Source organism: Lathyrus oleraceus, chromosome 6 (assembly GCF_024323335.1).
Source record: "Lathyrus oleraceus cultivar Zhongwan6 chromosome 6, CAAS_Psat_ZW6_1.0, whole genome shotgun sequence".
Classification (NCBI taxonomy): domain Eukaryota; kingdom Viridiplantae; phylum Streptophyta; class Magnoliopsida; order Fabales; family Fabaceae; genus Lathyrus; species Lathyrus oleraceus.
Genome location: NC_066584.1, coordinates 430,092,991 through 430,165,079, shown reverse-complemented (window position 1 = coordinate 430,165,079; position 72,089 = coordinate 430,092,991). Strand labels below are relative to the sequence as shown.

At 38.7% G+C, this 72,089-nt stretch overlaps 2 protein-coding genes and 1 non-coding gene across 3 annotated transcripts; all 3 read right to left on the bottom strand.

Annotated features, from left to right (window-relative positions):
• Positions 1-866: 866 nt before the first annotated feature.
• On the bottom strand, positions 867-2,188 carry LOC127090998 (60S ribosomal protein L36-3). The gene is made up of 4 exons (XM_051029490.1): positions 2,024-2,188; positions 1,777-1,883; positions 1,205-1,404; positions 867-1,102 (listed from the first exon to the last, which is right to left on the bottom strand). The coding sequence occupies exons 2-4, from the start codon at positions 1,876-1,878 to the stop codon at positions 1,072-1,074; spliced, it is 333 nt and encodes a 110-aa protein (XP_050885447.1). The 5' UTR covers positions 1,879-1,883; positions 2,024-2,188; the 3' UTR covers positions 867-1,071.
• Positions 2,189-39,594: 37,406 nt separating this feature from the next.
• On the bottom strand, positions 39,595-39,701 carry LOC127099748 (small nucleolar RNA R71). The gene has a single exon (XR_007794222.1). It is a non-coding gene; the product is annotated as a small nucleolar RNA R71 (small nucleolar RNA).
• A 13,300-nt stretch (positions 39,702-53,001) lies between these two features.
• Positions 53,002-54,072, bottom strand: LOC127096083 (secreted RxLR effector protein 161-like). Its single transcript, XM_051034703.1, has 2 exons — positions 54,007-54,072; positions 53,002-53,445 (listed from the first exon to the last, which is right to left on the bottom strand). Exons 1-2 carry the CDS (start codon positions 54,070-54,072, stop codon positions 53,002-53,004), a joined length of 510 nt encoding a protein of 169 aa, XP_050890660.1.
• Positions 54,073-72,089: the final 18,017 nt, after the last annotated feature.

Sequence of the window (72,089 nt, the reverse complement as noted above, 5' to 3'; positions counted from 1 at the left end):
ATGGAAAGCTAACGGTTCTAAAAAAAATAAGTACGGGACATGGAAAGCTAACAGGCAAGCCCACAAAAAATAATAAGGGAGAGGCAAAACAGAAATATTAGAGTGTGAGAGTCTAGAACCTCGCCCTAAAGAGCAGGCAAAACAATCAACTCCATTGGCAATTAACCATAAGATACAAAAAAAAATCAGACTTTTGCATACACATGTTAATAGAAAACCCCAAAAATTCAGACTTTTGCGTACACATGCTAATAGAAAACCCTACATACAGGTTTCAACAACCTCCCCAATTTATTTGAATACAAACATCGAAATTATAAATGTAAGAAAATGTTGAATTTATGCTACATCAACCTATATATGTACGGCATTAAATAATTATACTGGAGTTCCAAAATTGCTGGTTAATATAAAATATAATGAAAAATATGGACTAGCTTTGCTATTATGAAAATATAGATCAAATGATAAAAGTGATCTACTCATTTTTAAAGTAGAGTACAGTGAAGTACAAATTTAAAAGTAAGCTCTTCGAGATTAGTTCTACCATACACTTGCTCTTGATAAGTCCAATTAATGTAAAACAACAATAAATTTAGTGAAAACCTGAAATATTAAAGGGCAAATGTGTTGAAAAGTCTACTGCGATAGTGTGTAGTGTGCATATTCACTTATAGATTGTTTCTTAAAAGAATTAGATAATTATTGTTTAAAAAATGTTACATTTATTTTACTTAACCTTCAAATATAAAAATAAGAAACTATAATTTCATCTGTCACTCAATTAAACTAAGTTCAATTGCTTCATTCATACATAAAATTAATTTGAAAACATGGATATCCAAAGGTAACAGAACTTCATAATGTAAAGCCATAAAAATAATCTTATATCTAATGATACACAGAAGACACAAGATTATACCAAGTTCAATTGCAAAAATGATTAACTCATATGTCTCGGTAAAACAAAGAACAATCCTTCTAACCATAAAAACTTGAGAAAATTGAAGTAAATTAAAACAAAATACATAGTCTCCCATAAAGTGAAACCATAACAAAAGTAAACAAGACTTATTTCTTCTTATCACCAGCTCCACCAGCCCTGCACAATGAAAATAGCTTAATAAGCACAAATCATCACCAACCAGAACACAATTCAGGAATGATTAGCAACATAAATTAAACATAAGAAACTAGAACAAACCTCATCTTCCTTAGAACATTAGACATCTCCTCTCTCTTCTTCTTGGCACGCTTGTGGGTTCCGAGCTTCCTCTTGGCAACTTTCAATGCCCTCTTGTCCTTCCCAACCTTGAGCAACTCAGTGATACGCTTCTCATAGGGTGCAAATCCAGCTACCTCCCTGATTAGGTTCCTCACAAAGTGCACTCTCTTACTTGTTTTCTGATGGAAACAATAATTACATTAGTTTCACATACATTTACAAATGAAGAACAACATCAACAAATCAATTATAGATTGTTACTAGTTTGCAACTCTAACATTAACAAAAATCTGATAAACTGGAAACGAAAACAAAAAATGGATAATTTTTATCACTTCAAAATTTTAAAACAAACATAAAATAGATCAATGGTGCACAAAAAATTCAAAATTCATAAAACAATAAATTAGGTTTAACTATAAAAACAACTATTACAGATGGCAAAATACAATCACTATACTAGTTGATATTATGATTCTAATAAAACAATTAACAATCTAAATAAGTGGAATCGTGAAACTTAAAAAACGAATCGCAGAAAAAAAACTCACCCCCTTGCGAGCTGAGGGACGTGGAGCCAATTCCTTCTTGGTGACGATGTGACCCTTGTTCAATCCAACGAAAAGACCCGTACTGGGTTGTTTTGGAGCCATCTCTCCTGTAACCAATTCAAAAAAAAACACTTAAGAATTGTTGAATCATTTTAATACGTAATAAGATCTATGAGAAATGATCAAGACGATACAAAAGATTGAGATCGACGAAGAAATGGAATAAGAAGAAGGGAAAATCGTTTACCTCTCGCGCCGGCGATTTCCAAAACCCTAACACCAGTGTGTGATGCTAAAGAGAAGAAACAATACTAGGGTTCTTCAACAGACTGCTTCCGGTTTTTATAGCAAATAATTAAGTCGGGTTGTGGATTCGTTAGCGGATGGGCCAGCATCGGCCCATAAAAAAATCTCTTTTGTGTTTAAGAAAATGAGTAGGAACATTTATCCTTTTTTAGATAAAAAAAAATCGAGTTTTAAAAATAAGGATTTAATGTATTTATTTAATTATATTTTTATGTTAATTATTGGAAAAATTTACAAATATTTATTTAATATGATTTGAATGAATGTATCTTTAAAAAATTATATTTATAGTTGTATAAAAATAATTTTTTTACATAAATGTGATACAATAGATTTTTATTCAACGACAAATGTATCTAGTCATTTACGGTCAAAAATATGTATGTTAGTTTGGTCAAGATATATGAAAACAATGAGTGTGGTTGGAAGAGAAATTGGAAAATGGAAGTCAAAGATTAAGTTAGAAGTTTCATGAGGTTGCTCAAACATGATAGATTATTTATCATCGTTAACAAAAATCTGAAATGATTATGAGGAGTTGATTGTAAGCTGTGTAGTGGTGTTAGGGAAACAACTTTGCATGCTTTAAGGGATTGTCTAAGAGAAATGCTTTTTGGAGGGATAAAGTTCCTGGAAGAATCAAATTGGAGTTCTTTTTTATGAATATGAATGTTTGGATTGAGTTGAATTTGAGAGAAAACAGTAGTTGGATTAGCTTCAGGGCGGTTGGTTGTCATGGTTTATGGTATTAGCGCAACATGGATATGTTGATATGAATTACCACAGACCATCGTTTTGGGGATCTATGTTCAAAGAATGGTGGATGAATATGGGTAAGCTATGAAGAATAATGTTGTGTATGCTCGTGTCGATAAGGCAGTGGTTATGATTGGATGGAAACCTTCATAAGAAAATTGGGTCAAGCTTAATACTGATTGAGCTTGCATGGTGTGAAGAATGTCAGGTTGTGGAGGTATCATATGTGATATACAAGGTGCTTGCAAGGGTGATTTTTAAAAATATATTGGGGAATGTAGTGTCGCTATAGCGGAATTATGGGGAATATTTGATAGGATACACCTCACGAGTATAGTTGAGTATTGATTCCTTGATTATTGTTAGAATGCTTGAATTGGGAAAAGCTTCAGTTATGGAGGGAGGTTCGATGTTTAATCGGATTTTACATCTTATGGAAATGCATGATAAAGTGAAAGTTATTCATTATTATTATAGGGAAGCGAACACGTGTGCGGAAGCGTTAGCAAAAGTTGGTGTTGAGCCTGTAGTAATTTTAGAATTCCGAGTTTATTTTCTAGGTTTCATTAGAGAATTTGTTGTTTTAAATGGTTCAGGATCTTCTGCCCCAAGATTGGTTTCGTTGTAATCTTTTCTTTCTTTTGGGCCTTAGCCCTCTTTAATACCAAAAAAAATGGTTTGGATTATGAGTGTAATGGGTCGGTTTTGTTTAACTTTTTTTTTGGAGATAATATGATTGACAGTAAATTATACCAACTCAAAAATAGTTCGAGACCTAATTTGATAATTAACTTATTGAACTTAATTCATTAACCAACTTATCTAATTTTAGTTTTATATAAAATAAAGTTATTTGAGGAGTACGAATAAAGACGCTCGATATAATGTCGAACACGGTGCAAATATTCAGTCATATTTTAAGTTATATGTTTCAGTTTAAAATGAAACGATCACCATTTTAAAAATGACCGAAGTGAGGGAGCATAACACTTAGGTTATGTCTGGATATTATAAAATTAATGGAGCTAAATGGAGCAGGTCAAAGTGGAATGTAGTGGAACGAAGCGAGTGAAATAAAAATTTCATTCAATTGTTTAGGTATTTTATAAGGGTATAAAGCAATATTGTTAGTTCGTCCAAATTAGATAGTACAAAAAATGATTGAAAGTTATGGAATGCATTTCATCTGGTTCCATTCTATTCCATCATTTTTTAATTAATTTAAACAATGGAATATAAATTTATACTATTTCATTCCATTCCATGTATACAAACATACCCGTCATGGGTGAATCCACCCATGGATCAGTTAGGGAGACTTTTAAGTAATAGACCATGTTCAAATTCGAGTTAATGCATAACCCACTAAATCTATGCAATCTGAGCCCAGTAGTGAAGAGACTGTTTAAAAGGTTTGCTTTCCATACAGGCACAAGAGAGAAATTTTGCACACCCCTTACAAACTGTTGATAACAAAGTCATGTGATTTATTGACAATTGGCCTCTAAGACAAGTGTCCCTTAAATAAGTTATAGTACCTAAAATTCCACGGGCCTACTATAAAAGCTAAAAGGAATATCCATATCATATACACACAATTCTAACCTAAAAAATCTAACACTTATGGTTGTCACTGACTTTAGCGGCATAATGTTTGCATGTACACCCTCTTCACCATACATAGTATAAGACTTTACTAAGATTCATTGTTATATATTCATTTAACAACAACCAGTGGTGAGGAATGCTTGTTCCTAGATTGTTTGGTGTCGTATATGTGAAACATATTTTAACCTTCCAACTCAATTTCTTTAATGGCGAATTTCAATAATGTGTAGGTCAAAGAATAATTATAAGGGAAACATTAGTGGTTTCTTGAACAGTCTCTTGTAAAAAAATCCAGGGGAGAAAAAATAGATCCAAAAACACCACAATCGTGCGAGATGATCGAGGAAGAAAAGGAAAACAAGAAATAATGTTCTTCTTGAAACTCACATTCACTACTCAATAGTTGGATGTTCAAGTGGTGGAATGATCCCCATATTGTATCTTGCATCAAGTAAAAACTTTGTATGTCTTAAGAAGATTTACCCATCAACGCCTTGATGAAGTACAAACCGACTAATCACGGGTGATTAAGAAGCATGTTTGTCATCCCTGGTGATTTCCTAACTCGAACATACAATATGTTATTCCCTCAAAATAAAACAAAGGGAAGTCACCATATCAAGAATTGAATCGAAACGAAAAAAACAAAAAGAAAAACACCTCATTTATCCTTCTACAATGAGGAAATTATGAATAAAGTGACAATATAGAACAACCCACCATGTCTATTTGTTGGTAAGAGCCACGACAATCAAATTTCATGCTTGTCGTGTGTTTATTGATTAGGAAAGACACCTACCATTTGCCCAACATAGATAAATCAGTTGATAACTTAGTTGGATTCAAACCATTATTATTTATAGATGCATATTGAAGGAACAATCAGATGCCAATGGATCATAATAGCAATGTTAAGACAATGTTCTTTATCGACGAAGGAAATTTATGTTATAAAATGATTACGTCTAAAAAATGTAAGAGCAACATATCAAAGAATGTTGAATAGAGTCTTTAAGGACCATATCAAAGAATGTTGAATAGAGTCTTTAAGGACCATATCAATGACATGTTAAAGGTATACATTGATGACATGATAGTGAAATTTATCTGCAAAATCAACTATGCAACTCACTTAGTGGTTGCCTTCGAGGAAGTTGAGAAATACAACATGTGTTTAAACCCCAAAAAGTGCATATTCATAGTAGATATGGGGAAGTTCTTAGGCTAATACCTCATAAAGGGAAGGGTAGAGGTCAATCCTAACAAGTGCAAGTGTCATACGGTGAACTGACTTTGTGTGTTTTTGCTTTGGAAAGCAAATGTCGCGGATAGCAATAGTCGCCACCGACTTTTCTTTTATCCAATAAGGAAAGGTGGAAAAGAACAGGAAAGACCTTAATTAGATTTTGGGTTCGGGAGGTACATTATACAAAGGGAAGGTGTTAGCACCCTTTGTATCCATGGTTATCCATGGGCTCTTAATTGCTTGATCACTTATGTTTTTTTCTTGTCTGAAAAAGGTGTTCGTGAACTGTTTAGGAAATGTTTTGAAAAGAGAGTTTAACTTTGTAATGATTCTTGTACGAATGTATACAAAGTATTTATCTCGTTTAATTTTGAAAGCCGTTTAGAAAAATATACCTTGGCAATGATTCTAGTGCGAATGTATGCCAAGTGGTGATTTTCTAATAGAGGTTTTGCAAATTTGTGGGGTGTGAAAAATATTTTAAGTTGTGAGTCAGCAATTAAGAGTTATACCTACCCAGGTCTTTATGGGCATTTCCTATCCTTATGAGGGTAAAACTGTCCTTACTATTGAGAAGCAAGTAGCTTTATCCTTTGGATGTAAAAGGGACATCGTAGGGTCATCGATTGGTCATTGAAGGCAACATTTGTAAGGATACCTTAGCATTCGAAGGGACGATCATCATTCAACCGTAGGCTACAACGAAGGGTCATCGAGGGACGAAATCATATATTCGCAGGTAACATCCGAGGGACGATGATTTATTTTATAGGGACATGATGATTTAATCGAAGGGTCTTTGCTAAGTGTATCCCCACATTCGCGGGACATGACCGTAATACCATAATACCGTAAGGCAACAAAGAGAGGTCCAAGATCACATATTCAAAGGCAATATTTTATAATCAATTAGGTAATTAGGATGAATCTCCATATTAAAATCAATTAAGTAATTAGGATGAATCTCCACATTAAAATCAATTAGGTAATTAGGATGAATCTCCACATTAAAATCAATTAGGTAATTAGGATGAATCTCCACAAGGGTATCCCACAAATAAAGTGGAATACCTAGCAAGCTACCTTTTCCGGGAGTATGTGAACCCTTACAAAATTCAGCAAACAAGTCAGAATACCAAATCAGGGTGCAATCGAGAATTGCACCAAACAAAAGGAACATAGCGGTAGGAATGTCAGGCAAAATAACACATGGTCAGAATAAAACAGATCTGATAAGCATAGAACAGAACAGAAAAATCGGCGATTGTCACGTTCGCTCCTGCCTCGCCTAGCGAAGGCTTAGCGAATGCTCGCTACAGGCTCGCTTAGCGATGTGCTAGCGAGCGGCTGCGGGTTCTGGTTTTAATAACAGTACAATTCCAGAAAGCTCCACACCCTATGGCATCCATCACAGAAATTACATGGTTAAACGTTCAAGATATTCATACATACTTAAATTCACATGCAAAACTTAAGATATTTTTATAAATTCAATCATAACGCCATATGCAAATTAAGAACATAAAGCGGTAATAGTAATGCAAACCTGTTTGCAATTGAATTGCAACCTTGAATTGGCAAGTCGCTCTTAGGGTTGGTGCCGGATTGAGTTGGGCGGAGATAACCTTGGTGCAGATGAGTTTCCTTCAGGGTTTCCTTTAGGGTTGCTCTGAATTCTCTTGGTTAGCCTCCAGGGTTTGCTGTGTTGCTTCTGTTAGGGTTTCCTTGCTAGGGTTTCTGTCTGTCTGCCTCCGTCCTCTTTTTCTGAATGAAGCTCTGCTATTTATAATAATTTTTGTGACCTGATGGGCTCAGCATGAAGCCCAGAATTTTCTGGTATTCGTAAGCTTCGCTAGGCGAGTGGCGTAGCGAAGGGTTCGCCAGGCGAAGGATTTGCTCGCCTAGCGAGCATGCCAGTTTGAGTCATTTCCTCGGTTTGGCCACCTGTGAGCTGGGTCTTTGTTCTTTTAGGATCAATGCCTTGAAAAATAAGTTGGAGTGTCTTGAAAAATGCTTGTAATATTAACGGGCAGATTTTGGGGTATGACAGCTGCCCCTGTTCAATATTCTTAAACCGAGAGAGTTAGAATGGTATGTATGCCATTCGTGGTCTGGAGGTGGAAGATTATTGAACACTTAGAATGCCCCAAAAATTTGCACTTGTTAATTAAAAGTTAGTCTTGATGGAAATGGGCTTAAAGATGCCACCCAGGGAGTTTGATGATGAGAGCTTCAGAGTGCGTCGTACATCAGACCAATTGGGAGACATGGGTGCCACACCGGGTCGTACGCTAGACCGTATAGTGAGTCATCCATTGGGTGATATTAGGGTGAGCTGAACCTGATGAGATAAGGATCCAAATGGGTCATACCCTGCTGGGGATAAAGGATCAGAATGGATCAAACGCTAGATCGTATCTGAATAGCAGAATGAGCCGTCCCTTAGGCGGGTGATTTCACTGGGGATGAAAGATCAGAATGGATCGTACGCTAGATCGTATCTGAGTTGCAGAATGAGCCGTCCCTTAGGCTGTATCTGAGGATGAAAGGGTAGTCGTACACTAGCCCATGTTTCAGAATGTACCGTACGCTGGGTAGTATCTGAGTTGCAGAATGAGCCGTCCATTAGGATGTATCTGAGAAATAAAGGTCAGAATGGATCGTACGCTAGATCGTATCTGAGTTGTGGAATGAGTCATCCATTAGGCTGTATCTGACGAAAAGTAGTCGTGCGATAGACTACACCTCGGAATGTACCATACGCTAGGTAGTATCTGAGGAATGAAGATCCAAATGGGTCATACGCTAGACCGTATTGAAGTAGTTGAAGGAATCATATGTTGGGCTGAATCAGAATGAACCGTACGTTAGGTTGTATCCGATCGTATTTGCAGTAAATGTCTGGGATGGGCTTAAAGATGCCACCATTAGGAGGATATCAGAGTGCTTGTCGGAATGGATGTTCATGTGGATTATATCTGAAAGATGTAAATGTAATCGATAAAGATGTCCGTCTGAATGGATCTTTATTTTGACCGTATCCGGAGGATAATTAACCTGAAAAGTAAAGTTAGCTTCGTGCCATGTCATGATGCATGAGATGTTTTATGCTTCTAAAATAAATGCGAACAATGTATGCATGCGTATGCTGTGAAATGATGTAATGAATGAATTATGCGTCTGGAAAGTTCTTCCAGGGGAAAATAAATCCCAATATTCTGGTTGGAGATACTTGTATTGATGACCCTTTCTTAGCTGGGGGTATTTGATTTCTGTCTGATGGTGGAAATATCCAACAGAGCCTGGCTGGGGATGGAAGAGATGACCAGTCTGTCTGGTGATGCCGACCTCTTCTGGGAAATAACTGGTTTATGTTGGGGAAAGGATTTGTAATCGGACTTGTTGGAAAGCATGGTTAGACCTTATCCTCGACCCTAAAGTCTTTTAGTAACTGCTATTGCTATTTTATGCATGCATTTTCGGTAAGCATCAATCATATTCAAATGCATATATTAATTCAAATTAAATCAATGGATGTTTACGCAAACAAAACAGAGGAAGTAAAACAACAGCATTTTTTTCGAAATAAAATTGTATTGATCTTGAAAGAGGGCCTATAAACAGGCAATTTGTGTACAGGGAGACAGAAATCCTAGTAAGAGGAAATTGTCAAGAAAACAAAGAGAAAGCTATGCAGAAAAAGTCCTATTGATTTTAATTCCACTACTGTCATTATGTCTTCAAGCCTCTCATCTCCTGCGGTCGGATAAAAGTGATTAGCTTGTTCAGTCCTTTGAACTTGGGTGAAGCTGACTGAGAACGGGACATAGTCATACGCTTTAATCCCTAATTTTTGCCTGGACCGCCTTTTTAGGTTTTCAGTCCACCAGGATACCCTTTTTTTCCCAAGCCGCCTTTTCAGGTTTTCGACTTGCCGGGTGTACATTTTTATATGTTTATCCCTAATTTTTGCCCGAACCCTTTTGGTTCGCCGGGATTCCCTTACTTTTGCCTAGATACGTCGACCTAGCGGGTCTCTTTTATCCGTAGTATTTTTTAACTATGTCCGCGTTCACAGGATGCGGGAAATCTTCGTCATCCATTGTAGCAAGCATCATGGCTCCACCAGAGAATACCTTCTTAACTATAAATGGCCCTTCGTATGTGGGAGTCCATTTGCCTCTGGGATCACCTTGTGGTAGAATGATACGCTTGATCACCAAGTCGCCAATTTGATACACCTGTCTCTTGACTCTTTTGTTAAATGCCTGGGTCATGCGCTTCTGATATATCTGCCCATGACAAACAGCCGCAAGTCTCTTCTCATCAATCAAATTTATCTGATCGAGTTGAGTCTGAATCCATTCATCTTCATCTAAGCCCGCCTCTTTCATGATTCTTAGAGATGGAATCTAAACTTCCACTGGTAAAACGGCTTCCATTCCGTAGACTAAAGAGAACGGAGTTGCCCCTGTCGAAGTGCGCACTGAAGTGCGATAACCATGAAGAGCAAAGGGTAACATCTCATGCCAGTCTTTGTATGTTACTGTCATCTTTTGTATGATCTTCTTGATATTCTTATTAGCAGCCTCCACGGCGCCGTTCATCTTTGGCCGGTACGGAGAAGAGTTATGGTGTTTTATTTTGAACTGCGTGCAGAGTTCAGTAATCATCTTGTTGTTCAAATTGGTGCCATTGTCAGTGGTAATTCTTTCAGGGATGCCATACCGACAAATGAGACTATTCTTGATGAAACGTGCCACCACATTCTTGGTAACAGAAGCAAATGAGGCTGCCTCTACCCACTTGGTAAAGTAATCAATAGCAACAAGAATGAAACGATGTCCGTTAGAAGCAGTAGGTTTAATCTCTCCAATCATATCAATGCCCCACATTGCAAAGGGCCAAGGGGCTGTCAACACGTTTAATGGAGCAGGAGGCACATGTACTTTATCCGCATAGATCTGGCACTTGTGACAGGTTCTGGAGTGATGGTGGCAATCAGCTTCCATGGTAGACCAATAATACCCTGATCTCAGAATCTTCTTGGTCGTCGTATGTCCACTAGAGTGAGTCCCAAAAATACCGTCATGCATGTCTTCCATAATCTTTTCTGCTTCCTTTTTATCCACACAGCAAAGCAAGGTCGAATCATGATTACGTTTGTATAATACCCCATTACTCAAAAAGAATTTAGCGGAGAACTTCCTCAGGAATTTTCTGTCATTGATGGATGCCCCTTCAGGGTATTCCCGAGTTTCTAAATATCTTTTCACTTCGTGGAACCAAGGTTTCTCCTCTACTCCCTCAGTATTAAGTTCATAACAATATGCTGGTTCATCTAATCGTTCAATGGTGACCCTGGGAGCTTCACTGTCCCATCTGACTCTGAACATCGATGACATGGTAGCCAATGCGTCTGCCAACTGATTCTCTTCTCGTGGAATATGTTCGAATGTAATCTCTTCAAAGTATGGGATTAATGTCAACACCCGCTCTCGATAAGGGATGAGATTTGGATGTTTAGTGTCCCATTCTCCTCTGATCTGACTGATTACTAATGCTGAGTCTCCGTACACACTCAAAAACTTGATTCTTAAGTCTATAGCAGCCTTGAGTCCCAAAATACATGCTTCATACTCAGCCATATTATTGGTACAATCAAAACATAGTCTAGTAGTGAAAGGCGTATGGCAACCCCTGGGAGAAATAATTACAACACCAACACCATTGCCCAACGCATTAGAAGATCCATCAAAAACCATAGTCCATCGGGATCCCAGTTCGGGTCCTTCATCCGGTCCAGGTTTTTCATAATCGGTAACAAGCATGACATCCTCATCTGGGAACTCAAAATTCATAGATTGGTAATCATCCACCGCTTGATGAGCCAAATGATCAGCTAGCGCACTTCCTTTGATTGCTTTCTGGGTAGTATACTGGATATCATACTCTGTTAAAATCATCTGCCATCTTGCTATTCTTCCGGAGAGGGCAGGTTTCTCAAATATATATTTGATAGGATCCATCTTAGAAATCAATAAAGTGGTGTGATTCAACATATACTGTCTTAGTCGGCGAGCAGCCCAGGCCAAAGCACAACAAGTTTTCTCGAGCAGTGAGTATCTTGTTTCACAGTCGGTAAACTTTTTGCTAAGGTAGTATATGGCATGCTCTTTTCGACCAGACTCGTCATGTTGCCCCAACACGCACCCCATTGAACTTTCTAACACGGTCAAATACATGATTAGAGGTCTTCCTTCAACTGGTGGTATCAGAATTGGAGGTTCCTGGAGATACTTCTTGATTTTATCAAAAGCTTCTTGACATTCATCATTCCATATCATCTCTTGATTTTTCCTCAGTAATTTGAAGATGGGTTTGCAGGTAGCAGTCAGATGGGAGATAAATCGGGCAATGTAATTCAAGCGTCCCAAGAAACCTCTGACTTCCTTATCTGTACGGGGAACTGGCATTTCTTGAATATCTCTCACCTTAGCCGGGTCTACCTCAATTCCTTTACCACTGACAATAAAGCCCAAGAGCTTACCGGATCTTACTCCAAAGGTGCATTTGTTCGGGTTCAATCTCAACTTGTACCTCTTCAACCTCTCAAACAGTTTGTATAAATGATCGAGATGTTCCTCTTCAGTATGAGATCTGGCTATCATGTCATCCACATATACCTCTATTTCATGATGGATCATATCATGGAACAAAACCACGATAGCACGCTGGTACGTTGGCTCTGCGTTCTTTAAACCAAATGGCATTACTTTATAACAGAAAGTGCCCCATTGCGTCACAAACGTAGTTTTCTCCATGTCCTCAGGCGCCATCTTAATCTGGTTATAACCTGAGAATCCATCCATGAATGAGAATACCTTGTGTTGAGCGGTGTTATCCACCAGAACATCAATGTGCGGAAGTGGAAAGTCATCCTTGGGACTCGCTTTATTCAAATCTCTGTAATCTACACACATTCGCACCTTACCATCCTTCTTTGGCACTGGTACCACATTAGCAACCCATTGAGGATAAGAAGTAACAGCCAGAAAACCTGCATCAAATTGTTTCATAACCTCGACTTTGATTTTCTCAGACATTTCAGTACGCATGCGGCGAACCTTTTGCTTAACAGGACGACAATCTTCCTTCATTGGCAAACGATGCACTACTATATCAGTATCCAATCCTGGCATGTCTTCATAAGACCAAGCAAAAATCTCTACATAGTCATGTAACATCTGAATCAATCTTTCTTTGATACTGCTTTCCAAGCCTGCTCCTATTTTGACTTCCTTTTTGTCTGCTTCAATACCCAGATTTACAATTTCAATTGATTCCTCATGCGGCTGTATAGACTTTTCTTCTTGCAGTAACAATCTGGCAAGCTCTCCAGGTACTTCACAATCTTCCTCACTTCCATCCTCGGCTTGGTAGATCGGATTTTCAAAGTCATAATGAACAGTAGTAGAACTATTATCAACAGGATTCAGAGTGGGTATGGATCTGCAATTTGTTACGTGAGTGTGTGTAAGAAATCATAGCTTGTTTGGAAGATGACAGGAAAGACAAAGAGCGCAATATTTGAATGCAAAAAGTCCATTGATTTATTGAATGTAAATATGCTTATGAAATGACAAACCCTTAACAAATTAGCTATTGTGCCCCGGGCATAGGCGCAATGCTTTAAGAGGTTCAATTGTAAACATTAAAAATTTGCAACACTAAAATAGACAAAAACAATTACTCCTGAATAAAGGAAATCGGGATAGTGTCTTCAGCCTTCCAATTATTGAGTCCGTCACCAATTGTTGGAAAAATCCAGCTATCCAGGACGCAATCGCTATCAGCATCTTCTACAGCATTAATTTGATCTTTGACTGCCTTCTCAGAGCTAAATCCCAGGCCGAATCTATCAGACTTGTATGGTACATCGATCAGTTGACCCCAACCAGTACGACCACCATCTTCAACCACGGCTTGAGCGTCCTTCAGAGAAATCATAGCAGGAGGAGCACGAATAACCTTGGGCACACAGGAAGTTGGCTTAAGGACAGGATTAGTCGGAGGAACTACTTCAAATGACTGAGAAGGAGTCTCAAAGAATTCACCATCCATCTCGACGTATCTGAAGGTATGCACACTACTGACAATATACTCTTCTTCCCCACACACAGTGACGATCTTACCCTCTATTGGATACCTCAGTTTTTGATGGAGAGACGAAGCTACAACACTTGCCCCATGAATCCAAGGGCGTCCCAGCAAGCAGGAATAGGCAGGGCGAATGTTCATTACGTGAAAGATAGTGTTGAAAACCTGAGGTCCTATCTTGATAGGGAGAACCACTTCTGTAACACCCCGATAAAATATGATAATTATTTAAATTAAGTTAATAGTATATTTATTAATTTAATTAAATAATTAGATTATTATTGGAATATTATTTGGAATTATTATTATTGGAATAATAAGTTGGAATATATATAAAGAGTTCCATTTGGTAAAGAGGGTTTTTCACGTGAAAACCAGAGAAGCGACAGAAAGTGGAAAAGGGCAAAGAGGAAGAGCAAGAGAGCAAGGGTTGAAGAAGGGAAAAGCTTGAAGCTAAAGGATTGCCGGATTAACTCAGGTAAGGGGGTTTATCGTCGTTTAATGGGTATTATGGGTTAACATGTAATGGGTAGTAATAAGCCATTGAATTGACCCTAATTTGGATGATGAATGTTGCAAATTGTGATGACTAAATTACGTTAAAAACTGTGATTGAATCTATGTTTGGATGAGTTGTGATTTTCTGGACGTGTAGCTTTTTACGGAATTGAAATCGGAGGTCCGGAAGTCCTCCGACGGCGAAAAATGCGGGTAATTCTGCATTCTGTTCGTGTTAGCGCAGGAACAGCTTTCTGTCTTGCGTTAACCGGTTAACCCAGGGTGTTAACCGGTTAACACTGTTATGAATTATGAGAAATTGCTGTCTGTCTTGCGTTAACCGGTTAACCCAGGGTGTTAACCGGTTAACACTGTTAAAATGTGCCAGGAAGCGTGTTCTGTGTTGCGTTAACCGGTTAACCCAGGGCGTTAACCGGTTAACACTGTTGGAAAAGTGGAAATTTGATATTTAAATATTGTGGACATATTTGATGATTGGCCTATATTGGTGTATGATATAGTAGGGATCATTTCCCGTTGTTTTGAGCAGTAGGGGTATTAGTAGAGTGTGCTAATACTGTGATTTATTAATTGGCATGATATGAATATGATTCTGTGATAAATATGCTGATGATGTGTGATGGTATGCATAATGCTGTGAATGTATCTGTTATGTATGCAATTGTGAATGGACTGTTTATGGCTTAGAGTGTGAGCATATGTCCATTGTGGATTGTTGTTGATGTTGCATGCTGGGTGATTTAGCGTGCATAGTATGGCCTTTATGGTGGTAGCTAATTCCCATGGTGAGGAATTAGTGAGTGAGTTATTGTGGATTGTTGTTGATGTTTGCATGCTAGGTGATTTAGCGTGCATAGCATAGCCCTTGGGGTGGTAGCTAATTCCCATGGTGAGGAATTAGTGAAGTGAGTCACTAGGTCTCAAATGAGTGGGACTAGTGAGCTTGGTAGCCGTATCTGGATTTGATCGGTGAGGTTGAACTATGTGTTCACGAATAGTCGGTACCGCATGCATGGAGTCTCATTGCATAATGTATGTGTGGCGTATAATATGAATGGATGTATCCCAATATTATACGTGTGTTTTATGTTGTATTGTGTTGAGTATGATTATGAGTTGATGTTGCCGTTGCTGAATGTGTGATATGATTAGGGTGATGAAATGTGTTAATTTACTTAGCATTACATGATATTTTATAATGCTTATTATATCGATTGAGGAACTCACCCTTACAACTATGTTTCAGGTAACGAGCAGTGATTGAGTAGAAGCTAGTGCTTGGAGTCTAGTGTAGTTCCTTAGTGGGTCATGCTCTGGTAGATGTAACATCGGGACAGGATGTTTTACTTGTTTTCATTTTGGTTGTTGAACAACTTTACATGTAATGTGTTACATGGTTTGCATGATTGATTAGACCTCTATCCGCTGCGATTTGTGCAATGTTTTATTTTGATTAATAAATGAGCATGACAAGTTATTATGGTGAATGGTGTGAAGTGTCAAGTGTGACACCCTTAAATTGCATATCTACTCTGATTTATGTTTTGTTGAATTAATTGATTATTGGGGTATTTTAGAAGGGTGTTACATTAGTGGTATCAGAGCATAGTCGGTCGAGTCGAGTCGTAATTATTCTGTTTCCCCTGTACGTGATAGGTGTTGTGTAACCCTATCAGTACTTATTGTTTTAGCTTGTTGGGTTTTCAGAATAGAGATGGCTGGAAGAGGTAGAGATGATGCTGCGATTGCTGAGGCTCTGGGTATGCTAGCTGGAGTACTTGGAGGGAATCCGAATGTTGTGGGACTGGGAGCTGCTCGTCAACTGAGTGAGTTCCAGAAGAACAATCCTCCAATGTTCAAGGGAGCATACGATCCAGATGGTGCTCAGAAGTGGTTGAAGGAGATCGAGAGGATCTTCCGAGTGACTGAGTGTGCCAATAACCAGAAGGTCAGGTTCGGTACGCATATGCTATCTGAGGAAGCAGATGATTGGTGGGTTGCTGCCCGCGCTGAGTTGGAAGCTGCTGGGAGTGCTGAGATCACTTGGGCGGTGTTCAGAGAGAGATTCCTGAGGAAGTACTTTCTAGAGGATGTCAGAAGAAAGAAAGAGATAGAGTTCTTAGAATTGAAGCAGGGCAACCGGTCTGTTACTGAGTATGCTGCTAAGTTCACAGAGCTGTCGAAGTATTACACTCCCCATGATGAGGCTATTGGGGAATTTTCAAAATGTGTGAAGTTTGAGAACGGGTTACGTCCCGAGATCAAGCAGGCTATTGGGTATCAGCGGATCAGAGTGTTTTCTGACTTGGTCGACTGTTGCAGGATTTTTGAACAGGATACCAAGGCCAGAGCGGAGAGCTATCAACAGAGGGTTGATAGGAAAGGCAAGAATCAGAATGATCGTGGGAAGCCGTATGCAGCTGGCAAAGGTTTCCAGAGACAGAGTGGGATGAAGAGACCTAGTGGGGGAGACTCCAGTGCCCCTGCTAAGTGTTACAGATGTGGTCAGACTGGACATCGTTTCCATGAGTGTACCAGTGCTGAGAAGAAGTGTTTCAAGTGTGGCAAGGGTGGTCACTTGGCCGCAGAGTGCCGGTTGAAGACTATGAGTTGTTTCAACTGTGGAGAGGTGGGTCATATCAGCCCACAGTGTCCTAAGCCGAAGAAAGAGAACCAGTCGGGAGGCAAGGTCTTTGCTTTATCGGGTTCTGAGACTTCTGCAGATGATCGTTTGATCCGAGGTACGTGTTATATTAATGGCTTTCCTCTTGTAGCTATTATTGACACAGGTGCGACTCATTCCTTTATATCTTTGGATTGTGCTGTGAAACTTAAATTAGAGATATCTGAGATGCATGGGAGTATGGTGATTGATACTTCTGCGAAGGGTTCAGTGACTACTACTTCAGTTTGTTTAAATTGCCCTTTGAGTATTTTTGGTAGAGACTTTGGGATGGACCTCGTGTGTCTTCCACTAGTGCAGATTGATGTTATCCTGGGTATGAACTGGTTGGTGTTTAACCGAGTTTATATCAACTGTTTTGATAAGACTGTGATCTTTCCTGAGATCGAGGAAGGAAAGAGTTTGTTTCTATCAGCAAGGCAGGTGAATGAGGCAGTAGCAGATGGGGCAGAGTTGTTTATGCTGTTAGCGACTTTGGAGGCTAAAGATAAACTAGTGATTTGCAATCTAGCCGTGGTGTGTGATTTTCCTGATGTGTTTCCTGAAGAAGTGAATGAATTACCGCCAGAGCGTGAAGTTGAGTTCTCGATTGATTTGGTGCCTGGTACTAGGCCGATGTCGATGGCTCCGTACCGTATGTCTGCTGTTGAGTTAACTGAATTGAAGAGTCAGTTGGAAGATCTGTTGGATAAGAAATTTATTCGTCCGAGTGTGTCACCGTGGGGTGCACCAGTGTTATTGGTTAAGAAGAAAGAAGGTACTATGAGGTTGTGTGTGGACTACAGGCAACTGAATAAAGTGACGATCAAGAATCGGTATCCTTTGCCGAGGATTGATGACTTGATGGATCAGTTGGTTGGTGCGAGTGTGTTCAGCAAAATAGATTTGAGATCGGGGTATCATCAGATACGTGTGAAAACTGAGGATATTCAGAAGACTGCTTTCAGAACAAGGTACGGACATTATGAGTATTCTGTAATGCCTTTTGGTGTGACTAATGCGCCTGGGATATTTATGGAGTATATGAATAGGATTTTCCATCCGTACCTAGACAAGTTTGTTGTGGTGTTTATTGACGATATTTTGGTGTATTCGAAATCTGAAGAAGAGCATGCTGAACATTTGAGAGTGGTTTTAGGGGTTCTACGAGAAAAGAAGTTATTTGTTAAACTGTCTAAGTGTGAATTTTGGTTAGAAGAGGTTAGTTTTCTTGGTCATGTGATTTCAAGAGGTGGTGTTGTTGTTGATCCTTCCAAGATAGAAGCGGTATCTAAGTGGGAAGCTCCGAAGTCAGTTTCTGAGATAAGGAGTTTTCTTGGACTTGCAGGTTATTATAGGAAATTCATTGAGGGATTTTCTAAGTTGGCGTTACCGTTGACGATGTTGACTAGGAAGGGGCAAGCATTTGTTTGGGATTCAAAATGTGAAGAAGGTTTCCAAGAGTTAAAGAGAAGGTTAACTACTGCTCCTATTCTGATATTACCAAGTCCATCGGAACCATTTGAGGTTTTCTGTGATGCTTCATTGTTGGGTTTGGGTGGTGTTTTGATGCAGAATAAGCAGGTTGTAGCTTATGCTTCGAGACAACTGAAGGTTCATGAGAGGAACTATCCGACACACGATTTAGAGTTGGCAACTGTGGTATTTGTTCTGAAGTTATGGAGGCATTACTTGTATGGGTCAAGATTTGAGGTTTTCAGTGACCATAAAAGTTTAAAGTATTTGTTTGATCAGAAAGAGCTGAATACGAGACAGAGGAGATGGTTAGAGTTTCTGAAGGATTATGACTTTGGTTTGAATTACCATCCGGGTAAAGCAAACGTAGTGGCTGATGCATTGAGTCGGAAATCATTGCATATGTCTATGTTAATGGTTAAGGAATTGGATTTAATTGAGCAGTTTAGAGACTTGAGTTTGGTGTGTGAGAGTACTCACAATAGTGTTAAATTGGGAATGTTGAAGTTAACGAGTGGTATTCTGGATGAGATTAGAGAGGGTCAGAAATCCGATGTGCTTTTGGTTGATAAGTTGACTCTAGTGAATCAAGGTCAAGGTGGTGAATTCAGAGTTGATGAGAATGGTGTTTTGAAATTTGGTAATCGGGTGTGTATTCCGGATGTTACCGAACTTAAGAAGAGTATTCTTGAGGAAGGACATCGTAGTGGCCTGAGTATTCATCCTGGGGCTACGAAGATGTATCATGATTTGAAAAAGTTATTTTGGTGGCCGGGAATGAAAAGAGAAATTGCGAGTTTTGTTTATTCTTGTTTGACTTGTCAGAAGTCAAAGATTGAGCATCAGAAGCCGTCTGGGCTAATGCAACCGTTGGCTATTCCAGAGTGGAAGTGGGATAGTATCAGTATGGATTTTGTTTCTGGTTTACCGAGGACAATTAAGAATTTTGAAGCTATTTGGGTGATTGTTGACAGATTGACAAAATCGGCTCATTTCATTCCGATCAGAATGGATTATCCGTTAGAGAGATTAGCCGAGTTGTATATTGAGAAAATTGTAAGTTTGCATGGTATTCCGTCGAGTATTGTTTCGGACAGAGATCCTAGATTTACATCGAAGTTCTGGGAAGGTTTGCAGAGGGCTTTGGGAACTAAGCTGAGATTGAGTTCTGCACATCATCCGCAGACTGATGGTCAGACTGAGAGGACGATTCAGTCGCTGGAGGATCTTTTGAGGGCTTGTGTTTTGGAAAAGGGAGGTGCTTGGGATTGTTATTTACCTTTGATTGAGTTTACCTACAACAATAGTTTTCATTCGAGCATTGGTATGGCACCGTTTGAAGCTTTGTATGGTAGGAGATGTCGGACACCTTTATGTTGGTATGAGTCCGGTGAGAGTGTTGTGGTTGGATCGGAGATTGTTCAACAAACTACGGAAAAGATTAAGATGATTCAGGAGAAGATGAGGATTGCTCATAGTCGTCAGAAGAGTTATCACGACAAGAGGAGGAAGTCACTTGAGTTCCAAGAGGGAGATCATGTGTTTCTTCGTGTTACTCCGATAACAGGGGTTGGTCGAGCTTTGAAGTCGAAGAAGTTGACACCTCGATTTATTGGTCCTTATCAGATTTTGGAGAGGATAGGGGAGGTAGCCTATCGTATCGCTTTACCGCCGTCACTTGCGAATTTGCATGAGGTTTTTCATGTGTCTCAGTTGAGGACGTACATTCCTGATCCGTCGCATGTGGTCCAAGTAGATGATGTACAGGTGAGAGATAACCTGACTGTTGAAACATCACCTATGAGGATCGAGGATCGAGAGTTGAAGCAGTTGCGGGGTAAAGAGATTGCTTTGGTAAAGGTAGCTTGGGGAGGACCAGCAGGTGGCAATGTGACTTGGGAACTTGAGAGTCAGATGAAGGAGTCTTATCCAGAGTTATTCGCTTGAGGTATGTTTTCGAGGACGAAAACTCTTTTAGTGGGGGAGAGTTGTAACACCCCGATAAAATATGATAATTATTTAAATTAAGTTAATAGTATATTTATTAATTTAATTAAATAATTAGATTATTATTGGAATATTATTTGGAATTATTATTATTGGAATAATAAGTTGGAATATATATAAAGAGTTCCATTTGGTAAAGAGGGTTTTTCACGTGAAAACCAGAGAAGCGACAGAAAGTGGAAAAGGGCAAAGAGGAAGAGCAAGAGAGCAAGGGTTGAAGAAGGGAAAAGCTTGAAGCTAAAGGATTGCCGGATTAACTCAGGTAAGGGGGGTTTATCGTCGTTTAATGGGTATTATGGGTTAACATGTAATGGGTAGTAAGAAGCCATTGAATTGACCCTAATTTGGATGATGAATGTTGCAAATTGTGATGACTAAATTATGTTAAAAACTGTGATTGAATCTATGTTTGGATGAGTTGTGATTTTCTGGACGTGTAGCTTTTTACGGAATTGAAATCGGAGGTCCGGAAGTCCTCCGACGGCGAAAAATGCGGGTAATTCTGCATTCTGTTCGTGTTAGCGCAGGAACAGCTTTCTGTCTTGCGTTAACCGGTTAACCCAGGGTGTTAACCGGTTAACACTGTTATGAATTATGAGAAATTGCTGTCTGTCTTGCGTTAACCGGTTAACCCAGGGTGTTAACCGGTTAACACTGTTAAAATGTGCCAGGAAGCGTGTTCTGTGTTGCGTTAACCGGTTAACCCAGGGCGTTAACCGGTTAACACTGTTGGAAAAGTGGAAATTTGATATTTAAATATTGTGGACATATTTGATGATTGGCCTATATTGGTGTATGATATAGTAGGGATCATTTCCCGTTGTTTTGAGCAGTAGGGGTATTAGTAGAGTGTGCTAATACTGTGATTTATTAATTGGCATGATATGAATATGATTCTGTGATAAATATGCTGATGATGTGTGATGGTATGCATAATGCTGTGAATGTATCTGTTATGTATGCAATTGTGAATGGACTGTTTATGGCTTAGAGTGTGAGCATATGTCCATTGTGGATTGTTGTTGATGTTGCATGCTGGGTGATTTAGCGTGCATAGTATGGCCTTTATGGTGGTAGCTAATTCCCATGGTGAGGAATTAGTGAGTGAGTTATTGTGGATTGTTGTTGATGTTTGCATGCTAGGTGATTTAGCGTGCATAGCATAGCCCTTGGGGTGGTAGCTAATTCCCATGGTGAGGAATTAGTGAAGTGAGTCACTAGGTCTCAAATGAGTGGGACTAGTGAGCTTGGTAGCCGTATCTGGATTTGATCGGTGAGGTTGAACTATGTGTTCACGAATAGTCGGTACCGCATGCATGGAGTCTCATTGCATAATGTATGTGTGGCGTATAATATGAATGGATGTATCCCAATATTATACGTGTGTTTTGTGTTGTGTTGTGTTGAGTATGATTATGAGTTGATGTTGTCGTTGCTGAATGTGTGATATGATTAGGGTGATGAAATGTGTTAATTTACTTAGCATTACATGATATTTTATAATGCTTATTATATCGATTGAGGAACTCACCCTTACAACTATGTTTCAGGTAACGAGCAGTGATTGAGTAGAAGCTAGTGCTTGGAGTCTAGTGTAGTTCCTTAGTGGGTCATGCTCTGGTAGATGTAACATCGGGACGGGATGTTTTACTTGTTTTCATTTTGGTTGTTGAACAACTTTACATGTAATGTGTTACATGGTTTGCATGATTGATTAGACCTCTATCCGCTGCGATTTGTGCAATGTTTTATTTTGATTAATAAATGAGCATGACAAGTTATTATGGTGAATGGTGTGAAGTGTCAAGTGTGACACCCTTAAATTGCATATCTACTCTGATTTATGTTTTGTTGAATTAATTGATTATTGGGGTATTTTAGAAGGGTGTTACAACTTCACCATGGACAACACTCTTCGCACCATCGTAAGCACGCACCACAACGTCACTAGGCTTCAGTTCAATGCTTTTACAGTCAAGCTTATCGAGTACAGCTTTCGGTAGCACATTCAAAGAAGAGCCATTATCGATCAACACATGAGACAAGGTGATCCCCTTACACTCAATGGAGATATGCAGAGCTTTATTGTGATTCTTTCCTGTTGGTGTCAAGTCAGCATCGGAGAAGCCTAGGCCATTGTCAACTGCCAAGTGAGCAACATAACTTTCGAACTGATCGACAGATGTTTCCTGGGGTACATGAGCAGTCTTCAAGAATTTCATCAATGCGTTGGCATGAGATTCAGAAGATAACAACAAGGATAACATCGAAATTTTAGACGGAGTATGCCCCAGCTGTTCTACCACATCAAAATCACTCTTGCGGATGATTTTCAGCACTTCTTCCATTTCTTGTTTGGCAACATCTTCGGTAGTAACTTCGACCGGTGTCTCTGACTGAGAAGGGTTGACTGGTTCCTTTACTCGAGTTTCAGGGGCGGGAGGTGAGATTTCTGGAGAGAAGATCCTTCCACTTCGAGTAATTTTACTAGTCCCAACAATGCCATTAGGATTAGCAGAATTATCAACTTACTTTACGCCCTGGATGTAAACATCACCTCCATAATTCCACGGAATGGCTTTGCTTGAGGAATACGATACTGGGCCAGGTGCAGTAATAATTAGGGGAGCTACCTTGGGCTCAGCAGTAATCTTCACAGGCACTCTAGTAGCGGTAATCTTCACTGGAACTTTGGACCTAGTAATCACAGATATTTCTTCAGTAGGGTTTTCCACCTTAGGGATCTTTTCGAAGAGAATTGTGCGATCGTCCATCAGCCGTTGAATACCATTTCTCAACTTCAAGCAATCATTGGGTCGGAGTATACAGAGATCGTAATTTTCAGCACAACCTGGAAATAAACCAGCTTGCAATAAGTTCTTCTTGATGGTCAGGAGAGAAGATGTTAAAACAGCTACATTAGAAATGTGAGAATTGTCATCCACAGCATTAACAGTCTTGTCATGGTTAGGCATAGGTGCAGTGATGACATTAGGAGTCTCTGGAGGATCGAATTCAATTTCTCCAGTGTCGATCATATCCTGAATCTTATTCTTTAACAACCAGCAATCATTTGTATCATGCCCGGGGCTATCGGAGTGATATGCACACCTAGCATTGGGATTATAACGAGGAGAAGTAGTGTTGACATTTGCAGGAGGGCCCCTGAGGGTAATTAGATTTGCCTTTAGCATACCCTGCAGTGCTTGTGCTAAAGTCATATTGATCATGGTAAACTGCCTTCTTGGCCTGTCTTGTTTGTGCTGGAAGTTTTGAGATGGCGGTGCTGCAATCGTCACTGCTCCAACAGCATGGTCACGATTTTTCTTGTTATGACCCCTTTGACCATACACAGCATTTGATTCGTTCCTCCCCTGGTAGGACCTTTTGGTGCTTGCAGGAGTAGTCGCCTGTATCTTTCCACTTCGAATGCCGCTTTCAACACGTTCGACTGTCAATATAAGTTCAGTGAAACCCGATGAAGAACTTCCCAGTAGATGGCTGTAGAATGGGCCAGTCAGTGTACTCATGAACATGTCCACTAATTCTCGATCAGTCATAGGGGGTTTGACTCTGCCAGCCAAATCTCTCCATTTTTGAGCATATTCTTTGAAACTTTCTTTAGATCCCATAGTCATATTCTGCAACTGTAGCCGAGTAGGCGCTAGTTCAGAATTATACTGGTAGTGCTTGTAGAAAGCTGTCGCTAAATCAGTCCAGGTGCGGATGTTAGAGCTCTCGAGTTGATAATACCACTCTAACTGTGTGCCAGACAGACTTTCTTGGAAGAAATGGATCCATAGCTTCCTATCAGTGGTATACGGTTGAATCTTTCTCACATAAGCTCTCAGATGCATCTGAGGACAAGACGCACCATCGTACTTAGTGAAAGTGGGGATCTTGAATTTGCGAGGAATGACCACATCGGAGACCAGACCCAAGCTTTCGAAATCCAGACCGGGCGCCTTCTGACCCTCCATAGCTAGCATACGTTCTTCCAGCAACTTGTACTTGCCATCTCTTGGAGAGTACTGTTCATTCTCATAATCTTTATCGTCGTCTTCAGGGTTGAAGAGATCAATATTCTCCTCTTCTGAATCATTCTCCGTCCCCTCTTCTTGATCCTTCGGAATTCTAATCTTGACTCCTGCGGCCTGTCCTTTAAGCCTTCTTCCCGGGTTAATGTAACTCACAACTTTCTTGTCTTTCTTCTTCTCGAGCAAAAGAGCCTTCAGTTCCTCCTGCCCCTTGGATAAGCTCAAGATCATCTCCTGGAATTGAGCATTCTGAGCCTGGAGATCCTTGACAGTTTGTTCGAGGGCCATTTTTCTGTTTGCAATAGGAAGACCGTGAGAACATGGATCCTTTAGAATACCTGTTATGCAATGTTATGTCATGCTATGCAATGTATGAAATGTTTTCAAGGACTTTTGGAATTTAACTTTGCATAAACCACCAATAAAGGAACTTTTATTAATAATTTTGTAATCAATATTTATTACAACAAAATAATAAAATACAACGACAACTCAAGTCTCCCAGGGACGGCTTCTTTTCGGGCGAAGATATGTATTGAGTCTTCGTTCCTCATTAAGCTGGCTGGTGAGTTCTAACACTTTCCTCCTTTCAGCATAAAACTGGGCTTCAAAAGTATCCCTTTCCTCTCTCAATTGGATCCAGGATCTTTTCAATTCTTCAACATTGGTAGGCATATCCGGATAAGGAATGATCTGAGAAATACCTCCTTCAACTTCTGTCTCAACAATCAGCGGTCCGACTGCAAGATATGGCATGCCAAGTTCACGAGCTCTTGCGCGTACCCATATGAGATAAGGTTCCATAGGAATAGAGTTCTTTTGTCCTAAAGTACTTCTTTTCACCATGCCCCAAGCTCGTACAAACTTTTGACGGAGACTTTGAGAATCGTTGTCATAGTCAAACACAGTGCCTTGGATAACTATTTCATGTGGGCCATCTCTTCGAGCACAACCAAACTGACGTAGGGCTAAGGTCGGGTTATAAGTAATACCTCCTCTTGTTCCTAGGAGTGGTACGTTAGGGAACTCTCCACAACGGTCAATGATGATAACATTTTCTCTGAGATGAGGACACCAACGGATGTCTGAATGGGAGAGCGACATTTCCTTTGAGACCATTTCAAATTCTGCTCGTTCTTCAAGACTGATTGAGGAAGGTGCGAAATAAACCACCTAGACAATAAAGGTACGCAGCACATGAGAGTCCCTTGCCTTTTCATAGTACGAGTATGAAGGGAATGCAAAATGTCTCCAAGCAAGGTGGGCACAGGGTTATGAGTGAGAAATATCTTAATAGCATTCATGTCTATGAATTGGTCTGGATTAGGGAATAACACCAAACCATAGATTAGTAATGCTAGGACATCTTCGAAAGCATGGGCACCCATAACTTTTAAGAATTCTCGGGCCTTATTTATCAGAAATTTGGCAAGTAAACCCTTAATTCCTCTTCTTGTTACCCAATTAGTTTCAATATCGGACTTTGTCATGTGTAAAGCCGCGGCAACTTCTTCAGACTTCGGAATCTTTTCTAAACCACTGAAAGGTGTTTGATCAAGGATAGGTATCCCAAGCAGCCAGGAGAATTCTTCTAACGTGGGCACCAACTGATAATCCGGAAAGGTGAAACAATGATGTTTAGGGTCGAAGAACTGGAATAAAACTCTCATCATATCTTCCTTGAAACCGGAGGTAACTAAATTGAGGAGAGAACCATGTTTCTTGATGAACTGAGCCTGATCAGGAAGTTCTGATACTAAATCCTTGAGTTGAGGAGAGATCGCCACAAGATTGATCCGGATGGTCTTCCTGGAAGCCATAACCTGTTTAACAGAGCAAAGCTAAATCCCTAAGTCCTTGAAATGGTTAGTACAATGTTATGATGTTATGATGTTATGATGTTATGTAAATAACAAGCACAAGCAAGTCACACAACAATCATTCCTAGGTTTTAAGGCTTGCATGAGTTCCATAGGTAAATACCCTCCCCACTGAAGTTTGGTTGGTTCAACCTGTCCTAGAATAGTAACCGGGTTCTAAAAGGATCTCCAATCATTGACCTTCCTTTAAGTCCACTTCAGTGCAACACCAAGTGGTTGACCAAAGCTTCCCTAAAGTCCAATCTTAAAGAGTGTAGTATCGAGTCTCAACCAACCCCAGTCGAAACCGAAGTCAGTTATCCCACTACTTTCTAATGGCCATGATGAGTCAATTAGGGTTCTAAAGGTCTGGTTAATGCTTTGATGACACCACGCAGACGCCAAATTTCTCCTCAAGTAAACATGAGGAACATCAGGACATCCAAAGTGTCACATTAACCGTAGCCATCATTTTAACCATTCCAGTATACGCCGGATAGTCGCGATGATCTATTGCTACTTACCTAAGGTACACTAGATCCGGGTGTAGGATCTTTCACACAAGCATAAAATACCCAAGCAATCCCTTAAAAGTAAATCAGACAAAAAGTGATCTTTTTTTTTTTTTTTTTTTAAGGCAACCTCTCTTTAGTATCCCCAGCAGAGTCGCCAGTTCTGTCATACGGTGAACTGACTTTCACAACGCCAAATAAGGGAAAAGAGGGCGCTTATTTTGGCCTATAACAGCGCTTTTAAGCGCCCTCTAATCTAGCGCTGGCATAGGTAAAGACAGCGCTTTGTTCTCCTGGAGAAAGCGCTGTCTAAAGTGGCCACATTATAGTGCGCTTTAAGAAAAAAACGCCCTCTGGAGTGGTCCATACAGGGACACCTTAGAGGGCGCTTTCTGGAAAAAGCGCCCTCTAAAGTTGTCAGTGTAAAGTGTTTAGAGGGCGCTTTCAGGAAAAAGCGCCCTCTAAAGTTGTCATTGTAAAGTGTTTAGAGGGTGCTTTCAGGAAAAAGCGCCCTCTAAAGTTGTCAATGTAAAGTGTTTAGAGGGCGCTTTCAGGAAAAAGCGCCCTCTAAAGTTGTCAATGTAAAGTGTTTAGAGGGCGCTTTCTGGACAAAGCGCTCTCTAAAGTGTTAGTTATTTTAAAAAAAATTTGTTTGAAAAACAGTGGATATATATTTAATTGGTAACCTGTTCGCATGCTGCAAAAGTGTAAAATTCATATTGATTTCATCCTTTAATCCAATGTTATACACCATTAATCCATTGATATATACAACATGAATCCATTTATATACAACATTAATCCTCCATATATACAACATTAATATATGATTCTTTGATCAACAATATACAACAACATATTCTCAAAGTACTACAATTAAGAGAATAAAACATAGCAACCAACACCCAGTGACCACTGTATCCAAAAGCTGTCTAGTAGTTCTAACCAATACTAAACAAAAACGCCCATCCACCCATGGTGGCAAACATGTTCTGTATATCCAAAAGCTGTCTAGTAGTTCTATCGCACATCCATACAAAATAAGGCTCAACCAAAACAACAGATGGCAGCATAAGTAGTCCCCTGCAAAAAGAACACGTCCAAATGCAAATAACACAGAACTGTCAAAAGGCGATTGAGCAACAAATAGTAAACAATGGCATAAAGTTTAATGACATAGATAATATTACCTGAATTCCTGCATGGCTGTTAAGGTAAAAATCAAATTCCCTAGGGTGACAAATGCCGGTGTCTACCACGGTTCCTTTGACAATTTAGAACAACAAAATCAGCAAAAAGTGATAAATTCAAATGATAATATATACCAGCTGCGTTGAGAAATATATTGAAAAAACCTGGCATAATTTTTCCACTTCTATCGGTCTCTTTGGGGTTGACAGGAAAGAGACGGGTGTGATGTCTCTTTTGGACCACTACAAAAGTAACTTTAGGTAGATACCCATCCTCTATTGAGACACAAGCCTGATGAAAATAAATTAAAAATTAAACGCAGAGAATTTAGTGGTGTATTTTATGAACGACAAAGTAACAAGAAATCAACTTTGAGAAGTCCTAAATTCTGCCTACAATACAGGGCTGCAAAGTTGATGCAACAAAAAACATATAACAATATATGGTAAGTACCTGTATCTCCGACCATATTTTTTCTTTGCCAACCTTCAAGTCCGGACTTCTCCAATTATCACATGTAATCGGAATATGTTGTCGAACAAGGAAACCAATGTAACTTGCCAACATTGAACCCTTATCTTTTGAAGATAGAATTGATATATGTTTAGATGGACATGTTCCATTGTCGTAGAGGGATACTTTCAAATATCCAGCATCATCATCTACGCGAATGAGGCTTGACGATAATAAAGCATCTCCATCTAAACAAATATCAATTGATACTTTCGAGCATCCCTTGCCCCTTGCACGAATGATTGACTTCATAATAGCCATTTTACCTGTAAAAAAGAAAACAATTAAAATCATATGACAAATGTAAAAACAATTAAAATCATAAAAGTCATTTTACCTATAATAAAGAAAACAATTAAAATCATTTGACCTGTACCTTTTTCACTAAGTTCTCTTTCTTTTCTTGGTTGGAATATGTTCTACATGTCTCTTAACAACACGAACGGTTGGATTGATCCAAATACCCTCATTATGATCATTTCTAATATATGAATCATTTGATATATTATTCTCATCTTGATCATTTCTGGTAAACGATTCAATCTCAACATCAATATCACCTTGATCTCCAGTGTTTTCATCAATTACTTTGTTGGAAAAAAGAACTATAGACCATTTCGTACTTTTCGAATCATTGACATAGAACACTTGTCTAGCTTGAGAGGCTAGAATAAAAGACTCATCTTTGTATCCCACCCTATTAAGATCCACTTGCAAAAATCCTGACTTATCCATTCGAATGCCGTTATTATTTTCAACCCACTTGCAACCAAATATAGGAATCTGAAACTTCTCATAATCAAACACCCAAATGCGCTCGATAACACCAAAATACGACAGATTTGCAAATTTGGGGTTTAAGTCCTTCACACTTGATATGTGCATTGCTTCAGCTACCACGGTGACACCACTATTCTGCATAGTACTTTTATCATCTTGTTCTTTGGTATAAAATGTGTATCCATTAATCGCGTATGCGCTATAAGAAAAAACATGGAAACTTGGACCATATGCTAAGCATCTCAACCTTTCTGTTATTGAAGCGGGATCTGAATAATACTTTGAATAAATATGATCCTTAAACCAAGGTATAAAACATCGATTGTGCTCTCGTACTATCCAATTTTCATTTCTATTGGGATTTAAACCTCGGAGAACATCCTTGTGAATTTCAACATACGGCTCAACCTCATTCTCATTGTGCAGAACATACAAATGCACTTGATCCCGTTCGAACCTTGATACTGCCACGATTTTATTTCCAATTAGATTTTTTCCTTCTTTCTTTTCGACAAGCTGAGACTTGGGGAGTCCGATTGACTGAACATTAGACAAATATTCAGTACAAAACTCAATCGCTTCTTCAACAATGTATCTTTCAACCATACAACCTTCTGGTCGACTTCGGTGCTTCACGTACCCTTTTAATATTTTCATATAACGTTCAACAGGGTACATCCATCTCATATAAGCTGGTCCACACAATTGTGTCTCTTTCATAAGATGAACAACTAGATGTACCATTATGTCAAAAAATGATGGAGGAAAAAACATTTCAAGCTCACACAAAGTAATAACGATTTCTTTTTGCAACATTGGTAAGATCGCAGGATTGATCACCTTACTGCAAATTGACTTGAAGAAAGAACACAACTTAGCTATAGAGCTTCTTACTTTTTCTGGAAGAATAGAACGTATACCTATTGGGAGAAAATGTTCCATTATAACATGGCAATCATGGGTCTTTAAACTCTTTAACTTGAGGTCTTTCATAGACACAAGTCTTCTAATATCTGAAGAGTACCCTTCTGGAACTTTAACTTCACTTAGAAACTTACACAATGTTTTTTTCTCCTTTTTAGATAGAGTATAAGCAGCAGGCGGTAGATATGTTCGTTTTCCTTTCTTCAAGGGTCCTAATTCAGTTCTTATTCCCATCGCTATCAAGTCCTTTCTTGCCTTAAGGCCATCCTTAGACTTTCCTTGTATATTGAGTAACGTGCCAATAACACTTTCAAATACATTTTTTTCAATATGCATAACATCAAGAAAATGTCTCACATACAAGGACTTCCAATACGGCAATTCAAAAAAAACTGACCTCTTCTTCCACCCACTTTTGACAAGTGTGTGGGCAAAAGGCTTGCCAAACTGAGTATCCAAATCTTTCACCTTTTCAAAAATTTGATCACCCGTCAATATAGGTGGAGCTCTGCCTTGTTCTGTCTCTCCATTGAACCCCTTTCTCCATCCACGGTAGTGATGATTTGAATTTAAGAATCTCCGATGACCGAGAAAGACATTCTTCTGACCAAACTCCAAGCGCTTCCAATCTGTTTTATCTTCACAAATAGGACACGCACATTGACCTTTTATGCTATACCCTGATAGATTTCCGTATGCTGGAAAATCATTAATTGTGCCAAACAACATCGCCCTCAAGTTGAAACTTTCTTTCCTATATCCATCATAAACCTCCACACCGGTCTCCCACAAAATCTTTAAATCTTCGATTAAGGGCTTCAAGTACACGTCTATGTCATTCCCTGGTTGTTTAGGTCCAGAAATCAACATAGACAACATCATGTACTTACGCTTCATACATAGCCATGGAGGTAGGTTATAAATCATAATAATCACAGGCCATGTACTGTGTGAGATACTCTGGATACCGTGTGGGTTCATTCCATCAGTAGATAATGCCAAGCGAAGGTTTCTTGATTCTTCTCCAAATTCAGGATAATCATTATCAATTTTCAACCACTGTGGTGAATCTGCCGGATGTCGATACTTTCCATCTATAATTCTTTCATCTGCATGCCAGGTCAAGTGTCTTGAATCGGTTTCACTACGAAACATGCGTCTAAATCTCGGAATAACAGGAAAATACCACAAGACCTTTGCTGGAGACAACTTGTTCTTATATCGCGAGACACCGCATTTAGGACACTCATTTAACGATGCATACTCATTTCGAAACAAAACGCAATCGTTTGGACATGCATGTATCTTATCATAGCTCATGCCAATAGAGCACAACATCTTTTTGGTCTCATATGTTCGATTGGGAAGAACATTATCCTCAGGAAGCATATCTTTCAAAAGGGCTAATAACTCTGTGAAACTTTTATCCGACCACCCATTGCCCGCCTTTAAGTTGTACAACTTTAATACCGCAGACAATCTTGTGAATTTAGTGCAACCATCATACAAAGGTTTCTCTGCATCACTTACCAACCTCTCAAACATTTCGGGACAATCCTTAAGATCTCCTTCAAGTGCTTCTGCAATCTCTTCAACTCGATCACAATCGTATGTATCTGCGCCACTATAGTTTGAGGCATAGGTCGTACTATCCCCCGGTTCAACATTCTCGTTACTTTTCTCACCATGCAAATTACAACATGTATAACTTCGATCAATTCCATGCCTCATTAGATGCGATGTCAACTGAACTGCGTCAACCCGTTTCCCATAACAACAACCCAAGCAAGGACATATCATTCTACTGGGGTCTTCGGCGTGCGCAACGGCAAACTTAACAAATTCTAATACCCCATTCTCGTACTCTCTCGACAATCGATTGGAAGACATCCATGTATTATCCATTACTAATTAGAATAAACAAAAAAACAATTTCAGAAGAGTTCAAACACATTTGGACCTAGGTTTCTAATGATACTGGTGTTGACACAAAATCAGATATTCATAGGTCGTATAACCCTAACTACTGGGTAATGTAGTCCCATTGCATGCGCTATCATGGTCACTAAAAACCAACCGTCAATTGCCTAATAAACCCAAACAAACGTAGGGCTTGAAATTTAACGCATGCGCTATCAAATTTAAAATGACTATGAATATTGAAACTTTACAGGTTGAAACAAACGTAGCATAGACAACAATAACATAAAACTGAAATGGGGCAAAGCTAAAACAAAGCAAGAAATAGGGCAAAGCTAAAACGAAACAAACGTACCTTTGGTGCCAGAAGGAGGAAACGTCGTAGATCTAACAGAGGTGGAAGGAGAACGCCTTAGAACCCTAACGTGAAAAAGAACGAAAATAACAGAGAGTGAAATAACAAAACGCGCAGTATGTTATAATTTTAGTGTTTACTAAAGGGGACCTTAGAGGGCGCTTGTGGAAAAAAAGCGCCCTCTAAGGTGCGTTGTCTATTGCTCATTATTTTTTTGCTTCACTTTAGAGGGCGCTTTGTTACAAAAGCGCTCTCTAAAGTGCGTTGTTGTACATGGACTTAGAGAGCGCTTTCTTAGAAGCGCCCTCTAAGGGTATCCTTAGAGGGTGCTTTCATAAACGCGCCCTCTATTGTTGTCCATCCATTTCCTCATTATTTTTTTGCTTCACTTTAGAGGGCGCTTTGTTACAAAAGCGCTCTCTAAAGTGCGCTGTTGTACATGGACTTAGAGAGCGCTTTCTTAGAAGCGCCCTCTAAGGGTATCCTTAGAGGGCGCTTTCATAAACGCGCCCTCTATTGGTGTCCCTCCATTTCCTCATTATTTTTTTGCTTCACTTTAGAGGGCGCTTTGTTTCAAAAGCGCCCCCTAAAGTGCGCTGTCTATTCCTCCTTATTTTTCTCTTCACTTTAGAGTGCGCTTCTTTAAGAAAGCGCCCTCTAAGGTGCGCTGTCTATTCCAATTTTTGGCGTAGTGTTTGTGTGTTTTTGCTTTGGAAAGCAAATGTCGCGGATAGCAAGAGTCGCCACCGACTTTTCTTTTATCCAATAAGGAAAGGTGGAAAAGAACAGGAAAGACCTTAATTAGATTTTGGGTTCGGGAGGTACATTATACAAAGGGAAGGTGTTAGCACCCTTTGTATCCATGGTTATCCATGGGCTCTTAATTGCTTGATCACTTATGTTTTTTTCTTGTCTGAAAAAGGTGTTTGTGAACTGTTTAGGAAATGTTTTGAAAAGAGAGTTTAACTTTGTAATGATTCTTGTACGAATGTATACAAAGTATTTATCTCGTTTAATTTTGAAAGCCGTTTAGAAAAATATACCTTGGCAATGATTCTAGTGCGAATGTATGCCAAGTGGTGATTTTCTAATAGAGGTTTTGCAAATTTGTGGGGTGTGAAAAATATTTTAAGTTGTGAGTCATCAATTAAGAGTTATACCTACCCAGGTCTTTATGGGCATTTCCTATCCTTATGAGGGTAAAACTGTCCTTACTATTGAGAAGCAAGTAGCTTTATCCTTTGGATGTAAAAGGGACATCGTAGGGTCATCGATTGGTCATTGAAGGCAACATTTGTAAGGATACCTTAGCATTCGAAGGGACGATCATCATTCAACCGTAGGCTACAACGAAGGGTCATCGAGGGACGAAATCATATATTCGCAGGTAACATCCGAGGGACGATGATTTATTTTATAGGGACATGATGATTTAATCGAAGGGTCTTTGCTAAGTGTATCCCCACATTCGCAGGACATTACCGTAATACCGTAATACCGTAAGGCAACAAAGAGAGGTCCAAGATCACATATTCAAAGGCAATATTTTATAATCAATTAGGTAATTAGGATGAATCTCCATATTAAAATCAATTAAGTAATTAGGATGAATCTCCACATTAAAATCAATTAGGTAATTAGGATGAATCTCCACATTAAAATCAATTAGGTAATTAAGATGAATCTCCACAAGGGTATCCCACAAATAAAGTGGAATACCTAGCAAGCTACCTTTTCCGGGAGTATGTGAACCCTTACAAAATTCAGCAAACAAGTCAGAATACCAAATCAGGGTGCAATCGAGAATTGCACCAAACAAAAGGAATATAGCGGTAGGAATGTCAGGCAAAATAACACATGGTCAGAATAAAACAGATCCGATAAGCATAGAACAGAACAGAAAAATCGGCGACTGTCACGTTCGCTCCTGCCTCGCCTAGCGAAGGCTTAGCGAATGCTCGCTACAGGCTCGCTTAGCGATGTGCTAGCGAGCGGCTGCGGGTTCTGGTTTTAATAACAGTACAATTCCAGAAAGCTCCACACCCTATGGCATCCATCACAGAAATTACATGGTTAAACGTTCAAGATATTCATACATACTTAAATTCACATGCAAAACTTAAGATATTTTTATAAATTCAATCATAACGCCATATGCAAATTAAGAACATAAAGCGGTAATAGTAATGCAAATCTGTTTGCAATTGAATTGCAACCTTGAATTGGCAAGTCGCTCTTAGGGTTGGCGCCGGATCGAGTTGGGCGGAGATAACCTTGGTGCAGATGAGTTTCCTTCAGGGTTTCCTTTAGGGTTGCTCTGAATTCTCTTGGTTAGCCTCCAGGGTTTGCTGTGTTGCTTCTGTTAGGGTTTCCTTGCTAGGGTTTCTGTCCGTCTGCCTCCGTCCTCTTTTTCTGAATGAAGCTCTGCTATTTATAATAATTTTTGTGACCTGATGGGCTCAGCATGAAGCCCAAAATTTTCTGGTATTCGCAAGCTTCGCTAGGCGAGTGGCGTAGCGAAGGGTTCGCCAGGCGAAGGATTTGCTCGCCTAGCGAGCATGCCAGTTTGAGTCATTTCCTCGGTTTGGCCACCTGTGAGCTGGGTCTTTGTTCTTTTAGGATCAATGCCTTGAAAAATAAGTTGGAGTGTCTTGAAAAATGCTTGTAATATTAACGGGCAGATTTTGGGGTATGACAGCAAGACCGTTATATACATGGCAAACCCTAAAACTAAAAAAGGGATGTATCAATTAAATGGGGTGTTAATCGTCATGTCAATATTTATTTCGAAATAGACCCATAATACACTACCATTCTACAAGATGTTATAGGAAGATACAACCTTTGAATGGACACTTGAATGTGAAACAAAATGTATCGAGCTCAAATAAGGGTTACCACACCCTCATTGTCCTTACAAAACTAAGGACTGATGATACCTTTTTGGTATATATGTATATTTATATAGAGGTCGTCTGAGTAATTCTACTGTAGAAGGACGAGATCTCCCATAAACCAGCTTACTTATTTGATAAATTTCTACGTATGACTTGAGGATATGGTATATCTTAATACAAATTAAAAGTAAGCTTATATGAACCATACAAAATTAAGAAAAAACACTAGAGACTCGATTCAAAAATTCTAGAACTATTAAGAAGCATGAAAATAAAATGACTAAGAGTATATTAACATAAAAGGAAGACATAATCCATTAAAATGCTTAGAAGCGACAAGCTAGACCGATGGAAATATAACCTACACAAGAATTGTCACATAGAGACATGGATGAAATGTCAACAATGCAATAAATATGCACTCGAGTGCGTGAATTTGACATAACTATGATTCTTGAAGCAACAATGTTGACACTAACACCTCTTAAGTAACCAAAATTCTACATAAAGAGACAACGAGATACAACCCTCATCTTTCATAAAATATAAATTACCCAAGCAAGTAACAAGCGCATAACCATTCATAGGTCATTTCGTATATATATAACCCAAAACCATTGAACCATATTGTGAAAACCAATGATGACACTCTGTCACACTATGTTTTGAGTATTTGTTTTCGTTGTTTTTAAGTACTTTTGTTGTTAATGCATTTATGTGTTGTAGATTTGTAATAAAGATTATGAAGATATGTGGAGAAGATCAACCCAATTCGAAATCATACAAATTTTATAGTATTTTACTATGAAAGTTACAATGACGAAGTTAGGGATGACTAACAAACCAAGAACAAATGAAAATAAGATAAAAGTTACAAGAAATTATCAATAGTGACACACCTACACATCACGTCAGCGCTATCAAGTTTCAAATAGCCAAAGGCGCGTTCATAAGCCAACAATATGGTATAAGCATTCTCCCAGATTTCTAAAACAGATGAATTGAGAAATAGCTACGTGATTAAATTTAGAAGCGAAATGATTTTCCATTGTTAAAAAAAGTCTATAAATTGAAAAATGTGTTTCGTCATTAGCGTTGTGATTTTTAGAGAGTCTAAGACATATTTTATAATCAAGGAGTATAAAAAACAAAGGCTACCACTATGATTCATTCTTAATCATTGTAAGCTTTATTTCTTGCTTTTTAATTATAATATACATGGATATCTTAAGTATGAGTGACTAATTCTCTTATATTGGGTTCCCCTTAGATGATTTTATCATTTTACCACGTGAATGATGTAATATTTATTTATTGTCTTTGTAATGAACCTTTGTTAATGAATTATATAATTTTATTTGAGTTTAATACTTTTTCCCATCTACGGAATATGAATAATTTGTTTATTTGCCAATGAGACATAACTAGAGACTTATACATCTGATTAATAAATTTATTAGGCTACGCCGATTGCTCGAGCTTTGATATAAATAGTCTTAACCCTTAGTCTAGTTTTACACACTAATAAGCCTTTGTCAGTTGCGATTAGCTTTTCCCAATACTTCGGGTTCGCCTCAGGCAAAGCGAGTTACCTGGATATCAATTCATTGGTTAACTATGTCGTGTAAAATAGTTTTCTTATTTGTGTGTTATAAAGCCTTTGTTTGTTGCAATTAGTTGTCTCTAATATTGAAGGGAAATCGTTATACTAAACGTAACCAAAGCATAATTTTCCCTTAAGTCGATCCTTACGAAAGAGTATGATCAGTGTTATAAACAATTACCTCTTGTGATGATTAAAACCTTTTACGCAAAATTGGATAAATAATTGATAACACTGAAATTTACCGTATTTTCGACTCCGATTTCACATGCATTCTGGTTGTTTTATTATCATTTTGTTGTGTTATTGCTATGTTTTTCTTTGTTTTCAGGTTTTTACTTTAATCGGAGCCCCGATCGAGAAAAGGAGCGAAAAAGAGCCAAAAACCCTAAAATTCAGCATTTTGTTCTTGTGGCCTACCCCATGGCTGGCGCCATAGACCCTGCCATGACGTGTCCAAGCTCAACTTCCCTCAACTTCCACGTTCCCCACTACTTCCACTAAGGCGCCTCATTTTGTGCTTGTGGCGGGCGCCACAAGAGGAAAGTTTTTCCCTCCCATTTTCAAGTTGAAGGGCATCCAAGTCATTTCCATCTTTTTACTTGCTTATAAATAGGAACTCGAATTCACTTTTACAATCATCCAAACTTAGAGCAGAGGCAAACTCAGAGCAACTTTGTTTCACTTAGGCATATATTCAGTATTATAAAGTGGTAACCGCTTCGCATTGGAGTGTTACCACAATTGTGTAATCGAGTCTGTGATAGAGTCTGTAATCGAGTTTGGAGCACTTTGGAAGGAAGTTAATCCTGCCACCATTTTCATTTCTGCTTTGCAGTTTATTCAACCCTCCTATTGGAGCAGGTTTTTATTACTTGTCTTTATCTTATTTATTTTCCCGCACTCGCTTTACTTTTATTTATTTCCTCGCACTCGCTTTACTTTTATTTATTTTCCCGCACTCGCTTTACTTTTATTTATTTCCTCGCACTCGCTTTACTTTTATTTATTTCCTCGCACTCGCTTTAAATTATTTATTTCCTCGCACTCGCACTACTTTTATTTATTTCTCGCACTCGCACTACTTTTATTTACTTTCCGCACTCGCACTACTTTTATTTATTTTAATGCACTTTTACTTTACCATGTCTAGCTAAGTTTATAAGGTTAGAATGTAAGGATCATAATTGAACCAGTAATCCGTACAATTGTTTGTAGAAACACTTAAGGGCTATTTTAACTTTCAACTTAAGTTTTCCCGCACTTCAATTCCGTTGGGTAAGATCGAAAGCCGTCCAACGTCTATCTAAACTTAATTGTTTTTAACTATTTCAAAAACAGCGAAAGCGCTTTGTTTAGTTCATTAGGAGTTTTTATCATTAAGAAGAAAAGAGATTTTAAAACTATTTTCGGACGCGTTTATAAGTTTAGAGTTTGGTTCGTGAGAACCTCTTTTGGTTAAGAAATCCAGGTTATAATACTTTTCAACTTAGTCAAGATACTATATTTCTTAAAAATAGGTTTACTACTCTAACGCAATGCGCGCCTTTTTATAAGTGACAATAAGAGGGTTTGATTAGGGAGTACAACTCGATTCTGAATACGCGAAAGCGACAGTTCTTGTTAAATTAGTTCTTTTCAAAGTAGGAAACATTGCCCATAAGTAGCTCTACTAGCAAGTACTTGGATTATTAATTGATTATGTGAATTACATTCGACCCTGTCTTTATTAATTAAATTTATTTCAATACTTTACTTTTCATTGCACACTCTAAAAACACTTATTTTGATTGCCTTTGATAAACACCATAACAATAGTTAACGATAGATTGACACTTGGTCTCTGTGGATTCGAGAATCTTTTATATTACTCTGACGCGTTCGTATATTTGCGAAACACCGCATCAAGTTTTTGGCGCCGTTGTCGGGGACCAATTTCGTCAAATTTCATTTCGTTGTTGTTATATCGTTTAGACTTAGGCTATTTCCTGCCGGTCAATGCGAAGAACTCGCAGCACCGGAAGTTTAAGCTTAGTATACCCTCTGGCGGAACGTGAACGTTACGCTCGCGCACGTTTATTCTTTCATAGAATTAAGAGAGCTATGGCCGAAGATCAAAACCAAAGACCTCTTAAGGACTTCGCTCAACCATCTAATGTAGAACCTAGTTCTAGTATAGTAAACCCAACCATCCCAGCTAATAATTTTGAACTTAAACCATCCCTGTTGCAACTAGTGCAACAGAGACAATTCGCAGGTCTCGCTACTGAGAACCCAAACCAACATTTAAAAATATTTCTTCAATTAGCAGACACTTTTAAAACCAATGGATCTTCTCCTGAGGCAATACGTTTAAGATTATTTCCTTTTTCCCTCAGAGATAAAGCCCTATCATGGTTAGATTCTCTTCCACCCAATTCCATTACGACTTGGGATAACCTTAGAAGAGTTTTTCTTGCTAGATACTTTCCCCCGAGTAAGACCGTCGTTCTTCGAAACCATATAACTAGATTTACCCAAAACCAAGGAGAATCGTTGTTCGAAGCTTGGGAGAGATATAAAGAGTTGTTACGAGCATGCCCACATCATGGTTTAGAAAATTGGTCAATCATTCAAACCTTCTATAATGGACTTCACTATAACACAAAGATGACCATCGATGCTGCCGCAGGCGGTGCTCTGATGAACAAACCTTACCCTGAAGCTAGTGCCCTCATCGAAGACATGGCTCAAAACCATCAATTATGGGGAGTCGAATGAGCGACAGTTGAGAAGAAGGAAGCCCAAGGAGGAGTGCATGAACTAAGCTCTATAGACATGATGCAAGCTAAAATGGACGCATTAGCCCTTAAAGTCGAGCATATGTGCATAAACCCGAATACTGTAGCCGCAGTTTCGTCAGATTGTGAGATATGTGGAACCAAAGGACACCAATCTGCAGAATGCAGTCTATTAAATGAAACCCACTTTGAGCAAGTGAACTACACCTAAGGGAACCCATACTCGAATACCTATAACCCTGGATGGAGGAATCACCTAAACTTCTCCTATAAAAACAATAACCCTATTCAAAATAATGCACCCCGAGACCTAGTTATCAAGCCCCTGGATCAAATCAACCTATGCAACCTGTACCACTAAAGCCGAGCCTTGAGAAAATTATGGAAAATTTTATCACCGCTCAAACCCAACAAAACAAGGAGTTCATGAACCAAAACATTCATGTTAACGAATTGATTACTCGGTTAGGAACCAAGGTTAACCAAATAGTTACTCATACCAAGATGCTTGAAACCCATATCTCTCAGGTAGCTTTAAACCAAGCCCCTCAGACTACTCCTGGAGGACAATTCCCTGGACAACCTCAACAAAATCCGAGAGGACAAGCCAATGCCATTACCCTACAAAGTGGGAACGCTTATGATGAGCCACCAAACCCAAGATTGAGTGAACCCGAAACTTATAAGGAATGCACAAAACCCCTGGACAAAGTAAAGGAACCAGAAGAATCTGAAAACCAGGATGGTCGAAAGAAAGGAGAAGAACCTAAAGATAAAATTTACGTACCGCCCCCGCCATATAAACCACCTATACCATATCCCCAAAGACTCAAACAAACCCAGATCAATAAACAATACCAAAAATTTATTAAAGTTATAGAAAAACTTCATGTAGAAATCCCTTTCACAGAAGCCATCACCCAAATACCTTCTTATGAAAAGTTTCTGAAAGACATCCTTACCAACAAACGTAGACTTGACGATCCGAAGCCTTTGGAATGTAATGCAATTTCCGAGGACAAATTAGCAAAGAAAGATAAAGATCCTGGAAATTTCTCCATTCCTTGCCTTTTGGGTAATCATGTCATCGAAAAAGCTTTTCTAGACTTAGGAGCTAGTGTGAGCTTAATGCCTTTAGCAGTTTGTGAGAGGTTGAACTTAGGAGAATTACAGCCCACTAAGATGTCACTTCAGTTAGCCGATAGATCTGTTAAGTATCCGATAGGCATTTTAGAAGACGTTCCTGTTAGGATAGGTCAGTTATTTATCCCTACTGATTTTGTTGTCATGGACATCAAAGAGGACAATGATATACCAATCCTTCTAGGTAGACCATTCTTATCGACTGCATGAGCCATAATACATGTCAAGAAAGGAAAGTTGACATTTGAGGTAGGTGACGAGAAAATAGAATTTATACTTTCGAAATTTCTTATGGCACCTGTGATGGGAGACTCGTGTTATGCCTTAGACATCATTGATGAATGTGTTAGAGAATTAGAACAAAAAGAAATTATAAAAACAATTAAGTTACCATCAACTCTCATAAGGGAAGATGATGACTTTAAGAAACCCTACATCGATGATAACCTTTACGAATGTTTATCCCTTACCTCAGATCCTATGCCATGCCCTAAGAAACCAACCTTAGAACTTAAGGAACTACCTAAGAACCTGAGATACGAGTTCCTCGATGAAAAGATGAATCGTCCAATTATAGTTAGTGCTACCTTGAGCCAAAAGGAAACGAACCAAATTTTAGACGTTTTACGAAGATATCCCTCAGCCTTAGGACATAATATCTCTGACCTGAAAGGTATAAGCCCATCCGTATGCATGCATCGGATTTCACTAGAAGAAGATTCAAAACCCTCCAGGGAACATCAGAGAAGAATAAACCCTATAATGAGTGATGTTGTTAAAAAGGAAGTTCTTAAGTTACTTGAGACAGGTATAATCTACCAGATCTCGGATAGTAAGTGGGTGAGCCCTGTGCATGTAGTACCTAAAAAGGGAGGCATCACAGTCGTGCAAAACAATAAAGGCGAACATGTAGCAAAACGTTTAGAAGGAGGATGGCGGATGTGTATAGATTATAGAAAATTAAATAAAGCAACTAGGAAGGACCATTTCCCTTTACCATTTATAGACCAGATGTTGGAGCATCTAGCCAGACACTCTTACTTCTGCTATCTAGATGGATACTCTGGATTCTTCCAAATACCTATCCACCCCGAAGGTCAATAAAAAACTACCTTTACATGCCCTTATAGAACTTTTGCCTACAGATGAATGTCGTTCGGCCTCTGTAATGCCCCACCTACTTTCCAACGCTGCATGATGTCAATCTTTGCAGATTACCTAGATGGTATCATGGAAGTGTTTATGGATGATTTCTCGGTTTGCGGATTTGATTTCCACAATTGTCTTGCTAACCTTGAGAAAATCCTGGAGAGATGCGTGGAGGTGAACCTCGTGCTAAACTGGGAAAAGTGTCATTTCATGGTGACCGAAGGAATAGTTTTAGGACATATAGTTTCCGGAAAAGGTATAGAGGTAGATAAAGCTAAAATAGAAGTTATAGAAAACCTAAAACCCCCAAAAACCATCAGAGAAGTCCGAAGCTTTCTTGGACACGCTGGATTCTACCAGCGTTTTATTAAGGACTTCTCCAAAATAACTAAACCTTTAACCGGACTTTTAATGAAAGATGCTGAATTCATTTTTGATGAAAAATGTAATGACGCATTTAATCTTTTAAAGCAAGCATTAGTATCTGCACCCATTATGAAACCACCTGATTGGTCGGAACCTTTTGAGATAATGTGCGATGCTAGTGATTATGCAGTTGGAGCCGTTCTAGGACAAAGGAAAGATAAAAAATTACATGCCATTTATTATGCCAGTAGAACCCTAGATGTTGCCCAACTTAACTACGCAACAACTGAAAAAGAATTACTCGTTGTAGTTTTCGCTATAGACAAATTTAGATCTTATCTAGTAGGAGCAAAAATTATAGTTTACATCGATCATACTGCCATTCGTTACCTATTAAGTAAAAAAGATGTCAAGCCCAGGTTACTCCGATGGATTCTAGTACTACAAGAGTTTGATTTAGACATAAGAGATAAAAAAGGCACTGAAAATGTAGTAGTCGATCACCTTTCTAGGCTAGAACATCTAAAACCAGAACTAGTACCCATAAATGATGATTTCGCCTATGATAGATTGATAGTTAAAGTAGAAACCATTGAAGATAATAACCTAGATCCTTATGAGCACCCTCAAAATTCCTTAGCAATAAGTAACGTACCCTGGTATGCAGATTTCGTTAATTACCTAGCTGCTGATATAGTACCCCCTGATCTTGACTACCACCGCAAGAAGAAATTCTTACACGATGTGAGAAACTTCTATTGGGACGAACCGCTCCTTTTCAAAAGGGGTAAAGATGGCATTTTTTGCTGTTGCGTTCCAGAAGAAGAGGTAAATAATATTATCGAGCATTGTCATTCTGCACCTTATGGTGGACATGCGAGCACCTCTAAGACATACGCCAAGATTCTTCAAGCTGGCCTATTCTGGCCTACCATGTGGCGCGATGTCTATGCTTGCATTGTCAAGTGTGATAGATACCAACGCACTGGAAACATTTCAAGACGTGATGAAATGCCTCTAATAAACATTCAGGAAGTAGAACTCTTTGACGTATGGGGTATAGATTTCATGGGACCTTTCCCACCATCCTTAGGAAACAGGTATATCTTAGTAGCTGTAGACTATGTGTCTAAGTGGATTGAAGTTATAGCTGCACCCACAAACGACACTAGGGTAGTAATCAAATTATTTAAAAACTATATATTCCCTAGATTTGGAACACCACGTTTAGTCATAAGCGATGGAGGATCACACTTTATATCGAGAATATTTGACAAACTTTTAAGAAAATATGGAGTTAGGCATAAAGTAGCAACACCATACCATCCACAGACTAGTGGCCAAGTAGAAGTATCTAATAGGGAGATAAAACAAATCCTAGAGAAAACTGTTTCTATTTATAGGAGAGACTGGTCTCAGAAGCTTCAAGAAGCATTATGGGCCTATAGAACCGCTTTCAAAACCCCTATAGGAACTACTCCTTATCAACTAGTTTATGGAAAATCCTGTCACTTACCTTTCAAATTAGAGCATAAGGCCTATTGGGCTATTAAAACTTTGAATTTAGACTACCTAGCCGCTGGAGAAAAGCGTACCCTAGACATTCATAAATTAGAAGAACTTAGGCAATCGACCTACGAGAATGCAAAAATATATAAAGAGAGGACAAAAGCCTATCACGACAAAAGAATAGTAAAGAAAAATTTCAATATAGGCGATCCTGTTCTCCTTTTTAACTATAGGTTACGACTCTTCCCTGGAAAGCTACGTTCAAGATGGACCAGTCCTTTCGAAGTATCCAAGATTCTGAGATCCGGAGCCGTAGAAATCAAGAACGATACCTGTAGTCCATTCATTGTAAATGGACAAAGACTGAAGCTCTACGAAGGAGGAGACATTCTGGCATACTACTCGAGCCACACCCTGATTGATCCACCGATTCCTACTACTACAGGTGTATAAATTCTAATCGTCAAGCTATTGACGTTAAACAAGCGCTGCGTGGGAGGCAACCCATGGTTTTTCTTTCATTTTACTTTTTCGCATTTATTTATTTTTATTTTATTTTATCATATTTTGCATTAAGACTAAGATTTGAATGGTTTGTATTTTCAGGATCACTTTCTTAACTTTTACAGGATGCAGGATTTCGATGACATGCACGTGGCCTATAGAGGTAATGCTCAGAGGGAGCGCTACATTGCTTTATATCAGCGCCCTATGGCACCCACACGTTATCCTGATCAGCAGTGTATGGAGGCACTGGGTATCGAGCCGAGTATCCGATTCCTTAGCCACCAGCTTCACTGGGATGAGTTTGCTGATGACTTGAGTAACACATATAGGAACCTGACTTTGGAGTTCCTGAGTTCATTCGACTACGACCCATATTCTGGACCAGATGGGTATGCTGCTTTCAGGCTTTTCGGGGTTGAGTACTCCTTCAGCCAGAAAGAGTTCGGCGACTTATTGGGTTTCCAGACCACTCATGATGTTATCCCGAAGACACCTATGGGATATTTCCTGGGTAAGGAGGTTGAGAAGTTTTGGAGTGATATATCGGGTCGCGGAAGCCAGGATCCATCTATGCAGCTGTCTCATGTCATACATAACCCTGCCTTCAGATACTTTCAGATGATATTAGCACATTCCTTCCTGGGAAGGTCGGATGCAGAGACACTACTGAGTGAAGAGGAGATCTTCCTATTATTTTGTGCATCCTAGTCTCGCCCAGTCGCATGTGGGAACTTCTTGTTATACAGTCTCAGCGGTATCTCCAGATCTACCGAAGGAGTCATCCATGTTGGCGGAATCATCATGCAGATTGCTATCGCTTTAGGTCTGTCTCGCAAGCTGTTACATCTTCGGACCTACTGTGGGTACACTACCATGAACATCGACTTCTGTTTGACCAGAGGGTTGATGAGGAGAGCTTCTTTCCACCCATGTCAGTTTCGATTGCTAGTCGACAGTGAGGCTATTCACTGTTTTACACTGCCAGATCCTATGCTGACCAGTGTGCATGATCCAGCGAATTGGAGTTATGCTCTGGAGGGCCAGGGAGAGACCGTCGAGGAACCGAGATCACCACCCATTGCTGAATACACGCCTACACCACCATCTCCCAGAATCACTGTTTTCTCTAATAATCTTTCATTGCAGACACCCGACATCCGCACTCAGATTGCTGAGTGTCGTAGAGAGATCGCAACGCTTAGACAGGAGGTGGCAGACCTCACTTTACAAATGGGAGTGTCTGATCTCACCCATGCTACTGAAGTCGACTGTCTATATCAGGAGATTGCAGAGCTCAAGCAAGAAGTAGCCATGCTCCGTGGTTCCTCTCAGGAAGATGACATCCCCACTATATGATCTCACCATTTAATCTTATTTTATCTCCTTTTTATATTTCTCGTATTTACATAACTCATCTTATATTATCGCATTTGGAATATTATATAAAATTTATACATTAGTATTTCTATTTTTATCTATATATGTTCTATGTTTATTTTATTTGCATTTTAATTTTTCAGTTATTTATTTATTTATATTTAATTTTTGTTTTTGTTTCAGTTTCATTTTTATTTTTTGTTTTTATCTTTATAAAATTATGCAAGTCAAAGATACTAGGAAAATCACAAGACAAATGCTATCCGGACCCCTCAAAGCCAAAAGACAAGAGAAGCCCAAGCCAAAGGACCAAAATCCGGCCCAGCCAGATTTTGCCTTGTGGCGTCCGCCATAGACCCTGTGGCGCCCGCCACAACGTTTGTAAAAGGTCGGGGCAGAACCCCTTTCTTCACCATTTTTGCAACTTACAACCTTCCAAACCCATTTTTTCACCTTGGAAAAACATCCTTGAACCCACAAAAAGCTCATACTTTTCTAACCACCACACCACACCACACAAATCATTATTCCAATTTCCATTTTCGATTTCATCCGTCGGATTTTGTAAAAATCCAACCTTTTCACAAACCACTTCATCTTCTTCATCACTTCTCAAGAGCTTTCAAATGGAGTTTAACGGATTCATTCTTCGAGGAGGGAAACCGGGGGATCGACAAAGAAAAATTATTGAACGGTTGCAAAATCGGGAAATCCTCCCGACAAGGTATGTTGACGAAAACTGTCTCTACACTTTAGGTATCTATCATAGCATATTTCATTTATTAGATAATTTAGGTTTGCATAATTTCTTTTCCAATAAAGAACCTACCTATGAGCGGTTGACAATTGAATTTTTGAGTTCCTTAATTTATATTGTCAACCCTAACACTGCTAGCACAGTTGGTACTGTCAAATTTAGAATGTTTGTTGTTGAATACCAATTCAGTACCGACGAACTAGCCAACTTGTTAGGAATCCCTCATGGGGACAGTGCTATTTGTGAGCCCCCTTTGGATTTCGAATGGTCTGTTGAGGTATTTTCCTTCTGGGAGCATTTATCAAACACTTCCATAAACTCTTTTGAAGGAGTTCTTGCCTCAATTATCCATAACCCCGCCATCAGAGTTTTTAGATATTTATTGGCATGCACTATTTTTAGTCGGGAGAATCCAAATAAGGTTAATGCTAGAGAGCTTCTATTTTTACAAGGAAGCCTCACAAATAGACGTATTAATTCGGTCCCGTTCATGCTTGCTCATATGACTTTAAGTTTGAATAAAGCGGGACCGGTTTCTTTTGGTGGATTGATTACATCTATTGCTCGGGCACTTAACCTGAACAATGAGATGGCTACCCTAGACCCCTTACCTCCTCGCACAATTAACCTAAAATTTCTGAGAGACATGAAATTGTGCCGCTCGAGGAGAGAAGGAGGCTATATGCTTATGGTTCATGGTGTAGCCATCCCATCTGTTGTTTTACCGTGCTCTAGACGTACAGATGTACGAGATGAAAGGAATTGGACCTTCGCTTTAGATGCCCCACCTGTTTTGGGTCATCTTCCTCCTAACATTCCTGATGAGGCGGGACATGACACTGATGATGAATATGATCGGAGAGAGAGATCTCCCGTACCCCGTGTGTCCCTCCATCATCCTTCACCACCACACACCGCACCATCTTCTTCTTCTGCAGGTACCACTCCCGACTTCTATATTACAGAGGAGATGTGGCGTGACCACATGGCTAGAGAGCAAAGGCGTGACGACCTACTCTCTACCATCCAGCAACAAATGGCGGATAACATGCGCTTCATGCAAGAGTCGCAGCGGAGGACAGACATGTCCTACGACACTGTTCTACAGTCTCTACAAACGATCACAGATACACAAGCCCGTTAGCAACACCACCACCGTCAGAACATGGCACTCATTGAAGCCACTTAGGGTACCATTTTAGGTGACCTTCGAGCAGTGAGGACCGCTCAGGATGCCCTGCAGGCGAGGATGGATCAGAGAGACCGTCGTCGTACCCGATCCCGTCGTCCACCTCAGGATGGCGAGGGCACTAGTGGTCAGCAATAGGTTGTCAGGTAACTCTTCCCTTATCTTAATTCGAAACATTGGGGACAATGTTCGATTTAAGTGTGGGAGGAGACTCTATCGTCTTTTCTTTATTACCTTTCTCATTTTTTTTCCTTTATCGCTTTTTCTTTACTGTTTTTAGATAGTTTATTTATTGTTATTTCCTTTTAGTTGTTTATTTTGCTTTTTAGTATAATGCATGAGTTTGACGAGTCACCAAATATAGTATATCTTTAGTACAATCCTACCTCCCCATACCTTTAGCCCCATAAAAAAAATTACAAAAGAAAATAGTGTTATTCCGAGAGTTTTCAGGTTTTAAAGACATGTTTTGAGTAAGGATGCGGTGACTTGGGAGAACTTTGTGAAACATCAGTATTATTTTAGCACCATAGACTTCATAAATATAGGAACCATTCCCGAAACCCCATATACCATGGCCTTAATCATCATTTTCGTATAAGTCCTCAGTAGTTTATCTCAGCAGTCAGCTCCGGCCTACGCATCCTCTATGTAGGGGACCGATGCAAATAAGTGAATGATCCAGAAAAACAAAAAAATAAAAGAAAGCAAAAAGGCAACTCCGGTATAGGTGACCCTCACAAAGTCATTTAAACCAAAGAATTGTAAAAAATTGCTACAAAAAGAAAAAGAAAAAGAAAAAGAAAAAGAAAAACTTACCCACTGTTAGTTGGTTCAGAGGTATCTGGCACTGAACTCGGTAGGGCGGATTACGATCCGATCCCCCACAACTACAGTTGGGTCCAATAAAAGGGTTTACACATGTTTATGTGCCAGAAACCCCATGCTCAGATCATAATCACTAACAGGCCATTCTACTATGAAGCATGTACGGATAACGGGCTTAATGTGATTGCGCCTGAATGAAAAGGACACAAAAAGAGATGAAGAGGCGGGCCTAGGTGTTATGGGATAATATGGGTTGGTTAATATAGGAATGAAGTTTATATCTGTATTTGCGGATTAGTGTCATCATGATACCCTTAGTTCACTCAGTTAGTACATATCACTGCATCCCGACTTGAACTTGGAATTTTTACCTGAAGCACTCGTTTACACAAATTTTCTTTTATGAGCTTTTTAATGTTTTGCTTGAGGACAAGCAAAGGTTTAAGTGTGGGAGAGTTTGATAACCCTGAAATTTACCGTATTTTCGACTCCGATTTCACATGCATTCTAGTTGTTTTATTATCATTTTGTTCTGTTATTGCTATGTTTTTCTTTGTTTTCAGGTTTTTACTTTAATCGGAGCCCCGATCGAGAAAAGGAGCGAAAAAGAGCCAAAAACCCTAAAATTCAGCATTTTGTTCTTGTAGCCTACCCCATGGCTGGCGCCATAGACCCTGACATGACGTGTCCAAGCTTGTGGCGGGCGCCACAAGAGGAAAGTTTTTCCTTCCCATTTTCAAGTTGAAGGGCATCCAAGTCATTTCCATCTTTTTACTTGCTTATAAATAGAAACTCGAATTCACTTTTACAATCATCCAAACTTAGAGCAGAGGCAAACTCAGAGCAACTTTGTTTCACTTAGGCATATATTCAGTATTATAAAGTGGTAACCGCTTCGCATTGGAGTGTTACCACAATTGTGTAATCGAGTATGTGATAGAGTCTGTAATCGAGTTTGGAGCACATTGGAAGGAAGTTAATCCTGCCGCCATTTTCATTTCCGCTTTGCAATTTATTCAACCCTCCGATTGGAGCAGGTATTTATTACTTGTCTTTATCTTATTTATTTTCCCGCACTCGCTTTACTTTTATTTATTTCCTCGCACTCGCTTTACTTTTATTTATTTCCTCGCACTCGCTTTAAATTATTTATTTCCCCGCACTCACTTTAAATTATTTATTTCCCCGCACTCGCTTTAAATTATTTATTTCCTCGCACTCGCTTTAAATTATTTATTTCCTCGCACTCGCTTTAAATTATTTATTTCCTCGCACTCGCACTACTTTTATTTATTTCTCGCACTCGCACTACTTTTATTTACTTTCCGCACTCACACTACTTTTATTTATTTTAATGCACTTTTACTTTACCATGTCTAGCTAAGTTTATAAGGTTAGAATGTAAGGATCATAATTGAATCAGTAATTCGTACAATTGTTTGTAGAAACACTTAAGGGCTATTTTAACTTTCAACTTAAGTTTTCCCGCACTTCAATTCCGTTGGGTAAGATCGAATGTCGTCCAACGTCTATCTAAACTTAATTATTTTTAACTATTTCAAAAACAGCGAAAGCGCTTTGTTTAGTTCATTAGGAGTTTTTAACATTAAGAAGAAAAGAGATTTTAAAACTATTTTCGGACGCGTTTATAAGTTTAGAGTCTGGTTCGTGAGAACCTCTTTTGGTTAAGAAATCCAGGTTATAATACTTTTCAACTTAGTCAAGATACTATATTTCTTAAAAATAGGTTTACTACTCTAACGCAATGCGCACCTTTTTATAAGTGACAATAAGAGGGTTTGATTAGGGAGTACAACTCGGTTCTGAATACGCGAAAGCGACAGTTCCTGTTAAATTAGTTCTTTTCAAAGTAGGAAACATTTCCCATAAGTAGCTCTACTAGCAAGTACTTGGATTATTAATTGATTGTGTGAATTACATTCGACCCTGTCTTTATTAATTAAATTTATTTCAATACTTTACTTTTCATTGCCCACTCTAAAAACACTTATTTTGATTGCCTTTGATAAACACCATAACAATAGATAATGATAGATTGACACTTGGTCTCTGTGGATTCGACAATCTTTTATATTACTCTGACGCGTTCGTATACTTGCGAAACACCGCATCAATAATCACCAGTGTTGAACAAAGAACAACGTCTATACTCAGTACACATGAATAAAATCCCTTTAATCTAAATACTAGTTGTTATGAGTGAAGACCTTGATATATATATATATATATATATATATATATATATATATATATATATATATATATATATATATATATATAGAGAGAGAGAGAGAGAGAGAGAGAGAGAAAGAGGGGGGGAGAGAGGGAGTTAAAAAAAATTCATCAAGTGAAAAAGCTTTTGCGCAAGAGTTTTATTTATAGAACCACTTGTGTGGGTTAAAAGCTAAAAAAAACCACTTACGTGCATCATACCTTACAGTATTCTTGCCGTACCTTAAAAATGAGAACATGACGCTCGCGAAACACAATCGCACGCTCGCGGGATGGACTAAATAGAGTCTCCATCGAACTTTATTTATTCCCAAAGAGGGAAAGGGAACATATGGGTTAAACCTATAAAAGAACGATTCTGATATGGTCGTCGCAACCAAATAAGTGTTCGAGAGTTGATTATGCAAGAGGAAGTTATTAGCACCCCTCACGGGAACCATTTGGTTAGTTATGTGTGTTAGTATTAGTTTGAGGTGTTAGGCTTCTCAAGTTATTAAAAGGAAAATGAATATGACAAAAAGGTTTATTTTTATTAGAGTGTGTGACGATACTTTTAATCTCACTTCTGCGTATCTCCGATGGCGATGGAGAACTCAAGGCTACGTAGTTTTTGGTAGAAAATGTTTCTTTGTCGGTCGATTTTAGTGAAAGTTATTTTGTATTAATCGACGGAAAAACATTGATTGCTACCCAAAACAAGTGAGGAGCAGGCATTTGCATCACATTGAATGAATTTCTACATATCAACATTCACGAGAAAATGTCACTTATCTCAACTCACACGATTGTGAACGAAGCATTGTTTTGCATCATCTCGAGACGAAAACATCTTTTGTTTGTGAAAAGGTTTTTTAATTAAATGTCAAAAGGAAAAATGATTTTAATGTGTTTGATATATTTTTGAGTTGGAAGTAAAATATTTATGATTTGCAAGCTTTTACGACTTGGGTGTAACACTCGGAACTATGACTGGATTTTACATCTAGATAGTTCTTTCCTTCCATTTTATTATGAAAAAGGTCAAAGTTATTAATGGTTAATCATTTTTTATTTGCTTGAGAAAAGAAAACTTGACGTTGGGTCAAGTTTTTATTTGTGATTCATGAAGAATGGTTTAAGAGTTTGAAAATGATTGAAAGTGGAATGTGTGAGAATTTGGGAGAGTGGAAATGGATTGAAGTGGTTTCATTTGATAAAATCACTCGTCGTTGGATCGGGCGCTTAATTTTTTATTCTTTTTTGAAAATGATTGATTTTACGCTAATCTTGAATTAGCAATTAACTAGCGTAATAAGAAAAAAAAACGGTAAAATTATTACACGTAATGGGAATGGGGGTACGTTTTGTTGAATAGAGATATAATAAAGCGATTAAAATACAAGTCCAACAAACAAGTAAATGCAAGCACAAAAAAGGAGGAGTTCATTGTAAGACGACCCAAGAGTAATCCACGGAACCGGAAACTAACCAAAATCGAAAGAAAACTGAATTTAGCGTTATGTTAAGCTAACTTACAGTGGATTCATGTTGGAATCACTTATAAGAAGTTGAGCAAAAATTTATGCATCCAGACGATTTTCTAAAGCTAAATTGAATTTAAACTCTGAAATCATAATGTAGTGAAATCGATGCAGTCATTAAACAAATTAATAATTAAAAGAGAAATTAATTCATTAACATATAATTAACTATTGGAAAAAATAGGTAAAAGCTGTTAGATTTTTTTCGTCAGCCTTAGGCTGGTTTATATAGTGAAGATACAATTATTACAATTGATAGTATTATTCGTCAACGTTAGCCTTAATGGAGAATAGAGAAAAATAAAGATAGTATTAAAGGCAATGATAAAACCGGAAATAATATATCCCCCCCCCCCCTCAAGTTGGTGCATAGATATTTATCATGCCCAACTTGTCTATCAAATACTCAAAAGTAGGTGTTGCCAAACTTTTAGTCAGGATATCCGCAGTTTGTTGACTTGAAGTCACAAAGGGTAGACATATGATTCTTGCATTTAACTTCTCCTTTATAAAGTGTCAATCAATCTCGATATGTTTGGTTCTATCATGTTGAACTGGATTATGAGCTATGTTAATAGCAGCTTTATTGTTAGAGTACAATTTCAATGGAAGCTCGATTTTCATCTTAGGTTCTTCTAGAACTATAAGGATCCATAATCCTTCATAAATACCTTGAGACATATCTCTAAACTCGGCCTTTACACTACTCCTTGCTACAACTCCTTGTTTCTTGCTCCTCCATGCCACAAGATTACCCCAAACATATGTACAATATCCAGAGGTTGATATTTTATCTGTGACTGAACCTGCCCAATCGGCATCGATGAAGATAGACACATTTCTTTCACCAGTCTTCTTAAAAAGTAATCCTTTTCCAGGATTTCCCTTCAAATATCTCAGTATCCTATAGACTGCCTCAAGATGTTCCTCGAAAGAGAATGCATAAACTGACTCACTACACTAATTGAGAAAGCAATATCATGTCGAGTGTGTGACAAATAAATCAGTTTCCTAACCAATCTATGATATCTCCCAGTATCAACAGAAACATTACCTTCTCCCCAAAGTTTAGCATTTGGATCCATAGGGGTATATGCAGAATGACATCCACTCATTCATGTTTCTTTCAACAAGTCTATAATATATTTCTGTTGTGAAACCACAATACCATTTTTTGTCTGAGCAAGCTCTATACCTAGAAAATATATCATGAATCCCAGGTCCTTGATTTCAAAGTCTACTGCCAATTTATCTTTTACTCTTGTCATTCCCACTGTATCGTCTCTAGTAAGGACAATATCATCAACATAAACAACCAGGACAACAACTTTCCCATCGTGGGAGAATTTTGTGAACAAGGTGTGATCAACCTATCCTTGGATGTACCCTTGTTTCTTCATGGACTGTGAATTTTTCTAACCAAGCTCTAGGGGACTGCTTTAATCCATACAAAGACTTATTTAGTTTGCACACATTTGATCCAAATTTGTTTTCAAAGCCCGGACGAATGTCCATATATACTTTTTCTTCTAGATCGCCATTAAGAAATGCATTCTTAACATCTAACTGATGCAAAGGCCAATCCATGTTAGCAGCAAGAGACAAAAGAAATTTTGATAGTGTTCAATTTTACAATAGGAGCAAATGACTCTGAGTAATCTATACCATAGGTATGAGTAAAGCCTTTAGCCACCAAGCGAGCCTTGTACCTTTCAATTGACCAATCTGAATTATACTTCACAGTAAACACCCATTTGCATCCAATTGTCTTCTTGCCATCTGGTAGTGACGTAACACTCAAAGTTTTGTTCTTTTCAAGAGTTTTCATCTCCTCAAGTACAACTTCCCTCCACTTTAGAATTTCTAGAGTAACCTATACGCTGTTTGGAATTTCTACACTAGAATATTTTAAAGTGAAGGCAGACATAGATGAAGACAAATTTGAATATGATATAATTGGACATGGGATGTTTAGTGCAAGATTTGACATGTTTTCTAATGGAAACATGATCATCTATATCAGGATACAAAGTACGAATCTCAGAAACAGAGATAGACTTACCTTTTCTTATGTTAGGAAATTGATCATTCCCCGATTCAAATTCCTGGCAGTGTTGAGATGTGGACTGGTCATTTCCTTTATGGTGCTTTTTCACAAAAACCTTTCCTTTCTAAGTCCTGTTTCCTAATTCAAATTTGTTTTGTTGAAGTGACCCATTATTTTGTGGCATTTCAATCAGATCATCATTATCATCGTTTTTAGGATTCTCATTGTTTTCTACAAGAGAAAATGTAGGTTCGGGTTCATAAGGTTGCTTACTCATAACAGGAGTAGGATCAGATAAATAATCATGGCCATTTTTTGTTGGTGCAGGTTTAAAAATCTCATAATTTTGTGATACTGGCAGAGATAAATTATTTAAAAAACTCATGTCCTCAATTTAAGACGAGTCTTCGTTTATCTCCCCCCTTTGAAGATGAGTGTCATAAAAGAAAAGTTTATTTTCAAAGAATGTAACATTCACAATGACAAACATTTTCTTATTTTTTGGATCAAAACATTTATATCCTTTTTGGGTTGGGGAGTATCCAACAAAGACACATTTTATAGCATGTGACTCAAGTTTTCCAACATTTTTATGTTCATGAACAAAGGTTATGCAACCAAAGACTTTTAAAGTCAAATCAGTTAAAACACGAGTACTAGGAAAACATTCTTTAAAGACATTAATAGGAGTTTGAAAATTTAGAATCTTGGAGGGCATTCTGTTAATTAAATATTCAGCTGTTAAAACAGCTTTGCCCCACAAATAATTTGGTACTTTATTTAAAAAAAGTAGAGCTCTAGCAACCTCTAGTAACTGTCTATTTTTCCTTTCGGCCACTCCATTTTCTTGAGGAGTATTATGACATGAACTTTGATGTATAATCCCATTTTTTAGAAAAAAAATCACTCAGGATAGTGTTAAAATATTCTTTGTCATTATCACTTCTAAAGACTTGGATATTTGTTTGAAATTGGTTCTGCACCATTGAAAAAAAAATCTTTAGAGCCTGACAAACATCTGATTTCCCCTTTAACAAGTACACCCAATATACTCTTATATGGTCATCTATAAATGTGATAAACCATTTTTTGAGAGAGGATGTACTTGTACGGTTAGGGCCCTAAACATCACTGTGAATAATAGAAAAAGGTTTTGATGGTTTATAAGGTTGTATTGAAAAATGGGAACGATGATGCTTTGCAAACTCACATGCTTCACATTTAAACGAAGAAAGGTTTTTACTGTGAAATAACTTAGGAGACAAGTGTTTTAAGTAATGGAAACTAGGATGACCTAATCTTAAATGCCATACCATCATGTTGTCATCTTTATTATTCAAAACAGAAAAAGACTCAAAGCAGGAACTTATTGTTTTTTAAGGTAGTTATGATGCATATCCAATGTCAAGGTAGTAGAGTCCTCCACTCTCCTTAGCACTGCTAATCATCTTCCCTGAGTTCAAATCCTGAAAGACACAGTGAGATCGGAAAAAAATTAGTTTGACAATTTATATCTTGGGCTAATTTATTGACGGACATTAAATTACAAGATAAATTTGGAACATGAAGGACATTTTTAAGAGTTAACATTGGAGATAACACAACCGACCCTTTACCTACAATGGCTGAAAAAGAACCATATGTGATTTTTATTTTTTGATTACCTGCACATGGACTATATGAAGAGAACAAAGTAGATTCACTTGTCATGTGATCGGAGGCACCTGAATCTACTATCCAAGTATGACTGGGACTGACACTAAGAAATACAGAATTACCTTTTGTTGCTATAGAGCAAGAAGGGGTTGGAAACTCGAGGAGTTTGTACAGTCTGTCTAGTTACTCCGTAGTGAGTGGAAACTGAGACGAAGGAGGTTGTTGCCCTTGATCAGAATTACTAGCCTGAAATGCATGACCATTTTTCTTCTTCCAGTTAGGTGGTTTTCCTTTGAGCTTCCAATAAGTTTCACGTGTATGCTATTCGCGTTTGCAATGATCACACCAAGCAACTTTGTTTGATCTTCTTCCCTCGTCAAGGTTCATGTTTCCATTATTGTCGTCACTACTGCCATTGTTTATGACCACCGGCGGTTCCTCTCGTACGCCGTTTCCGCGGTCACCTCCGTTTCTGCGGCTGACGCCCGACTCAGGTTGTGGTTGTTTGCCATGGTTAGATCCAGTGTAAGCCTGTAATGGGGAAGGTCACCTATTGTTGTTATTCGCCATAGGAGGCTAAACGAGTATGTGAATCGGGTCGGTAAGAAAGTGGGTCGAACAAATATATGTTGAGGAAAGCTTTATGGTAACCCCTAACCCAACAAAAATAGGTTGAATAAAGTTTTACGGTAACCCCTAACCCAGTGCTCTGATACCATATTGGAAAAAATAGGTAAAAGCTGTTATATTTTATTCGTCAGCCTTAGGCTTATTTATATAGTGAATATACAATTATTACAATTGATTTTCTCCTTAATGGAGAATAAAGAAAAATAAAGAAAGTATTAAAGGCAATAATAAAACCGAAAATAATATATTTTCCAACATTAACTAATCAATTAGTTAATTAATAGTTTAAACTCAACAACAAAAATAAAAATAGAAATTAAAAGAATAAAAAATGAAGAAAAAAAAGAGAATATGTGAATATGGAGGGTAAACATAGAAAATGAGGATAGATTCTAAATGGCTCAAGCCCAAAATATTAAACCTAATTATAAAAGAAAATAATAGATAATAAAATAGTAAAAAAAAAAAAGAAAAAAAATGTTGAAAGTAAAGGGAGCGGTGGTGCATTGCATGGCAAAAAAAATGCTATAGGACACGTGTCAAGACATCATTAGCAGAAAAGTAAAAATGGAAACAACATGAAATAGAAAATTCAAAATAGTAAACACTTTCTTCTCAATTATCACCCTCTCCCTTAAAGGCAAGCGTGTGACAAAGATTTTCATCCATACTAGTGACTTAACCACGTCTGCAAAAAGAGGGGTGGTGGTCGGTCGGCCATCCAGGCAATGGTGATGGTGACACACACCCTTACACTCTGTCATGCCCTAAGTTTTGCCTCACCTTAATCATTTATATGCATTTCTTAAATACAATAATCCAGGACCAGGGGACAACTTGAATGTGTTGGTCATTTGGACAAGTTTACATAATCTTGGTGTTGGGATATCCCATTGCTTTCATCATCATGCATGGCATATATCCTTTTAGTTCTCATTCATCAATAAAGTATAAGAGAAAGACAATTGCGGTTTTGATCTTCTGCATCCCTAGGCATCATATTTTCATTCATTACAATTTGTCTTGGCATGTTCATTAATTTGTTTAGGATTAAAGTAGCTTATGATTTTTTGCATCATTTGTTATTCATTTCATTAGTGCTTGACATGTTTTAAGTTTTTGTTTGACATTATATGATTATTATGAGAGACTAAAAAATAATGTTTTATGAACTAAGTACAACTCTTTTGGATCTAATTACTTGGTTTAGAATTTTGTTTATTTGCTATAACATATATTGAACCATCCTAATAATATGGTTGCCATTTTCTTTTAAGCATAAGACATGAATAAAAAAGGACATTACATCATGTATAAATATTTCTTTTTTCATTAAGTTTGTCTTACAATATAGGAACTATATCAAGGTTTGCAAGCATACAAACTTTTACAAATTTCTTTGAAATCTAAGACCTAGTTCCTAAAACCTAGTGTTTTTCACTTCAAATAACTTTGGCGCCTTGTCCATCTTTTCTTCAACTCCAAGTTTTCATGCCATCCATTTTGTTCATCCTTGTGTTCCATTTCCAAGTCAATCTTAAAGCCTCCTTGACCATTACCATTAACCTAGCAGCAAAAAGAAATAACTCTATCAATAAAAGAACTATGACATTAATTTGGTATTCCGCTAATGCAACCACTACAAACATACAAAAGCTTTGAAGCATGAGAAAAGTTGCAAAACATCAAAAGACAAACCAGGGAAAAATGAAGAAAGATTAAAAGTTTCCTCAACAAGTAAACATGCCAAAGAATTCTCTGGTCCAAACAGAAAACCAAACGTGAAAGCCATGAAAGTTATGTACCAATCAACAAAAACTCAAGCAAAGTTTCAATCAAACCACACACATTCATAAAGGAATTAGTTTACATTTCATTTGATAATGACATACACCTGGAGGGACCACACAAGTTTCCAAATACTAATCAATAACACATACAGATAGAACTTTCAAATGATACATAGCAAATTCATTTTTTGCAGCAAGGTGAAAAAAGAGAAAAAAAATATTTACTGCATTTATAAACTGCAGCAGTAGGTCATTTTCATTAATAGACCACAAGGATTCTATAAACATGTTCGCAACACTATAAACAAAATAAAAATCAATCTCAATGCTTCCCACCAAATCTACAAGGGAAATTTCTCTAACGAATTAAGGATTTTTTTGACAGCTCGGGATCAATCCTAACTGTATCTCACTCAGTGGAATATTCCTCGGCTCACACTCTTTATAAAGAGAGCATTCTCTTCTCATTATTAACATAGGAAAAAACCCTAGTGAAGCTCTGCTAAAATTCCCTTACAACCTTAGCTAAAGCTTTCTCTCTCTTAGGATCCTTAAGCTTCATTTTGAAGCACGATAGATTTGAGTTAAATCAAATACATTCACACAACAAAGAGGAAGTTGAAGACAGAAAGAAGATTTGCAGAAGTGAAAGAAAATGAACATAAGCTAACCTGAACGAACGTCTTCATTTAATGCATCTTTTGGTATATTTTGTATCCTTTCCACACTATTAGCTAGGTCTTTACCGTTTACCATGGTTCTTGTAAAGATGTAACCAAAAAGATATAATGGATTTTACAGAGGTTTGAGATTGTTGGGATTTGGGGTGTTCATGTGTGTTGTTTTGATTTTTTGCGTGTTTGATTCATTTTGTTCTTGCCAATTTTTGTCATGATTTTTGCTTGAGTTTTGTTAGTTTCGTTCGAGTTTGAATGTTACGGTTTCAGTTTAGGGATATTTTGATTTTAATTTGGTTGTGCATGAGGAACAAATTTTGAAATCGTGACCTAGAGAGGTAACATGTTGGTATGGTTATTTTGTTCATGAGCATCGTCCATGGAAGCCTGGGTTTTGGACATGATCGATTCTAGAATGGAGGGGAGAGATGAAAATATTTTTTTTTTGCAGAAGAGAGATGAAGAAGGTTTTGTGAGTTTAAGAGGGAGACATATTTTATGGCACTTATTTTTTTGATTTATTCAGTCATCCTTTTAGATTGATGCTTTTAATGTTATTTATTGTTTTTTTTTTGTGGCTCCATGTGTCAGCAAGCTATCCAACTGTCACTTTCCTTTCCATTTCTCTATGTGTCAACTGCTGACCATTAATAGGCATTCATTATTGCATTTGGTTTTCCATGTGTGGAATAACATGTGTAGCAGAGACAAGGAATGAAGGACGACTAGGGCTTAGTTGTTTTAGACCTTTTTATATGTTCTTCTTTTTGGATCGGTGAGGCTTAAACCGGGTCAAGCGACCCGTGCCCATCTAGTATACCTCTTGCCTTTGGGCTTTTGTCCATACCCCTTCTTAGCAGGCTTCACCCCCAACCCACAGTTTTTAGTTCCTTTGATTTTAGTTTTTACTTTATTTTATATAAATAAACTTGGTTTTTTTAAATTAGTCATCTTATAACTATTTTTTTAGATAATTTTATCTTCCTAAAATCATAAAAAAAGAAAGTTTTTTTAGATTTATTTAGATGATTGGTTTAGGTTGGTACCTCTTGTTTTTTTTTTCAAATTCAAAACAAATAATTATTTTAGTCCTAGAATTGGCCTTTGATTGCTGAATATTTATTTGATCTTTGTTTGTTTGTGTGAATCATTGGATCCTTAATTTTTTGATGTTTGTTTAAGTGTATAATGCTTGTATGCCTTGTGTGATACTTGTTATTTGAATAATCATATGCCACATTTGATTGTATGTCATTGCATGATTGATCTAATCCTGCATGGAAACTTTGAATGCTAAGCAAGACATGTATACATAATAAAATCAATTTTTTAAATAAGACTCAAATAATTGATCAACATCGAGTTAATTTTCAAAAGGTCTCACCACTTTTCACCATCTATTCCAACTTTTAAACCATCTTGTCAACTCACTTTTGCAAACGGTAATCAAATGCTTGATTCAATATCAAGCATTTTTCTTAAATCAAATATTAAAAACACTTAACCATTATTTAAAACTTTTCAATAAATAGGATGAAAAGGAACGAGGTGTAGTTCACGAGCTCCTAGGAGTTATGATCTGAGATGTAGTTCTCGCTGATCCAAACATTCGTCATCCTCCAATCAATACCACAACATGTAATAAACGTCGATCACCATATTGAATGTTTTTTGTGAAATCTGTGTTTCAAGTATTTTATTGTGGGTGGCTAAGGCGTCTACTTTATTTGCTAGTTGTTTAAGTTGCTTGCTAGTATGTATGTTTTGGTTCAAGAAGTCCTTGTTTGTTTGAGCTTGGGTAGCTATGAAGCTTTCCATCATCAATTCGAGATTTGACTTCCTAGGCATGTTAGGAGCATTATTGAAATTCTGGTATCAGATATGAGATGTCTAATGTAATGTTACGACACTAATATCTGAATTACACTAATAGAAGAAAGATATAGAAAGGTAATGCAGAAGATACACAAGCAATTGTTAACCCAGTTCGGTCCAACTCACCTACATTTAGGGGCTACCAAGCCAGGAAGGAAATTCACTAAAATAGAATCAGTTCAAAGACTCTCCGTACACTTCAACAAGTTACAGTCTTTCTCACCTAATCTCTACCCGTGCAATTTCTACCTAAGCACTCTTAGATATGAGAACCCATTCACTTCCCTACAATCACACCTGTGATCTTTAAACAACAATCCCTTGAGAAAAGAAAACACTTTTCAATAACACACTCTTGATTTTACTTCACAGTTTCAATCAAGAAGACACACTCTTGATCTTGCTTAACAGCTTTGATCAAGAAGACACACACTTGATCTTGCTTCACAACTTTGATCAAGTAGACACACACTCTTGCTTAACAGCTTTAGAGTGACAAATTACAACCACAAATCAGACCAATTCAATCATCAATGGATGACTTGAATGGCTTACAAGTTTTACGACTAAACAGACACAAACCCTAGTTCTCTCTCTGTATTTCGCTCAGTATTGGTTGTGTGTCCAAGCAGGTTTCTTAAGTCCCTTTTTATAGAAGCTTTTAGCTGGGCTTGGACATCTTGAAAACCCTAAATCTATTTTCCAATCAAATCTTTTTATAACCGCTGGTTAGATCTCCTTGGAAAATAAGTAAATCAGGTTGTAATCCATGATTAAATGCGCCTGTAAATCAGATCTTCAATCATACATAGATTGCCATTAATTGTGCAATCATAAAACACCAGACATTCACACTGAATGTTCTGTGTACAGGATGTCATGACATCGAGTCTGACATCCTGGAAAAATCCTGCATCATTCCATAATTCCTTTTATAACTTCCAGCAGGTACAACCATATCAGATGCCATGACCTTGTGTATGACATCTTGAAACAATCCTGCATGAACATGTCTTTTAAGCTCCAACAGATACATACATATCAGATGCCATGACCTTGTGTATGACATTCTGAAATAATCCTGCATGATCATGTTCCTTAAGCTCCAGCAGGTACATAGGATATCTTATGTTAAGACATCACACATAACATCTTGTGAACACTCTTTGTTTTACCAAAGTTACTGCCAATACTAAGAATCAACAAACTCCCCCTTTGGCAAATTTTGGCTAAAACATATATCTGTCCTTTTTGTTCATAAGGTAAACTATCAGCAGTTAAACAACATAACAGTAGTTTAAACAGCAGCAGAAGTAAATATAATTACTAGATATAGCTACTAGTAATACACACATGCACAAGGGTACTTCTCCTCCCCCTAAATATGTGCAACACAAACAGAATTACTAGTTATGGATGCAACTAGTAAGACACACAAGTGCACAAGGGTACTCCTTCTCCCCCTAAATTTGTGCACATATCTCCATAACAGCTACTGTAGCCACAACACATGTACCAGCCAGGATGTCATTCAGACATCTGCTTCAACACCTGTGCACCACATCAGACATCCTCTTTGACATCAGTAAACAGAACACCATTCTGTTTTAACACCTGTGCACATTCCTTCAATAATAGTTGTCCTTCTGTCCAGCCACATACATCTCACAACTCCACAACTGCTTCCACATTCCTCATCAACACTATCTTCTCCCCCTTTTTAGCCAAAATTGACCAAAGGTGACCAATTAGACAAAATAAATGTCAATTAGTCTATCAGAGAATGTCAGAACAGATGTTATAACATTAAACATGTTAAAGCATACCTCACAGGCTTCACCTTATCACACCAGTCTTCAACACAGGAAGGAACCATTAATCAGAAGAAGAAGTATCACCTTCACCTTCAGAGCCTTCAGAGCTTTTAGAGCTGCCACTGGATTGGGCTTTTGCATCTGAATTCTTAGCAGCCTTCTCCATTTCTTCCTTTTCCATGCTGCAGATAAGAACTTCCAAAGCTTCTTTTCTTGCTTTGGCCACCCTTATACCATTCTCCAATTCCTCGCAGGTATCTTTTAGTTGGTCAATTAAGCTCCCTTGAGATGCAGGCTCCCTTCTGGCAGATGTCATGACAACATCATTGACATGACTTCCCTCAAACAGCTTATAATGAATGGATAAAAGGGGCTTTCTTCTGCTTGGCATGTCCTTTGTATTAAGAATGCCTGGTTGTTGAGTCAAGATAATCCCATAAATAATGGATGGGAAGGCAATGGGTAACTTCACAACATTTGTGGAGGCATGTCTGATGGTTTGATCAAATATAAACTTTCCAAAGTCATAATTTATCTTGGTTCCAATTGCATGAATTATTCTTCCAAGAACAATGAAGATGGTAGAGATATGATTAGTAGGCACCCAGTTGGCTGAACCAATCTTGTGTAAGATGGCATATTTTATAGTGAGCTTGCCAGCTGATAAGTGATTCCTACTAGGCCATTCCTTAACTTGGCCAACTATGATAATCCTACAGACCTCATTGTCTGTAGTCTTTAGGTCCACTCCTCCATCATCAGTTCCTCTTCCTAGGAACTTGTTGATAATACTTGGTGAGAATTTCACACATTTCCCCTTACAAACACCTTGCAGAACTCCCTGCTGCTCTTTTCATAAATATCCTCAGGGATATCAACAATAAACTCTTTTATCAACCCCTCATAACATTGGGGTAGAGCTACCACAGTCTTCATTAGTCCAACATTTTTGATCAAATCAATTACTTCCTTTACCTCTACAGCCTCTTTTCCAAGCTCTCTTTCAACTGCTATCCTCCTCTGAATAACAAATTTCCATTTTGCAGCACCATCTTCTAAATGAAAGGAGATATTGTCTAGGTGTGTAACACCTCAAAATTTGCCCTCCTCTCTTGGGACTAGCTTAGCATATTGCATTTCATTTTTTAGGGCATTAGGCATTTGCATATTGCATATCATGTGAGAATAAACAAGTCATCCTCTAAAAGTCTTTCTCAGAAGATAGAGAGGTTAAGAGATTCAAGCCTGGGGGTCTCATGGATTGATCACCAACCATCTGAGGGTTTGTGCTTCAATTAGGGTTTTCTTGGCCCTTCAAAAGGTGGAGCATTATATTGATTGCAAGGGTACATCATCATCATCATGGTTATGTCCTTATCAAAGGTTTCAGAATTCATGCTCAGGTTCCTTGGGATTAGGGTTTTGACCTCTGGTCAACCCCAATCAATTGCATTCTTTCAGCCAGGGATTTTCAAAGAGATGATGTTATTTCTTGGATGAGGATCATATGATTATCATGTTGAGCTTATATAAGCTAGGGTTTCATTTTGGAGCCATTTCATCAAGTGGTTGAGGCTCAAAGTCATCTGAGCATGTCTAAGTCATATGGGCCCCCAAAAAGTCAACAGAAAGTCAACTGAGGGCTAGGAGGTGGAGAAATGAGTTTCAACATCTCATTCATGTTCAAAAGAGGCTTATTAATCATGTCAAATGCATATCTTGAAGAATTTGAGGTCAGATCAAAACTTTCCAAAAATGGAAAGTGACCTATAATTGAAAGTTTCCTAAAATGGAAAGTTTTTGGTTCAAGTTCAACTTGATCTTGCATCATCAAAGAAGCTTCAAATGGAATTTTGTCCAACATGAAAGTAGAAGATCTCTCTCTCCCATTTCCAAAAAGTCCAAGATCATGAATTTATGATGAATGGTTGAAGAGATATGGTCAAATCATTGCCAAGGATGCATGGAACTTCAAAAGGCCATAACTTTTGATTCATAACTCCAAATTTGGTGGTTCTTTTTGCAAAATGCTTCTCATGACATGTAGTTTCCAAAGCATCCATCACATTGCATGAAATTTGAACATATGACCACTTGCTTATTCATGAAGATTTTGGAGGGAAAATCATAAATTTGAAATTGGTGCATCATGGGAACAAATGACCATTGCTAACATGTGCATGGGAAGATTTTGAGTGAAAATGAGCTCCCATATGGCATTGTTCACGCATGCATTAGCCATGCACCACCAAATTTCCAATTTTTGCCATGCACCCTTATTTTGCTTAATCTCTAATTAACTTTGATTAATTTTAATTAAAATAGGATTAGGACATGGTATATATAGATAATTGTAACAGAATTTGAGGAGGTTAATCACAATTCACCATTTCTAGATCTAAGAATTTTTTCCCTCCAAAATTTTCTTTCAATCTCAATTCAAATTTTTCTCACATAAGCCTTGAATCTTCTTCCATATTCTGGTTCTCTAGTGTTGATTTAGCAGAGATCAAGCCTTGGATCATCAAGTTTGGACCAGAATTGTGCATGTGAAACTCAAGAACATAACCATGGCATTTGAGATTTAAGCAAGATCTACACGTTTCCAAGCCTCAATTTCATCATCAAACATCATAACAAGTGATTTGGAGTGGATTTGCATGCTTGCTTGGCCTTGGATCTGCAGAATTCGCCAACTGTTCTTCAAGAGGTCACATTTTTTATCCTCTTAATTCTCTGTTTTATGTACATAATCTTGTAGATCTTGTTGTGGTGAGAATTCTGATATAAATTTTGTGGAATTTGGATGAAAATTGAGTGAGATATGATGATTTCAAGTTTAGATCTAGAAACTTCTTTGCTTCGATTCAGAAAATCCATGGAGATTTAGGCTTAGATAATATGATATTTGAATTCTACATTGAAAGAGCTTTCCAACGATATATAATTTGTAAAATTCTGAGCGTTTCTGGAAATTCTGGAAAATTGCGCATGAATGTTCATCATCTTCATCTTCATCTTCATCTTCATGAAGAAGATGAAGATCTTCATCATTAGTGACGGATCTGCATGGTAGCGACGGAATCTGGATTTTCGCTAGGGTTCTTGCTGTAACGCGCGCTTAGAACTCATTTAATCCATGGTCCTCACTTCGATTCTTGCTTTTGACCCTAGGCTTTGACCTAGTGGTTTTTGATTCACTTTTGTCCCTAGGCTTTGACCTAGTGGTTTGTTACTTACATTTGAGTTGTGAATTTCAGGTTCAAGTGTGCATCTCCTTGATTGATGTTGCTCCTTCATTTGAGCTTGACCATTTGTTGTTATTGGCTAACATTTGCTTGTTTTGTAGGCTTTGAAAACCATTCACTTGTGCTTATGGCTTATGTCTTGCATATTGGGTTGTCTGTTAGATTTTGACTGTTGACTGTTTGTCTGGATTTTGTACTGATTGGTTTAGCTATTTCCACAGGTACTTAAGTTGCTTTAAGTTCATTTGAAATTTGCTTTGCTTGCTTGTGGTTTGCATACCACTGAGGTATAATCTCTGATCTTCATGTAGTCTGGAAGACCTGTCATGTTACTTTGGCAGGCACCTGTCTGAAGCCCTCCTTAAGAGGCAATGCTTGTGTTTGTTTATTTTTGTGCCAAGCAGGTAAAGACCTCTTAAGAGGCAATTGGCAGATAAAAGGGATGTGCAATCCATCCCCTGCTATTCATTTGTGTCATTCACTTTGCTCACACCATGTGTTGATGCATTGTGAATAAGAACCCAAGATCTTGTTGTGTCAGTCATGTGGAGAAGAGTTCCTACATTCTGAACTCCCACACTTTCTATTTGATTCAAGCTCTCCTAGGCCAGGGATAAGAGCTGTGAGGTCTTATCCTCACTTCCCATTTCATCTGCTTCACCCTAACTCTCAATGTTAGGGTTAAGAGCTAACAACACCCTTTTCCAGTTGGCTTGTTTGTCAAGGTCGATATGACCCCTTGACTAAAGCCTTACCTTGCTTGAGCCCCTTGGTTGTGTATAGTGTGTGCTATTTGCTTTTGATGTTTATCTGCTTAGCTTCTCATCTCCTTTCTGTAGGGGTCGTATGATCAACTTTTGAGGAAGTTGACGTACGTAGAGATAGACTTGAGTTGACTCACTGCCTGTGTGAGTCAAACTCTTGTTAGAAACCTCAACCTAGGACTATTGTGGATTACATGATAACTATTAGGCTCGAGTCAGTCTCCCTTCTAGTCTGTCATTTCCCAGTCTCTGGTTAGGATAGAAATTTCTCCCCTGTTCAGGGGAACTACATTGCCCTGATCCTCATACCAGATGAGGTACGTAGGCAGGAGATCGTGCGAGATCTCTCCGGGCACCCTTTTTCTTTTTGTGTGTGTTTGCTTGTTTGGAGTCTGACGTAAGTCTAGTGATTGGCAGTCGGTTTCCTGTGTTTGTTTGTGTGCTTGGAGTCTGATGTAAGCCCAGCGATTGGCACTCGGTTTCCTTGTGTGTTTTTTGTGTGCTTGGAGTCTGACGTAAGTCCAGCGATTGGCAGTCGGTTTCCTCGTTTGTGTTCGTTGTTCGGAGTTGGATGTAAGACCAGCGATTGGCATTCCGATTCCAGTTGTGCGTTTGCTCTGATGTCTCAGCGTCTTTGTGTGTGTTTTGTTTCGGCGTGCGTTAGCCGAACTACGGTAGCTCTGATTCTCATTCCAGATGAGATACGTAGGCATAGGATGCGATATCCTAGCGAGCCCGTTTCTCATTTCCCCGAACTACGTCGACTCTGATGTTTGTGCCTGACAAACTACGTAGGCCCAGGATGCGATATCCTGTCGAGTCACCTTCTTCCGTCCTCTTCCGCCTGTTTATTTCAGTGTGTGTGCATTCTTTGAGCAGTTATCTAGCAACCTTTTCTATTCTTCTGAGCGTGGATCCCGTCGAGTACGACGGACGTGAGGGGTGCTAATACCTTCCCCTTGCGTAACCGACTCCCGATCCTTGCAATCTCCGGTCGTAAGACCATTTCCTTTCCAGGTTTACTTCGAGCGTTTACTTTCCCTCTTTTGGGATAAATAACGCACGGTGGCGGCTCTGTTTGTTTGCTTTTTCCCGCCGGTTGTTTTTCACGGATGCTGGTCCATCTTCCCTAAGCGAGTCAGTCCTAGCGCTCTCTAGGATAGTTTAGGTTGCTTTTGCTGCTCTATTTATTGCATTTATGATTATACTGTGTATATATATTTGCATATATGTTTGCATGCATCATATTATCATTGTGCTGATTCTGTACAGGTTGGGTCCTATGATTTGGGGTGGGTGTTCTGAGTGGGGCTAAAACCCAGGCCCGAGTATACACCTAGGATTAGTGTGGTCTCACGTTTCCTCACATGTTGGATCAGCATGTTGTTGCGACGTGACATACCACAAGCCGGACGAGGTTCTTCTGAGTGAGCTCCTCCTTAGTGGGGTATTCCACTTTGGTTGGGTTATCTCTTTAGGGCTGTTAACTTCGGTGACCGTGCTTTCCCGGATCTTTGGTTTAGACGATCTTAAGAGAGCTGCAACGGCACACTCGAAAGGGCAAACCCGTTGAGTATCTTTGCCCGATTGTCGAGACCATTATCCGCCTTAGGATGACCTGATTAGAATTCACTTGTGAGGGGAGGGTTGACTCTTACAGATGCATGTTCTGATGGTGACTTTGATGGTGACTAATGATTCAGTCGTTGGTCAGAGTCTTATTTATAAGTCGGATTTATGGATATTTATTTCTGAGACGCCGAAATGCTGTCCGTGGTATTTATCAATGAGGATCCGTTTATTTCAGGATTCCCTGGGCTGGTTCAGAGGATCTGTTGGTTATCTGTTCAGAGGACTTTCTGGTGATAATGGTGATATATCTTCCGTTCCGTTTATTTCGGAACCCCGAGTTGGATTTACGGTTACTCGTTTCCTCAGATGGTTATGATTAGTTCAGAGACCGAGGCTTCAATACAGTTGATTTTCAGAGGACTTGGAGGATGGCACAGTGCATTGCATTCATGCATCAGCATCATTCCCATTTTGCATTCATCTGCATCTAACTCATGTCTATCCATACGCAGGGAACATTATTCTCGATTGAGATCCCGGTTGAGAGACATCTTGATGTCATAATATTGTTGTCAAATTATTATCCGTCTCGATGAAACCAGGATCAAAGGACAGAATGTTCCTCATACGGATAGACATTGCATTCATGCGTGAGTCATATTAACCTGTCTTCTGTTTTGCAGGTGTCAGTATTTAACGTGTTTGATTGACACAGGAATCATTGCTCGCGCACGCCGAATCATCCCTTTGCACGTAGCTCGTCCGCACAAATACCCTACCAGACGCAACAGATCCAAACTGATGGATACCTCCAACGCAGACATTCTCGAACTGAAAGAGAAGATGAGTGAGCTGATCAATGTTATGCAAGGGTTCGCCTTGGGGCAGAAGGCGTTGGTTGAGAAAGTGGAGAAGCTTGAGCGGGCTTCTGCTGCCAACAGTGGTAATAGTCAGGAGGGTGTTTCCAACCATGGTCTTGGTGGTTCTAGGGACGGTGGTGATCCCAAAAGGAAGGCAACTAATGCCGGTGTAGTGATCAACAATGGGGGAGGTTTTGGTTTCGCTGCAGGCGGTGTACCAGGTCCTATGGGCAATAATCTGAAGGATGATCAGTTTCCTCCTTTCTTTGGGGTTGAGGAGGATAGAGAGGAAGACCAGTTCTCTGTGCTAAATGAGCAGTTTGGTCAGTACGGTGTTCCGCCGCCAAACAAGGAAATTCAGGTGTTAGCAGAGAAGGTCAGGGCTCTGGAAAGCCATGCTACTCCTGGGGCTATCAATATGACGAACATGGGGCTGGTTGAGGGGATTGTGATCCCGCAAAAGTTTAAAGTGCCCACGTTTGACAAGTATAATGGGAGTTCTTGCCCGGAAACTCATCTCCAGGCTTTTGTCCGGAAAATATCTGCCTATACAATGGATCAGAAGCTATGGATGTATTTCTTCCAGGACAACTTGTCTGGCGGGTCTCTGGAATGGTATACCAAGTTGAGATCATCGGATATCAAAAGCTGGCAGGATTTTGGGGATGCCTTCTTTAAACAATATCAATTCAATGCTGACATGACTCCTAGCCGTACCCAATTGCAGGGTATGTCTCAGAAGCCTAATGAAGGGTTTAAAGAATACGTACAAAGGTGGAGGGAGTTGGCTGCCAGAGTTCAACCTCCACTGGTGGATCGGGAGATGTCTGATCTATTCATGGGTACCCTGCAGGGGATTTTTGCTGAAAGGATGGTGGGTTGTCCCGTCACTGGCTTTGCAGACATAGTAATGACTGGTGAGAGAATTGAAAGTTGGCTGAAAATGGGAAAAATACAGGGAAATGCTCCGTCATCTGGAGTAAAGAAGCCATTTGGGAATGGTCAGCGCAAGAATGAGGGTGAATCGAGTGTTGTGTATGCCTAGAGAGGACACGGTAGGGATCGTTACTACCAGCACACTGCTGCGGTAACCATTCCTGCTGGTAATCAATCGGTACAACAGCAACGTCAGCCACCTCAACAGAGAGCACAGAGAGCTGGGTACCAAGTGAGAGGAAAGGGGATTGATCGTCAGTTTGATAGGCCACCCGTGACATATGCTTTTCTGTTTAAGAAGTTGATGGATCTTGGGTTGGTTCAGCCGAGGACGATGGCTCCGGTAAGACCAGATCAGAGGCCTCCTAACTATGATGAGAACGCCAAGTGTGAATTCCATTCTGGTACACCAGGACATAATATTGAGGGTTGTAGAGCCTTTAAGCATGTTGTCCAAGACTTGGTAGACTCCAAGGCCATCAATTTCGCACCATCTCCGAATGTTAATGCTAATCCCATGCCTGCGCATGGTCAGGTGATGGTGGGTGCAATTGCTGAAGATTCAGGTCACGTCTGTGCGGTGGGTGAAGAGGTCGATAGTAACTGTGAGCTTGATGGTTGGATAAAATCGTGCGTACCAGGGATGGAAGTCCAAAACTGGAAAGACGAAAAGATCATCACTGTCACTCTACGTGAAGAGTAATATTTCCTGTTTTTCAATTCTGTTTGCATGAAAGCCATACGTTTTGCCCGAAACGTATTGGTCCATTGTAAGGGCCACCTCATGTGTTTCATTTTGCAACATTTTGCATCATTAATAAATGGATGTTTTTGTAGTAAAAGCGGTGTTCCCTGTTTTTCGTTTATTTTTGCAGTTTTAAAAAATAAAAAAATGGCAATGTTTATTTTCATTTTTCTTTCTTTTGATCTGTCTCGTTCCAGCTCTAAAGCCCTTATTCTCCGATTCTCATTGATAACGATTTGGTTACACCTCGTATGACTTCGACAATCCGATCTATCATGCCGAAGAAGAAGGCGAAGAAGATTGTGATCTGCTGGAAGATTAGCCAGATTGTTGAAACAAGAGGAGAAGGTGATTCAACCGCACGAGGAACAAGTGGAGATTATCAATCCAAGCACCGAGGAGGTCTGAAAGGAAGTAAAGGTTGGAGCCGCTTCGGAGGCGATTGTCAAGAGCGGAGGTGATGCCATTCGGTCTCAAGAACGCCGGTGCCACGTATCAAAGAGCCATGGTGACTTTGTTTCATGATATGATTCATCATGGAATCAATTGCTATGTTGATGACATGATAGCAAAGTCCCAAACAGGAGAGGGGCATCCGGTAGACCGGGGCAAGATGTTTGACTGGTTGAGACAATTCAAACGAAGGTTGAATTCGAATAAGTGCGCTTTTGGAGTGCGGTCCGGTAAATTGTTGGGGCTTATTGTGAGCGGAAAAGAGGAATCGATGTTGATCCTGTTAAAAAAATAAGAAGAAAGAAAAAGTAATACAAGAAATGCCTGAACCGAGAACAGAGAAAGAGGTTTGTGGTTTCTTAGGTAGATTGAACTGCATTTCACGGTTCACATCTCATCTAACAACCACGTATGAACCCATATAAAAAAAAGAGATCAAACGGTCAGGTGGAATAATGATTGCCAAGCGGCATTGGAAAAAATAAAAGGATATTTGCAGGAGCCTCCGATTCTATTGCCTCCCGTGGAGGCACGACC

Excerpts from the sequence above, each read along its gene's own strand:
- LOC127090998 (XM_051029490.1), bottom strand. The coding sequence starts at position 1,878 with ATGGCTCCAAAACAACCCAGTACGGGTCTTTTCGTTGGATTGAACAAG. Across the intron at positions 1,405-1,776 it reads GTCCCTCAGCTCGCAAGGGG|AAAACAAGTAAGAGAGTGCA; the intron begins GTGAGTTTTTTT and ends TGTTTCCATCAG. Across the intron at positions 1,103-1,204 it reads AATGTTCTAAGGAAGATGAG|GGCTGGTGGAGCTGGTGATA; the intron begins GTTTGTTCTAGT and ends TTCATTGTGCAG.
- LOC127096083 (XM_051034703.1), bottom strand. The coding sequence starts at position 54,072 with ATGGATTGGCCTTTGCATCAGTTAGATGTTAAGAATGCATTTCTTAAT. Across the intron at positions 53,446-54,006 it reads ATGGCGATCTAGAAGAAAAA|TGTAGTGAGTCAGTTTATGC; the intron begins GTATATATGGAC and ends TTTCTCAATTAG.